This window comes from Helianthus annuus, chromosome 11 (genome assembly GCF_002127325.2).
Source record: "Helianthus annuus cultivar XRQ/B chromosome 11, HanXRQr2.0-SUNRISE, whole genome shotgun sequence".
Classification (NCBI taxonomy): Eukaryota; Viridiplantae; Streptophyta; class Magnoliopsida; order Asterales; family Asteraceae; genus Helianthus; species Helianthus annuus.
Genome location: NC_035443.2, coordinates 279,005 through 339,952, shown reverse-complemented (window position 1 = coordinate 339,952; position 60,948 = coordinate 279,005). Strand labels below are relative to the sequence as shown.

General features: G+C 40.3%; 5 protein-coding genes across 5 annotated transcripts; 3 read left to right on the top strand and 2 right to left on the bottom strand.

Moving 5' to 3' along the window:
• Positions 1-2,068: 2,068 nt before the first annotated feature.
• Positions 2,069-4,386, bottom strand: LOC110891542. The gene is made up of 3 exons (XM_022139249.2): positions 3,162-4,386; positions 2,675-3,088; positions 2,069-2,601 (listed from the first exon to the last, which is right to left on the bottom strand). Exons 1-3 carry the CDS (start codon positions 3,880-3,882, stop codon positions 2,069-2,071), a joined length of 1,668 nt encoding a protein of 555 aa, XP_021994941.2. The 5' UTR covers positions 3,883-4,386.
• Positions 4,387-24,241: 19,855 nt separating this feature from the next.
• LOC110889059 lies at positions 24,242-27,569 on the top strand. The gene is made up of 3 exons (XM_022136556.2): positions 24,242-24,650; positions 26,811-26,891; positions 27,019-27,569. The coding sequence occupies exons 1-3, from the start codon at positions 24,492-24,494 to the stop codon at positions 27,286-27,288; spliced, it is 510 nt and encodes a 169-aa protein (XP_021992248.1). The 5' UTR covers positions 24,242-24,491; the 3' UTR covers positions 27,289-27,569.
• A 1,653-nt stretch (positions 27,570-29,222) lies between these two features.
• On the top strand, positions 29,223-32,281 carry LOC110889060 (light-harvesting complex-like protein OHP2, chloroplastic). Its single transcript, XM_022136557.2, has 2 exons — positions 29,223-29,766; positions 32,030-32,281. Exons 1-2 carry the CDS (start codon positions 29,375-29,377, stop codon positions 32,142-32,144), a joined length of 507 nt encoding a protein of 168 aa, XP_021992249.1. The 5' UTR covers positions 29,223-29,374; the 3' UTR covers positions 32,145-32,281.
• Positions 32,282-32,575: 294 nt separating this feature from the next.
• LOC110889058 (amino acid permease 4) lies at positions 32,576-35,422 on the top strand. Its single transcript, XM_022136555.2, has 4 exons — positions 32,576-33,755; positions 33,835-33,928; positions 34,019-34,233; positions 34,534-35,422. Exons 1-4 carry the CDS (start codon positions 33,416-33,418, stop codon positions 35,325-35,327), a joined length of 1,443 nt encoding a protein of 480 aa, XP_021992247.1. The 5' UTR covers positions 32,576-33,415; the 3' UTR covers positions 35,328-35,422.
• A 3,713-nt stretch (positions 35,423-39,135) lies between these two features.
• On the bottom strand, positions 39,136-39,645 carry LOC110891581. The gene has a single exon (XM_022139280.2). It carries the CDS (start codon positions 39,590-39,592, stop codon positions 39,356-39,358), a length of 237 nt encoding a protein of 78 aa, XP_021994972.1. The 5' UTR covers positions 39,593-39,645; the 3' UTR covers positions 39,136-39,355.
• Between the last annotated feature and the right edge of the window lie 21,303 nt (positions 39,646-60,948).

The following is a 60,948-nucleotide window of genomic DNA, read 5'->3' as shown; positions in this document are numbered from 1 at the left end:
TACTCTTCGTTTATTTTTTAATGCAAGTTTAATAAAGATGCAAGTTCATCTATTACAAAAATTACCATCGCACAATGAATGCATTATCCGGTAGAAACAAAAACAACACCCTTAAACACGAAATATTTTTCATTATAAGTCATAGGGTAACTACAACAAGCGCTTACGGCGGGTATCTTGGTAATAGATACATAAACCGCCTCAAAAAGTAGATAGGCATCATTACATATACATAGCCTATCTCAAAAAATCAAAAACCAAGTACTTGTCCCTGTTTTTAATAAAAACCAAACATAAGGGAACCAAAATACAGAACATGTTCATAAAACACCTATTGATGAAAGATGGGTGCCGTCACCACTGCAGGGGTAGGCACCCCCACATCATCATCGTCTTCCACCACCACCACAGGGTTGACGGCCAAGGGAGCAGTTGAGCCACCAACCATTCGGAACATCAAGCCAGAGGCATCCGTCGGCTGCCCCTTCGTCCGACCACCGGACTGACGTTGGTAGGTCAGACGATATCGCCGTTCAGGGTCCACCTGGATCAAGTCAGTCAACACATCAGCCGATAGCTGCATTCTGGGATCCTCTGGTTGAGGGTCCGGGATAACAAGGCTTTGACATGCTCGGTTGGCACGAACCGGAGCAGCATTTGGGATTGGTCGTCTGCTCCTAAGCATTGATCTTGTTACCGGATGCTGTAACATCAAAAGGCCATCAGCAGCGTCAAGCACCCGAAAGATCTCGGAAAGCCTTTGCCGGTATCGTTTTCTTTCCATGGCACAAACATAAACAAGAATGGAAACGAAGGGTGAATTTATAGCAGTAGTTAACAAGTTTTGACAGTGATGACATCAGGTATATTAATTAAAAGTAATCATCACACATCACAGAGTCATATTTTCAACGACGGCGGTGTCAGAAATCATGACATTTGCATTAATTTGGCTGTCAAATCAAAACGGATAATGGGCACTAAACCCAATTTAAACAGTATCAGCAAGAGTACACAACGAGCAAAACAAATGAATAACGGAATGGTCAGTCTTCTTCGGACTCGTCCGCAGGGTCCAGCATCAGACGTAGCGAGTCTATTCCATCTTCATTAACTTTATCCATCAGATCGCCATAGCAAGGTAGAGGTTCGGTGTACGCAGCTTCAAGAGCCTTCGCCATATCAGCCTGTAACTTATGTTTGAGGGTTTGGAAGTCCGGCGGGACTCTTTCCGCTTGCTGGCAGTCCATGTAGCCCTTAAGTACACCATCATGATGACCAGCTTGGTAGGCAGCGGCGGAAAGACGGTCAATCAGGCTAGTAAAGTGGGACGACTCACGCAGAAATTCGAACGCCCCCACTAGCCCATTAGTTATCAACCAATTCCTGTCTCCCCGCATAGCCGCTAGCTGGTTGGTCAAATCATCGATCTCTGCATGGGATTGTGCCAGCGCGTCCTCCACCTCCCTTAACTTTGAAGACGACGATGCAGCAAGCTTATTGTTTTGGGTGACAAGGGAATCACAATGATCTTGCATCTCCTTGAATTTTGCCTCACGCTCCTCCAACTCTCCCTGCATCAGTCGGATCTTGGTATGACAGGTCTCTACTTCGGTTGTCAAATCCTGGTACCGCTCCTGAACCTGGGACACAAAATCAGTGTCAACACGAAATTTTTCCAATTGGGCCGATAACTCGTGTCTCACCTTCTGAGCCTCTGCCACAGCCTTGCGTTCCAACTCCTCTTGTACATTTTTCGCTTGAGCCAAAACCCTATCTTTTTCCGCCATATCGCGGGCCCATAAGATCCTTTCCTCAGCGAGATGTTCAGTTACCCTCCGCAAATCCTCCTCGGCCTTATTCTTCTCTGACAGAAATCGGGCCTCTTTCAACCCAGCGGTCTGCAGTTGACTTTCGAGGCGATGCTTGTCATCCCTCAGTTCTTGGATAATGACCCGGGCCTCATGAAGTTGGGTGTTATCACGCACCCACCGGCGCCGTATCTCTACCAACCGGCGAGGTAGGGTCACAGAATCTGATATAGACGAATTCATCAAATCCTCATTGTTTAACCCCTCAACATACGCCGCTTCAGCGGGGGGTACGCCCTCTCAACCCAATGTTGGACAACTGGAGGAAAGATAAGTCGGGAAGATTCAGCAATCTTCCATTGAGGCTGGTAACGTTTATCCTGGGCATGAGGATCCCAACAAACGGTAGGTATAAACAAATCATCAATCAAGCGGGCACCATCGTCAGCAATGCCGCTGCTCGACGCACGATTATCGCCTCCACCCACGCTAGTTACCTCATGCGCGGTCGACGCGGCAGCAGCATTGGTGTCAAAACCAGCAAACATGTCCTTGGGCGATTCAGGAAGGGTTGTGTCAAAACCACCTGATCGAAGCGAGGGCAGCGGCTCGGAAGTTACGGCTATGGATACCGTAGAACTAGGAATGGGCATGATGCAGCTCACAGCGGGAGCGAATGACGCTGAAACTTGTGGACTCGTAGGCATGCTGGTACTACCAGTACAAGACGCCGCCATAGTCGAAACAACAGTGGATGGCACACCCCCGGATGATATTCCCGCAAAGGTACCTGCACCACAAGACCAGACGGACGCTATCAGCAGGGACACTAGTATGCCATATGGTTATTTAAAATAAAATACCTGGTGAAATTGCACATGCGGCTTGCACCGCCTGAAACGCGCTCAGCGTAGGTGCCACAAAGATTTTCCTCTTTTTCGAAGCACGGCCAGGACTGGTCAGGTCGGAAGCTAAGGAAACTTCACGACTCGCGTTGGGCGTCTCTTCCATCACGGGCACGCTGACAGTGGTTGCTGCAGGTTTTCTCCCAGACAGCTTTAGCCGAATAGGTTTCTTCTCTGATGATGCTGAAGTAGCGGCCGCCATACCCGACAAGGGAGCGATATACTCCAAGGGATCCGTTGGCATCGCCGGTAGAAGAAATTGTTCCAGATGCACTTTCAACACATCTGGTTCCCCTTCATCAAGTCTCCGGTCGTTGGGTTTCAACGCCAGGTGACGTGGTGGATCAACAAAGTCAAACATCCCCCACTCCCCTGCGCAAAATACGTGATTTAATTAATACCGGATTTAAAAATATGTCAACCAGGTGTGGTAATGTAAACATACCTCCATCTTCCCGTTGGAATGAGGGATAACGCCTTATATCCGGCCATAACAGGCTCATACCGGCCATCACTAGCGCCCCTTCTGGAATAATAGTGCACTCAAAGGGGCGGCCACACAGTTTTACATACAGCGCATTTGACGCGTACGAATCTGCAGGGGGAGCATCATCCTTCACTTTATCCTTCGGTCCTTTATCTTGCCAATGCATTTCCCCGGGAATAGCACTGGCATCCAGGTAGAAGAATTTTTTCTTCCAATCCTTGTCTCTAGAACTTGTAGGGATCTCCCTCAGACATGATACTTCGGTATCCCGCCGATCAAAGGTAAAGAAAGGGGATTTCCACACAAGTACGAAGAAAGCCCTAAAGACGATCAGTTCTGGGATGTGACCAAGAGCTACGCAGGCATACTCAAATTGTCGAAGTTTCACAAGGCCAAGAGGATGTATTTGAGAAATGTGGATGCGGTAGAAATCAAGCACCAATTTCAAAAATTTGGTGATGGGTAACCGGAAGTTGCAAAACTTGAAAAAATCACTAAACAAAGTGATTTTACCTGCTTTCAGGGGAAAGGCGGTGTCGGTTTTTGACGGCAACACAGGATTCCATTCAGCCCTAATGCCATAATCATGGACCAAATTGTTGAAAGACATCACGCCCCATTTGCACAGTAGTACGTCCATGGAAGCGGCGGAAGAGGATTCGGTCGTTTTTGAAGCCATTGAATAGAGAAGATGGTGATAGAGTAATTTGGGGGTGATTTCTTGAACATCCGTTTAAGGCATCGTCTTTTATAAGATACGAAAACTTTTCAAATTCAAAAATGTGTACGAATCGACGCACGTGTCAATCACGGGAAAAGACAGCTGTCATTGACGAGATGACCCAACTGTCACATCCGCTATTTTCGCCGTCATTTCCAAAGGTCGTCACACAAATCATTACGAGTTTCCCCTTTTTTCTTTTTCTCTTAGTCCGACCTAATGGACTCCCTCCATGAGCTCGGACTGGGGGGACATGACGAGGTGTGACCCGCGTCGCTCACCCGACCCGGTTACAACCTTTTATATTTACATAAATACCCAGAATTATTCTAGAACCTTCCATATCTATAAGGAAGGTGCATAACTAAATCTCCCACTTTTCGGGAAGATCATGTAAATCTCCACCTTATCGGAGCACATCCTAAAATAAGGGAAACCCTAATTGAGAACCTATAAATAAAGACAAATGCGTAAGGTACGATCATCTAATTCCCATACACTTTTCCCTTCATATACTTCTCCAAAAGAACGAATACTTATTCTCACGCCGGAGGGTGGTTACAGGAATAACCCCATTCCTGTAACGAGTCCTAACGGTGTTTCTGTTTTGCAGCCACACGTTCGGGTCATTGATCGTTGAAGTTTCCAGAGTTGTTAAGGTCAGTGTTTCTTCAAAAACCTAGACAACTATATGTGAAATCATGCCCTAATTCAGGAAAATTCCATGAATCCATAGATGTTAAGTTATGGGTTTTGTATGTTGATGATGAATATTGGGATTTCGAGTGTAATCCTAGTATAAAGTCCATTATAAGAAGTAATTCCAGTGATATTGATGCTAAATGTATGCAAAAATTTCTATTATAGTGATATTTGATGGCAAATCATAAAGTCATGAACTTGTTTATGAAGGTGGGAAAATTCGACCCGCTAGGTGTTTGTAGAAATGCCTAAGTGGGAAATTAAATGTGAATTTTGAATAAAAACGCAGATTTGATAATGGTCCATGATTATGTGATTATGGTCATAAAAAAGAGTTCTAAACATGTTATGAAAACTGAATTTTCTAGGCAAGGAGTCCGGTTCATCTAGCGGACAAGCCGGAGGGAGTTCACGAGGAAAAGACGCGCTCTAAAAGGTATGAAATTTTATTGTTTCATCACATTATAATTATTATTAGCTTTATGCGTTGCTTGAAAGAAAGGAAAGCATGAGTACCAAGAATTTCCATTATATCATGAAATCAGCTATTGCCTTAAAACAAGTCATAAGCATGAAAATTGAGCATCCGTAAGGTGTCTAATTTCAGCACCTAAACGGGTCAAACAAGTTCTGGAAATAAACACGAAGCATGACTTAATGTATTGTGCGAATATCATTTGAAGCATAGGCCGTGTAGTGAATACCATAGATAAACTCTTAAACCTTGTTCTTATTATAGATGCTACGTTTTGGTTAGAATGCATGATTGTAGTATGAAAGATTAAATAGAAATCTTGCAATTTAGAGTGAATGTTAACTCCCGTTACATGCCCAATTAAGTTGTAATTGAGGAATGTGATGACCGAAATACAAACATGAAAAACTAGCCCAGCCGTCTATTGATTTATGTGAAACTATGCTGTCTTGTAACATAAAGAATCAGCAAGAATCCTGCATATTTAACAAGGGAGTTATGTGCAGAGTCTACCGTAAATTACGGTGGTACCGTAATTTACGGTGACCTGCAACTCTGTTACGGTGGATCTCTACTGTGTTACGGTAGACCCCCAAATGTTCAGGAGCCACCGTAATTTACGGTGACACCGTAAATTACGGTGAAGCCCTGTTTGATGAACTTTATTCCTCGTTTTGAATAAGTTTTCGAATCTAATCCAATGTCGTGACTTCCATGGTTAACACTACTAATGCTTGTTAAACATGATAGCTTTCAGGTACCAAGTGAAGGATGAAGATCAAGCTAGTTAACTCGAACCGAACACTCTAGCAAACGCTTCCGCACATAACCTTTTGTTTTAAAAACCATGTAAACAATTGTAGTTAATGTCTTGGTTATGATTTTGTAAAGATTGTACAAGTTTGTGGTGCTTAGATGGATTAAAATGATGAAAGTTTTTGTTAAGTCAATATTTTGACATCTAATGCAAGGTTTTTATGTATATAAATCTGGTTTTATAAGCTGGGTCTTACAAGTTGGTAATCAGAGCTTAAGGTTGCCAATAAGTGTTCGGTTCAAGCTTGATCAACATCCGGTAAGAGTTATTGCTTAAGTAAAATTTAGAAGTATAGAAATAATTCACAAAAGAATATACATGGAAAAGAGTGTATAAACACACTCAAACACAAGAAAAGCATGAAACAAGAATAATAGAATCAAGAGTGTGTAAGCACACTCAAACACGAGAAAAGCATGAGACAAGAATGATTAAGTCAAGTTGCGAACTTGATCAAATCAAAACAAGTAAAACATGTATTACAAATGAAATGTTTAACAATATATGTAAACATTTCAGTATCAAAGATGGCAAGCGGAGGTGACGGTGATGCGGTGCCAAGAGTCACCGAACAGATGAGAATAGTGATTGCCGAAGAAGTTGGAAAGGCGATCGAAAACAGCTTGTCGAACTTCATTGATAAAATCCAAAATACGGTTTTATCAGTGGTAGAAGAAAGAATCAAGAAGCTAGAAGATAATTCAAATCTAGCAAAGGAAAAATCCGGGGAACGAAAACCTTGTTCATACAAGGAATTCATAGCTTGTAAACCGCCTATCTATAATGGGGAAGTTGATCCAATCGTGTGTCAGCGATGGATAGGCGATATCGAGGGAGTGTTCGAGAGAACACATTGTGATGAAAATGACTACGTAGCTTATGGCACGGGTCAGTTAAGAGGTCAAGCGAAGGATTGGTGGGATAACAAAAAGAAGGAGATTGGAAACGAAGCGGCTAAGGCCATGACGTGGGAGGAGTTTAAGACGCCGTTTCTTAAACACTGATGTGTGTAAAATGCAACATATAAAACACATCATTTAAGGCATAAAACTAACCCTTTTTAAGTACTAATGTTGGAAAAAGAGTGTTTTTGTCTTCCTTTTGTATTTTCAGGATGAAATGAGCTCAAAATCACAAAAGAAGCAAAAAGACCACTAATTCTACCATAAATACAAGAAAAGGGACAAAAGTAAACTGCCCGGACCCTCAACGGCACCTCCCAAGACAAAGAGAAGAGAACAGAGCCTGAACACGCCCCGTGTCCAGTGAACACGGGGGCGTGCCCAGGAAGCAGCAGAAAAGACAAACCAGTAGAAGCTTCCATTGCTCACCACGGGGCCGTGCCCAGCGGACACGGGGGCGTGTTGAAAGTACAGCAGGCGCATTAATTGTAATTCGCAATTACAATTAATGAAGAGAGAGAATGTCAGATGGGCACGGGGCCGTGTCCAGCGGACACGGGGCCGTGTCCAGCGTTCTGTTCAGCCTATAAATAGAGGAGCTTGGCTTCATTCTCTCTCATCCCTTGGCACACCACCTCTCTCACACTTCATCCACCACCCACCACCACCATAACACCATCATCCACCACCATCATCCATTGTCCATCATAGAGTGTGTGAGTCGTCTCGGGATCCAAGATTGATCGTAAGAGTTCTTGACAATCAAGGCCATGTTTGCCTAAGTCTCTTACATCACTTGGTGAAGACAAGTGTTTAGTATAATACTTTTTATTTTTAATCTTTTGCACTTTTTATTTGGTTTTGTATTAATGACTTTAATAACTAGTTACTTATGTTGAAGGTGATCTTTCCTTATCGTTTGTCCGTGGTGTCTTGGCATTATTTTACTGTCTATATAAAATAAAAGATTTTCACCATTCATATCTCCACGGTCTATATGGAGGTATGTTGGCTACCTGGTCGGGGGTTAAGGGAACGGTTTGGTAAAGGTCTTGCCCTTGTTCAGCGTTTAGAGGTCCTGCTTGGGACCTGGGTCAAATTTAGTAGGATCTCCTTCAATGCCCATAGGTATTGGATGGCGGGGATCCAAACTCTTTGACCCCCTCATAAGCTAACTACTATTAATACTATAACCCGGCTATTTAGGACTGTATCCCTGCTGACTCAGACTACTTAGCCGAGGGTAACGTCACCGCCAAAAGCGGGGCCTACCATAATTTGCATTAATAACTTAATTCATTATCTTTCAATAATCCGACCCTTTAGGATTGTATCCTTGCTGACTCAAACTACTGGGTTGAGGGTAACGTCGCCTTCAAAAGAGGGGCCTACTACAATAACTAAGATAATCTCTTAAACAAGTGCAAAAGTGCGAAAATAATCAAAGGTTATACTAATACACGTGTCGGATCCAAGTGATTCATCTTGTCTATCTGTTTTTATTTTATTTTCTTTTTCAGCATTTAGTTAGTTTTTATTTTTCTTAGTTTAAAACATTTTTCTAACTTTTTGATTTGATTAGACGTTGAGGATAAACCGGTATTAAAAGCTCTTGTGTCCTTGGACGACCTCGGTATCTTACCAACACTATACTACGTCCACGATGGGTGCACTTGCCCATATGTGTGTTTAGTGTTAGTAAATATCGTGTTTTATAAATTTAAAACTTGGCTAAAAGTGTAAAAAGGGCTTAAATATATATCTAAAAAATATAACACACTTCACGCACATCAAGTTCTTGGCGCCGTTGCCGGGGACACAAGGATTTTAAGAAAGTTAGGAATCAACGGCCTAATCATCTTTTTATTTTTTTTAATTTTTTAGGATTTTTTTTAGATTTTTCAGCTTCTGCAGAGCTCAGCACGGGGCCGTGCCCGCTGAACACGCCCCCGTGCCCAATTATTGGAACTGGCAATCCTGTTTTATATCAGACAGTAGGCTGAACACGGGGCCGTGTCCACTCAACACGCCCCCGTGCCCAAGATTCAGTTGCTGAAAACAGAACCGTTTGATCCCGGCGGTTGGTAACTTCTGATACAAACATGAGTAATAGTGATTCTTTTTACTTTCGGCACTCTTATGGTTTGTGGTGTCAAATATGTGGAGGCGAACACGAGGAATTAAAATGTTTCTTCCTCACTTATAGGCCACACTATATAGACCCACCAATTCCTTGTAGCCTTAAGAGGGGCGAAAGTAAAAATAAACACTATTTCTCCCTCGAATGCGCCCAACCGGATATTCTAGGAGATATGCTCCTTGACGAGCTATTTCAACTAGAAGAACTACTTCTAAATTGGTCAAAAGAACTTAGGAAGGATTTCTTAGATCCATCCCAAGACGATGACCATGAGGAAATGTTGGAAACGCATTCTGACAACCTCGTTGCTCCCGAAAATACCTTTCTTCCTAGACAAGACGTGGACGATAGTCGTCCCTGTGCCGATTGTGCCGTGAAGGACTCCCCATCGACCTCGTTCGGTGCATACATAGACCTGAGCGATTCGGCATACACCTTCTTTAACGAGAGCCCGGGAAAGGATTGGACTTGTCCACCTAGAATGAAAATAGGAATTACCCTCACCGACAACCTCTTGCGTTCTCGCCTTAGTATAGGACAATTAAGGTATCTTAGGCACTATGGGGTTGTTCCAACAAGTCAGGAGCCACCCGATAAGAATTAGCTCCTTAATAAAGACAAAACTTCATAAATCAGCTTTCCGACACGGGGCCGTGCTCGGCCAACACGCCCCCGTGTCCATCAAAAGATTCCCTTCTGATCATGACGTCAGAATACGGACAAACTGTGTCAGAATTTTCTCTGCACACGGGGCCGTGTTCAGCGAACACGGGGCCGTGTCCAGCAGGCTGTCATTTTCTATAAATGCAGCCAAAAATCCTGCACATTTGGACCAACTTGGGGACAGAGATTTGAAGGAATCTTCTCTCAAACAATCCTAGGTAAGTCTGAAAGAAGTTTCCAACAACTCATCTTGTCCTTTCCTCTTCTAGACATTTCCTTCTTCTTCATCTTTCTTCAAAAGCCACCATGAAAAGTTTGAATTTTCAATCTTTATGGTAGGAAACAAGGAGTTTTGATCATGGAATCTTGGTAAAAACATGTTATGTAACATTGTTTAGAGTTATTTACTGTCAAAAAGCTTGCACAAACTCAGAAAATAACTCGAAAACCCAAGGTTCCTTGCTCCAAAATTCTGCAGAAAGATGAACACGGGGCCGTGCTCAGTGAGCACGGGGCCGTGTCCAGAAACTGTTTCGTCTTATAAACTATTTTTGGTTTATTTTTCATAGAATGGCGAGTGAAAACAGCGAAACATCATCCGTGCATTCCTCAAACAGCCGAAGGGGAAGGAGACCCTCCGTTGAAGCCACACTTGTGCACTACGTGATAGCACTAAGAGAGGCTCTCGACGAAATGACGTCCGTAGAGGAGGTCCTCATTGACCGTATCAACGATCTTACAATGGGATTGGAAAGCAGCTTCCAAGAGATTAACCTTTTGCACCAAAGGTTAAACATTTTGGTGGCACCTCCTATGGAACCAGTCCTTCCACAACAAGACTGGAACTTAGCACTCGGTATTAACAACCCTACCGGGTGGGGAGACATCCCCGCGGAACCTCCTATGGAAATCCCACAAGAAGTCCCGGCGGAAGTTGAAACTCCTCAAACAAATGCGAACGAGCCTTCCTTCCTCCTTCCAAGGGAGGTAGAGGAGTGGCTTGCCGACATATGAGGAGAAACGCATCCGAAAGTTGGAACTCTACAAAGCCTTGTCTAACCAGGATCAGTAGATTCTTGGAAATTTTGCTAAAATTAAAATAAAACATAGGGCTAGAACTCCATAAGCTTACTATCTATGTAACTTTTATCTTTATGTATTATCTCTCTATTAGCAATGTTATGATGGTTTTTATGATTTATGGACTCATGGTGGTAATGGATGAAAAAGGGAACGAGAAAAAATGGAACCATGCAGAAGAACAGAACAAACCGACAAAAATCTCCATAACAGAAGGCTCCACACGGGCCGTGCCCAACCAACACGGCCCCGTGCTGAGCCCCCTGCAGGAAATCACCCAGTTCAGGTAACTGGACACGGGCCGTGTTCAGCGAACACGCCCCCGTGTCCAGGCTTCTGTTTCAATTCTATAATTTTTGTTACTGGCACTTGACCACGGGGCCGTGCCCGGTCAACACGGGGCCGTGTCCAGAGTGCCAGTAACACAAATCTTTGTTTTTAAACACACTTTTACATATTCTAATCAACCAAAAACTCTATTTTTGGACACATTGAGGACAATGTGTAATTTAAGTGTGGGGGGGATGCTAAAACCTTGGAATTTTGCAAAATCCTAAAACAAGCCTTACACAAAACTCTATTGGAACCGCTAAACACCCCAAATTTTTCAAAAACTTTTTCAATTTTTATTTACTTGTCTTAGTTTAAGTTGGGAATAACAAGTTATAAAAGGGTTATATTTTTACAAACTTACAACCGATAGCGTCGTGATAAAAAGAACTAACATAAGAAAATTATGAAACGGTATAACAAGTCTAGCTAAAATTCGATTATATATGCTTGGTCACATTAAAAACCCATTCCCACAAAAAGTGAGTTTTGAGCCTTGATTGAGCATAAAAATACACATACTTAGATTAAATGCTCATTTTTCGTTTCTTGTGTGAATAGCCGCTCGGTCTTTACAAATCTAGAACTTGCCACGACGATACATTCCCGGTCCTTACCAACTTAAACCCAAGTAAGTAAATGATGGAGGCATTAGGACTAACTATTTTTCTTTCAAAACCATTATTTTTCAATTTTTTTTACCTACCCAAAATCCCCCTAGAAAACCCCTTTGAGCCTAAACCTTTCATTTCATTACCCCCAAAACAATTTTCTACCCACCAAAAACCTTTTTCATTTTTTCACCTTTATTTTAGTGACAAACTCGGTTTTTCATAAACATACCTTTACGTGATCAAAAAAAAAAAAAAAAAAAAATAATATATATATATGAAGTCAAAAACAAACATAAGCTACAAAAAGCTTGTTTGGAGAAATACTTCAAAAATAAATGTCACCAAAAATAAGGTATTTCACGAAATACCGACACTTGTTACAATTTTCGCCCTTTTTACTAACCACTAACCAACCACCCACCTTTAAACCCAAGCCTTCACCCCAAAAGACCTCTTGATATTTACAAAGGTAAAAAGTTAAAAAGGAGGAGGATTGATCGCTTGGCAAGCATATGGAAAATGTAAATCCGTGCCGCTCTCGAGCGATTCACTTAAATATACACCCTCGGCCGAGTGATTGAGTGATCTCCCGTGAGGTATGTGAACTTGTATATAAATGGAATTTTAATAAGGCATGCTATGCCAAATTAAGTAGTTTATCTTATGAAAAGTTCAAAATAAACCATGACGAATAAGATTGTAAATAAGGTAAAAATAGAACCTATACAAACCTTGGATTCCCGACACTCTAGGACAAGTTAAAAAACTTCTCTTCTACCTATTCCATTTGGGAGTGTAAGCCACATTAAAAGAGTTTTGCTTGAGGACAAGCAAAAGTTCAAGTGTGGGGGTATTTGATGTGTGTAAAATGCAACATATAAAACACATCATTTAAGGCATAAAACTAACCCTTTTTAAGTACTAATGTTGGAAAAAGAGTGTTTTTGTCTTCCTTTTGTATTTTCAGGATGAAATGAGCTCAAAATCACAAAAGAAGCAAAAAGACCACTAATTCTACCATAAATACAAGAAAAGGGACAAAAGTAAACTGCCCGGACCCTCAACGGCACCTCCCAAGACAAAGAGAAGAGAACAGAGCCTGAACACGCCCCGTGTCCAGTGAACACGGGGGCGTGCCCAGGAAGCAGCAGAAAAGACAAACCAGTAGAAGCTTCCATTGCTCACCACGGGGCCGTGCCCAGCGGACACGGGGGCGTGTTGAAAGTACAGCAGGCGCATTAATTGTAATTCGCAATTACAATTAATGAAGAGAGAGAATGTCAGACGGGCACGGGGCCGTGTCCAGCGGACACGGGGCCGTGTCCAGCGTTCTGTTCAGCCTATAAATAGAGGAGCTTGGCTTCATTCTCTCTCATCCCTTGGCACACCACCTCTCTCACACTTCATCCACCACCCACCACCACCATAACACCATCATCCACCACCATCATCCATTGTCCATCATAGAGTGTGTGAGTCGTCTCGGGATCCAAGATTGATCGTAAGAGTTCTTGACAATCAAGGCCATGTTTGCCTAAGTCTCTTACATCACTTGGTGAAGACAAGTGTTTAGTATAATACTTTTTATTTTTAATCTTTTGCACTTTTTATTTGGTTTTGTATTAATGACTTTAATAACTAGTTACTTATGTTGAAGGTGATCTTTCCTTATCGTTTGTCCGTGGTGTCTTGGCATTATTTTACTGTCTATATAAAATAAAAGATTTTCACCATTCATATCTCCACGGTCTATATGGAGGTATGTTGGCTACCTGGTCGGGGGTTAAGGGAACGGTTTGGTAAAGGTCTTGCCCTTGTTCAGCGTTTAGAGGTCCTGCTTGGGACCTGGGTCAAATTTAGTAGGATCTCCTTCAATGCCCATAGGTATTGGATGGCGGGGATCCAAACTCTTTGACCCCCTCATAAGCTAACTACTATTAATACTATAACCCGGCTATTTAGGACTGTATCCCTGCTGACTCAGACTACTTAGCCGAGGGTAACGTCACCGCCAAAAGCGGGGCCTACCATAATTTGCATTAATAACTTAATTCATTATCTTTCAATAATCCGACCCTTTAGGATTGTATCCTTGCTGACTCAAACTACTGGGTTGAGGGTAACGTCGCCTTCAAAAGAGGGGCCTACTACAATAACTAAGATAATCTCTTAAACAAGTGCAAAAGTGCGAAAATAATCAAAGGTTATACTAATACACGTGTCGGATCCAAGTGATTCATCTTGTCTATCTGTTTTTATTTTATTTTCTTTTTCAGCATTTAGTTAGTTTTTATTTTTCTTAGTTTAAAACATTTTTCTAACTTTTTGATTTGATTAGACGTTGAGGATAAACCGGTATTAAAAGCTCTTGTGTCCTTGGACGACCTCGGTATCTTACCAACACTATACTACGTCCACGATGGGTGCACTTGCCCATATGTGTGTTTAGTGTTAGTAAATATCGTGTTTTATAAATTTAAAACTTGGCTAAAAGTGTAAAAAGGGCTTAAATATATATCTAAAAATATAACACACTTCACGCACATCAACACCATAGCCCCAAAGCGGTTATAAACAAGATCAAAGAAGAGTTCATGCAACTCAGACATAAGGGTGAATCCATAGACAAGATCACGGGGGTGTTTATGGACAAAATGAAGTTCTGTGACGATCTGATCACGAACGAAGAACAAAAAGTCTATTACTACCATAATATGCTGAGCGCCGAATACAGGGAGTTCATAACCCCTTCAAAGTATGAGACCCTTACCGAGATTGTCAATGCTGCTCGGGAAAGGGAGATTGAGTTGAAGAAGAGTATAGAGCGGGGTGAACGAAGGGCACAGGATATAAATCCAAGCCCTACCAAGAAAGCAAGAACGAATAAAACGTCAAAGAAATCAGATGCAAAGGGCGGTACACCAAGTTGCAAAATCTGCGGCAAGAATCATAAGGGTGAATGTCGCTTCAAAGATAAGCCTTGTCCTATATGTCGAAAAACGGGACATATGGCTATATCATGCCCGGAAAAAGTGACCGTTTGTTACAACTGTTACCGAACGGGTCATAAAAGATCGGAGTGCCCAGAATTGGCGGGAAAGAAAGAAGGGCAAGACTCAAAAGGTGAAGCCGCAAAAGCCAAAGCAAGATCCTTTCAATTAACCGCTGCTGAAGCAAAGGTCGAACCTGACGTGGTCTCAGGTATATTCACTATAAATTCAATTCCCGCACGTGTGTTATTTGATACCGGTGCGAATAAATCCTTTGTTTCATATGGATTTATTCGACACCCCTCCTTTGTTCTAACAAAATTACCTATGCCTTTAGAGGTAGAGATAGGTAATAATAAAAGCTTTATTGTTTGTGATGTATGTCAAAACTGCACGATGAATATTGATGACGAGGAATATGCAATAGACTTGATCCCGATGTCGATGGGAGAATTCCAAGTGGTAGTGGGAATGGATTGGCTATCCCGTTACCACGCAAAAGTGGTTTGTTTCCGAAAGGAAATAAAACTAACTTCCCCTAGCGGAAAGCAAGTTACAATATATGGAGAAAAGGGAGGTAACCCGGTGATATGCTCAATGCTAGAAGCTCGCAAACTCATGAAACATGGATGCAAGGCCTTTATGGTATATGCGAGCGAAACGGAAAAGGAACTCCTCAAAATTGGGGATGTACCAGTCGTGCGAGATTATGAAGACGTGTTTCCGGAAGAACTACCGGGGATACCGCCAGAACGGGAGGTAGAGTTCGGAATCGAGTTGATTCCGGGCGCGAAACCCGTGGCCAAGGCGCCATACCGACTTGCACCGTCGGAGTTACAAGAATTGATGTCTCAAATCCAGGAATTTCTTGACAAGGGATTTATCCGACCGAGTGTGTCACCGTGGGGCGCACCAGTCTTATTCGTGAAAAAGAAAGATGGCAGTATGCGCATGTGTATCGATTACCGGGAGTTAAACAAACTCACGGTGAAGAATCGATACCCACTTCCAAGAATTGACGATTTATTCGACCAACTGCAAGGAGCAAGTTGGTTTTCCAAAATTGATCTCCGATCCGGTTATCACCAATTGAAAGTCAAGGAGGAGGACGTACCCAAAACGGCTTTCCGTACGAGGTACGGGCATTATGAATTCCTTGTAATGCCTTTCGGATTGACCAATGCGTCCGCGGCTTTCATGGACCTCATGAACCGGGTTTGCAAACCCATGCTAGATAAGTCGGTAATTGTATTTATCGACGACATTCTGGTATATTCAAAGAGTGAAGCCGAGCACGTGTGTCATTTGCGGGAAATATTAGACACACTTAGACGAGAGAAGCTGTATGCAAAATTCGCGAAGTGTGCTTTCTGGTTACGAGAAGTACAGTTTCTTGGGCATCTTATTAGTGCTGATGGAGTACTAGTAGATCCGTCAAAGATAGAAGCTGTGACGAAATGGAACCCTCCAAGAAATCCCTCGGAAATCCGAAGCTTTCTAGGGCTTGCGGGATATTATCGGAGATTCATACAGGATTTCTCCATAATCGCCTTACCCTTGACCAAACTAACTCGTAAGGAGGAAAAGTTTGTGTGGGGCATTAAACAATAGGAAGCTTTCCAAACACTCAAGGAAAAGTTGACCCACGCTCCGGTACTGACCTTACCGGAAGGGACTGAAGACATGGTGGTTTACTCGGACGCTTCTCAATTGGGGCTCGAATGTGTGTTAATGCAACGAGGTAAGGTTATCGCCTACGCCTCGAGGCAATTGAAGATTCATGAAAATAAATATCCGGTTCACGACTTAGAATTGGCGGCGGTGGTGTTTGCCTTAAAGATATGGAGACATTACTTGTACGGAGTAAAGTTTACAATCTTTACCGACCATAAAAGCTTGAAATATTTCTTCGATCAGAAGGAATTAAACATGCGGCAAAGGCGGTGGTTAGAAACCGTCAAGGACTATGACTGCGAAATACATTACCACCCCGGTAAGGCCAATGTAGTTGCCGATGCGCTGAGTCGCAAAACAGATTATGCCCCGATACGGGTACGATCAATGCAACTAGTTGTGACTTCAAGTTTACTAGAACGAATTCGAGAAGCACAAGATGAAGCTGTAAAGACGGAAAACTGGAAAAAGGAAAGAATAATTGGTCAAGTTAAAGATCTTGAAGTAGGCAGTCACGGCCTAAGAACTCGTTTTAATAGAATCTGGGTTCCTAACACATGTGGTGTTAAGAAGCTTCTGCTAGATGAAGCTCATAAATCCCGTTATTCCATTCACCCGGGGGCGACCAAAATGTATCATGACTTGAAGCAAAACTATTGGTGGCCCGGAATGAAGCGAGACACTGTGAAATATGTGGAAAAATGCTTGACATGCCTGCAAGTCAAGGCGGAACACCAAAAGCCGTATGGTAAACTCCAACCGTTAGAAATTCCGGTTTGGAAATGGGAGCAAATCACGATGGACCTATTGACTAAACTACCTAAAACAAGTCGTGGTTTTGATGCTATTTGGGTGATCGTGGATAGGTTAACTAAAAGCGCCCACTTTATTCCGATTCGTGAAACTTATACATCTGAGAAAATGTCGGAGGTATACACCAATGAAATCATAGCAAGGCATGGGGTACCGATATCCATTGTATCAGACAGAGATACTCGGTTCACCTCGAAATTCTGGCGTGAATTCCAAGAACAGATGGGAACTAAATTGTTCCTTAGCACTGCTTATCATCCACAAACGGATGGGCAGAGCGAAAGAACAATACAAACATTGGGGGATATGCTACGGGCTTGCATTATCGACTTTGGGGGTAGCTGGGATGTCCATTTACCCTTGGTCGAATTCGCATATAATAATAGCTATCACGCGAGCATTAAAATGGCCCCGTATGAGCTATTATATGGCAGAAAGTGTCGGACTCCGGTATGTTGGGGAGAGGTGGGCCCGCGAGGGCTAGCACCAACTGATGTAATCCGAGCTACAAATGCGAAAATTGATATAGTTCGGACACATTTGAAAGCGGCTCAAGACCGACAAAAAGCATACGCAGACAAAAGAAATAGGCCAATCGAGTTTCAGGTTGGCGATATGGTCATGCTAAAGGTTTCCCCATGGAAGGGTATTATTAGATTCCGAAAAAGGGGAAAATTAAGCCCGAGATTCATTGGGCCATTTAGGATCATTGAACGGGTTGGTAAGGTAGCTTATCGACTTGAATTACCCGAAGAGTTGAGTGGAATTCATAGCACTTTCCACGTATCACATCTTCGAAAATGTTTGGCCGACGAAACTGCTCATATCCACTACGACGATATCGAAGTGGATAACAGCCTCAACTATGCAGTAAAACCAATTGCGATTTTAGATCGTAAGGAGAAAAGTTTGAGGAACAAAGTGATAACCCAAGTCAAGGTCAAGTGGGAGCACAGAAAAGGGTCAGACACTACATGGGAATCCGAAGAGGAAATGCGACGTCTACACCCGACATTATTTGGTACATAATTCGGTTTCGGGGACGAAACCCTTTTTAAGGGGGGTGGACTTGTAACACCCCGAAAATATAAATCTTTATATAAGAATATAAGGATTTCATAAACAAGAAATAAACATGTAGAAACTTTAACCTAGTTAAAGTTTACAAGTCTTGAAAATAACTTACACTTAGTTAAAACTCTTGTATTTAAAAAGAAATGGCAATTAAGGGACTAATCTTGCCAAGAATCAAAAGTTAAATTGTTAATTGTAACAAAATTAAACCAAACACACCAAATTAGTGTGTCTGGTCGACAGAAGCAAGGCAAGGGGCGACCCCCATTGTTCCAAAACCCTAACATCACCATTTCTTGCAAATTGAAGGCTCAAATCCTAACCAAAACAAAATCCGAGCTTAGAATCGTGTTCCTCATCGCGAGAGGGTTAAGAGGTATGTAAAATTTTGTGAGAATTCACTACTTGAAATTCTCATGAATCTAGCAAATCTGAAATTTTGTTGATGCATGATAGTAATTAGTTAGATTAAAGATGATATAGTGTCTAGGATTAAAACCTAGACAACTATATGTGAAATCATGCCCTAATTCAGGAAAATTCCATGAATCCATAGATGTTAAGTTATGGGTTTTGTATGTTGATGATGAATATTGGGATTTCGAGTGTAATCCTAGTATAAAGTCCATTATAAGAAGTAATTCCAGTGATATTGATGCTAAATGTATGCAAAAATTTCTATTATAGTGATATTTGATGGCAAATCATAAAGTCATGAACTTGTTTATGAAGGTGGGAAAATTCGACCCGCTAGGTGTTTGTAGAAATGCCTAAGTGGGAAATTAAATGTGAATTTTGAATAAAAACGCAGATTTGATAATGGTCCATGATTATGTGATTATGGTCATAAAAAGGAGTTCTAAACATGTTATGAAAACTGAATTTTCTAGGCAAGGAGTCCGGTTCATCTAGCGGACAAGCCGGAGGGAGTTCACGAGGAAAAGACGCGCTCTAAAAGGTATGAAATTTTATTGTTTCATCACATTATAATTATTATTAGCTTTATGCGTTGCTTGAAAGAAAGGAAAGCATGAGTACCAAGAATTTCCATTATATCATGAAATCGGCTATTGCCTTAAAACAAGTCATAAGCATGAAAATTGAGCATCCGTAAGGTGTCTAATTTCAGCACCTAAACGGGTCAAACAAGTTCTGGAAATAAACACGAAGCATGACTTAATGTATTGTGCGAATATCATTTGAAGCATAGGCCGTGTAGTGAATACCATAGATAAACTCTTAAACCTTGTTCTTATTATAGATGCTACGTTTTGGTTAGAATGCATGATTGTAGTATGAAAGATTAAATAGAAATCTTGCAATTTAGAGTGAATGTTAACTCCCGTTACATGCCCAATTAAGTTGTAATTGAGGAATGTGATGACCGAAATACAAACATGAAAAACTAGCCCAGCCGTCTATTGATTTATGTGAAACTATGCTGTCTTGTAACATAAAGAATCAGCAAGAATCCTGCATATTTAACAAGGGAGTTATGTGCAGAGTCTACCGTAAATTACGGTGGTACCGTAATTTACGGTGACCTGCAACTCTGTTACGGTGGATCTCTACTGTGTTACGGTAGACCCCCAAATGTTCAGGAGCCACCGTAATTTACGGTGACACCGTAAATTACGGTGAAGCCCTGTTTGATGAACTTTATTCCTCGTTTTGAATAAGTTTTCGAATCTAATCCAATGTCGTGACTTCCATGGTTAACACTACTAATGCTTGTTAAACATGATAGCTTTCAGGTACCAAGTGAAGGATGAAGATCAAGCTAGTTAACTCGAACCGAACACTCTAGCAAACGCTTCCGCACATAACCTTTTGTTTTAAAAACCATGTAAACAATTGTAGTTAATGTCTTGGTTATGATTTTGTAAAGATTGTACAAGTTTGTGGTGCTTAGATGGATTAAAATGATGAAAGTTTTTGTTAAGTCAATATTTTGACATCTAATGCAAGGTTTTTATGTATATAAATCTGGTTTTATAAGCTGGGTCTTACATTTTGGCCCAAATAAACACCCCAACTAAATTCTGAAAAAAATTATTTCATGATCATACTTCCCTCAAAACCCTAGGCTACCCTCATCTGCCTCAATGTAAGGAACTGCAAAAAAGGAGTGGAATTATAGGACACAATACATACCTTTCTTCAAAGCATACAACCTTTGAGTGGTGGAGAAGATGTTGGAGGAGGTGTCAGCTGGAGTGGAGGGGCGGCGGAGGTGGGTGTCGGCTAGAGTGGAGGGGCAACATAGGTGGGTGTCGGCTGGAGAAGGAGGGCGACAGAGGTGGGTGTCGGCTAGAGAAGGAGGGCGACGAAGGTGGAGGGGGTGGCGGAGGTGGAAGGGGTGGCGGAGGAGGTGAGGTGCGCTGGAGGAGGAGATGGGTGCTAGGGTTCAGTGTTTTGAAAGAGGAATGATTGGAGAAGAGGAATGAAGATGTTGGGCCTTGCCTGCACGAGGAAGTGGTGGGGAAGAGGTTTTTTAATGAAACCTCTTCCAAAAAACAAACAAGCTGCAGACCTCTACGTCTGCGCGTGGTCTGTGTGGAGAAGACAAAAGAGGTTGTGAAGTACTTTTTCTAAAAAACAAACACCACCTAAATTTTTGTTATATGTTTTGATGAAATATGTTCTAAGCAAGCATGTAACCCTATCACTCTCATTAGATTACTTTCGTTGTATATTATATATTTTTGTCCTTATTTCTTGAATTATACTTTTTTTCTATAATTTAATGAAAACCCAAAACGTATAACTAATTTAATCTATTTACACCCGAAATTAGTTTCTTTCTATACTAATAAATAAAAATATTTTTTTTGACACGTGTCAATGTGTCAATCTCTGGTGCGTTCTTATCTTATTTTTCAATTTATTTTTTCTAAACAATAAACTGAACTAAATAAATAAACATAACTAAATATAATTTAGATGAGGATAATAATTATTTTTTATCAATTAAACTTAACTAAATATAATTTAGATAAGGATAATAACTATTTTTTTAATCAAATTTTGAATTAATAATCTCCTTATCTTATTTAAAAAAAAATCTTATTAAACAATAGTTTAACTAAATATAAGTTAGATAATAATAATAACTTTTTTTTTTATCAAACTTTGAATGTAACCTTGGAAAATGTGTTGGTTTCTATTACATAAACGAAGAACAAAGTACAATTTCATATTTTAATTAAATTTCTTATATGGTTCCAAGAATAATTGAATAACCGAATAAGTTTTCTTTTTTTTTTCTTTGTAGAACTAGGCAAATATATAAACTTTTATTTGCATTTAAATTAGATTTAGTTAAGTTATTTTTAAATACGATTATTATTATTATTTAATATTAAACAGGATACATAAATAAGAAAATTATATTAATTCACAAACTTCATGGATCTCTCTTATTTATTTATTTATTTATTATATCTTTTCCGCTTACTAATAACTATCTAATATTTCATTGGTTCTACCACGTGTAATACACATACATCTAACCTAATAATAAATAGGAAAATTGGTATTTAATAAACCAACCTTTAACCAGTTGGTAAATAATAATCCAACCTACAGAATTGGTATATAATAATCCTACCTATCAACATGTTGGTACTCAATGAACTTCTGTTAATTTTTTTTAACTGAAGTTAGTTTTTAAGTTTTATTTATTACACAAACAGTCCCTGTAGTTATAAGTTACTAGTTTTAAGTTTTATTTATTACACAAACAGTCCCTGTAGTTGTAAAAAAATCATAAAAATCCTAAAAAATCAAAAAAATTCTAAAAAATCATAAAAATTTTAAAAATATCAAAAAAAAAATCTTAAAAAATAAAAAAAAAATTATAAAAAATCAAAAAAAAAAATCATAAAAACCATAAAAAATAAAAAAAAATCTAAAAAATCATAAAAATTCTAAAAAATTCTAAAAAATCATAAAACTCTAAAAAATCAAAAAAAATCTAAAAAACATAAAAATTCTAAAAAATAAAAAAACGGGCAGAGTTTCCTCTGTTTTTGGACGACCCCGACAACACAAGTTGTCGATATAATATTCAAAACGCAACAATCAATCAAGCAAAATATCTATACGATTTATATACGATTTATACAAAACTAAAATGAAACTTAAACAAACAAACCCAAACCAGATTCAGATTTTTGAAATAAACTGAAGTTTTAAACGAATAATGTTCCAACTGACCCGGAACCGATACGACTACGTGACCAAACTGACCCGACTAGGACCTGGATTCGAACCAAGCCTGACTAGACCCGAAACCAAGTAAACCCAAATCAAATTTGCAACAAACCGGACCTGAATCGTAGCTAACCAGAACCGCACCATTATCACCGCCGACGAGTTGTGGAGGAGCGGAGGAGATGATGGCGTCTGTGGAGGAGAAATATGGTGTCTCTGTGCTGGTTCGGCTGAGGAGGAGAAGAGGAGGGCGGTGGCGATCTGGAGTTTCGATTGTGGAGGCGGGCGGCGGCGATGTGGTGGTTCAGATGTGGAGGAGGGTGGCGGGGCTATGGTGGTTCGGATGTGGAGGAGGGCGGCGTGTGGAGGAGAGGGGAGGAGCAGAGAGGAGAAGAAGATGGGGCTGTGGTAGAAGAAGATGAAGCTGTGTTGTTTAGGGGATTAGGGTTCACAAGTCTTTTAGAATTTTTATGATTTTTTTTATTTTTTAGAATTTTTATGTTTTTTAGATTTTTTAGAGTGTTATGATTTTTTAGAATTTTTTAGAATTTGTATGATTTTTTAGATTTTTTTTGATTTTTTATAATTTTTTTTATATTTTTAAGATTTTTTTGATTTTTTTAGAATTTTTATGATTTTTTAGAATTTTTTTGATTTTTTAGGATTTTTATGATTTTTTTATAACTACAGGGACTGTTTGTGTAATAAATAAAACTTAAAACTAGTAACTTATAACTACAGGGACTGTTTGTGTAATAAATAAAACTTAAAAACTAACTTCAGTTAAAAAAATTAACAGAAGTTCATTGAGTACCAACATGTTGATAGGTAGGATTATTATATACCAATTCTGTAGGTTGAATTATTATTTATCAACTGGTTAAAGGTTGGTTTATTAAATGCCAATTTTCCTAATAAATAAAAAAACAAATTAAAATTTTAATAAGTAAATAGTACATCGAATTTATCATTTAAATACATATCTTGACGACCGTATGTGTTAATCAATTACATTATAATTTTTTAAGTTGTGCAATATACGATGTAGTTTAAAGATATAACTGTATTGCTTAATATATAAAATTAAATTTATGTAAACACGGGGTCTAAACTAGTTCTTAAACAGGCGAAGACGTATGACCCATTCTGATTAAATTTTGAGTGAAATCAAGGGTTATATTCGAGTTAGTTATTCGAATTTGAACAATTTTCATAATACAAAATTAGCAAAATGTAATTGATTAATAATAGTTATCCAATAGAAATACACTAAAGGGCAGGCTTATGAAAACTTTTTCTTTGAACTGCAAATTTGGATTACTGAAGTATTATTGTGCAATCAGTAGAACCACTTGATTATATCGATCTCCACTACACTAGCCATAATGCATATACACCAATTTAGGAGGAAACCCAATAAGTATAGGGAAACTCCTTTGTGAGAATCAAACTCAGTACTTATTGGTACCAAAGTCTAATGCCACCCCAAGATCCCAAAACCTTTTATAAGTCCACCTGTAGTGGAGCGCTACATAGCGTTATCTCTCAATATAAAGCTCCATGGCGCCCTTGAACATCATTACGAGAGGCGCCATGTGCTGAAAATTCCTCCACCCCGCGACCATTTTCATGGCGTTGTCATTCTTCCCCACTCACACACATATATGTACATACATATATATAAAGCCCCACACATATATATCCCAATTACACACTCAAGTTATATATAAAACAAATCTCTTACGCGTTTCGTTACTTGTCGCATACTTCAACCTAATTGAGACTAGGGAAAGCCGTCTCATTACGTATTATCAAGTTATCCCCTGCCTTTTGTTTGATTGATGTTTAAAAATATTGGGCCTTTCTTCTTCTTCTTCACGAAGAAGAACGCGTGGAACACACAAAGAGGATACGTATAGATAGATAGATAGGTTTTGTCATCTATCTTTCATCGCCGATTCGTATAACTTATTCATAAGTTACATGAAATCCATACGAAACCTCCGATTCATTGAAGACATAAATTATTAGGGTTTTTACAATTATTTTAGGTCTTGAACAACAGTTATAATATTATTATGGCGAAGAAGAGGAAATCATTGGCTACAAGCCTAGACGAAGTGGATCGGACGATGCACTCCACCTTTTGCAGCGCCGCTAACTCTCTCTCTCAACTCTATTCTCAGGCCATGAGCCACCAGAAGCTTTCTTTTCTCTCCGGTGAACGCCATGGTTTGGTAGTCATCTCCTATTATTATTATTATTAAACCCTAACCCTAACCCTAGCTTTTTTATTTCTCTCATGAATTTTGCTTTTAACCTGTTGAAATTTATCTATTAATTATTGTTACTTGTTTTCATGTTTACTGTGGTCGTCTTACTTAGAATTGTTTAAACATTGGTAATGGTAATGTTGTTGTTAAGTGACCTTCCTTGATGTGTTGTGTATGTAGTAGTAATGTTGATAATAAATTATTTAGATGGTCTCCATGTAACAATGAATTGAGTTAAGGTTTAATATATATTTAAAAAGCCATTCTTTGGATAATGTTGACTAAATGTAGGAAGGTGACAAAGTCATCAGGATGGTTCTTAGTTTTGTCACTCTTTGTGAGCGAGGATTGATTAATAATGAACACTTTTTTTGATAGAAGACTCATAACTATGTAGGCCAAGTAGAATAAACGAACAAACATGCCTGGTTCGTAGCAAAAACTACTCGTTACGAGGACAAAGCTTTCCTCTATCCCTATTTTCAGAAATCCGTCCCATTTTCTCCCTCTCATGTACCTTAGGCTTCAGATATCTCACCGGCGGTGCAACCAATTGTTGATCAACTGTTCAGGTTGGCCTTTGTCGGACTTTGCGTCGCTGATGGATCCTGCTTCTGTTGCTCTTTCTTATAGTCCGCTTTAGTGTTTGATCGCCCTTAACCTTGCCTTTCCTTTTCTCCGTTCTACTGACAGACTGAACAATGTTGTAGGAATTGGTGGCTTAGCTTTCGGTTGTTGAACCAAGTGGCTTCAATTTTTTGATAGTTATGCAATATTGAGCGCAATATGTTGAATTCGAATATGTTCAATTATCTGTGCGAAAGATTTCGTTGAAATTTTGGCTGAATGATATATTTCATTTTTTATTATTCTTATTTACTCTAATTTACTTTGCTGTTTGGCTGTGGCTTGAAAGTCGAGTGACAAATGATGAGATTTATGCTCATTTACAGCTGTGAGTTGCAGACTTACAACTCAGTCACAGTCTCACAGATGGATTTACTTTGCTATATGGTTTATGTTAAATACATTTGCTTATTTTCACTGATTTGATCTATATTCCTTTATGTATTTATAAAGATTTTAGTATATGTTTATTAAGCTGTAACTTGTAAAGTTATCACTGCTTAGTTTAGCAATTCCTTTGTGCCAAAATGTGTTCCTTATTTTATTTGTTCTATTAAAATCCATTTTTTTTTTAATTTTTTTGTTAATTCATCAATTCAAACATACCTATGTGTGTATCCACTATCGTGTTTTTAAAAAGCGAGCATGAGGTGACCTCAGACGCAGGCTCTCTCGCTTCTGACTACGTAAGGCGCAGGCTGTACAAAAAGTGCACCTGAGGCAGAGAAAGCGCATGGAAAAGCGGCATGAGGCACGTTTTTCGTACGGGGAAGATTTTGTGCATCAGGATGCTGTACATATAGTTTCTAGGCTGTGCAATATGCTACTTAATATTTATTTATTAAATTATATACAAAGGTTATTTATAGCTAAATTTTGGGTAGGTGATCGTAATAACCTATGAGACGCAGTGGCGGAACTAGCCCAAAAAGTTAGGGGTATCCTAATTTTTTTAAGGATAGGGGTATCCTTTATATAATGGAAACGGAGTTGAGGAGTATTTTTACACTACGGAAATGGAGTTAAGGGGTATTTTTACACTACGGAGACGAGGTTGAGGGGTAGCCCGTGCTATCCCTAATAATACTATAAGTCCGCCTCTGATGAGACGTATAGAAATATATATATAAAGATGTGCGTTGCCTCAGCTTGGGATTTTGGGGCGCCTCGCGTTTTTTAAAACCAAGTCAACAATCATTACAGAATACTTGTGACATTTATTTGGTTCACAAGTTTTCTTAGCTGTCTTATTAAAGGAGGTTATTTTGGAATTTGGATATCTAACTGCTTGAAAGTCTCGTACGAAATTATATACCAAGTCAGTCTAAGCAATTTATCTTTTGGGTTGAAGATAATATTGATGTTTAGTAAAATCTGTTTTGATCTTTTTGATTTGTAACTTAACTATAATTATTGACTTAGTAATTTTGAAATTTCTACCATTTTCAATAATTGTATAATTATATATCATTTAAGTTAGACTAATGTCTTGTGCAGGAAAAGCTCTACCAATGGATTTCCAAACAACAAGGGGAAGGAATGAGAGTGACCTCTGATGACATACTTGCATATATCCAGGTTCGCATTTGAATGCTTTTTCTACTAGTTATTAGCTGTACTTGTTCATATATATCGTGCTTGATGACATTGATCAACTAGCTTTTCTGGCTAAGCAGAATCAGTTATCATGTACATTTGTTTGCAGGCCGAGTTGGAATCTTATGTGGAAGAGCCATCAATGACTCCAAGAAATTTTCACCAGCAGCATAATCAAGCCACAAGCGCAAACCCGTTTACAAATTCTGGCCCGTCTAGTGTTCCTATCGCTGATCAACAACCAAGGAACTACATTTTCTCAAATGCTTTATCAAGCCCAGTTCGTCGAAGCCTTCAAAACTATCATATATCTCATCAGAATCGAGATTCCATTGACTCTTCAATGGACATGCATGCAGATAATGAATCTACTCATTGAAAATTTGTCAATATTCATTCAGCTGTCAAGACTATCTATCTAGAATGTTGCGATCGCATTGGTGGTGGTGATATGGGAAACCGGAAAAGTTGGAAGGGTTGGCTGAAGAAATTGGACCGTGGATGAAGGTAAGGTTGGGTTGGATGAAAGAAGTAGACGTAGTGGTTTTTTCTTTTCTTTTTCTTATGGTATGCTATTCTCATAGACTTGTGTGGATCGCTTATGTTTATGTTACATGTAAACTGATTTTACCTACGTTATGATATGTTTTATTTCAATCATTACAAAAGTTGCACAATCCTGTGCGCGCATGCATGCACAGACACATGTATATCTCTCCCACTACCTTAGTTATCTGCAATGCAAGTGATACAAATCCAGGCCCAGTTCCACTTCAGATTAGGAACCCATTATTTGACCCAAGCCCAGTTAGCTATAATATTGTGGGCCACAAAGTCAGGGGTAGTGGCCATAACTAGTGGTGCACAAATCGGGTTTTTTTAAAAACCGCGTTTCGGGTAGGATCGGGTTCGGGTAGGATCGGGTTTTACAAAATCGGGTTTTTTTAAAAACCGGGTCGGGTCCGGGTCCGGGTTCTCTACCAAAAATGTATACCCTATATACCCGGGTTCGGGTAGGGTTCGGGTCGGGTTTTATAAAACCCGGGTATTATAATACCCTATTTCCGGGTTCGGGTCCGGTTCGGGTATTCATCGGGTAGGGTTCGGGTATGCATCGGGTTGGGAAAAAACCCGCACCGGGTATTAAAAAAACCCGACCGGAACTATGCTTATAAAATGTATCAAACATAACTCTCACACATAGACATCAAATCTATTGATAAACAGAGGCACAATTTATAAACAGAGGCACAATTTATAGTTCTTCATGTGGTTATTCTTGAACTTTATAAACAGAGGCACAATTTATTAAATACAAAAACTAATAATGATATTAAACAAACAAAGAAAATAGAAGGGCCAACATATATTGGCATATTTGTTTTCACTTGTAATGAAATATACTAAATAATTAAGTAGCGGTGGCAAATATCATTAGAAACCTAATAATTAAACAAGATTACATCAAAGTGCATACATAATTTTGTTAAATTATAAGAACTAGAAGTCTTAATGCATACATAATTAAACAAGATTACATCAAAATCGGGTTTTTTTAAAAACCGGTTCTGGGTATTTATAAAACCGGGTTTCGGGTATAAACCGGGTATAAAAAAACCCGGTTCCGGGTTCGGGTTTTAGATCAAATATGCATACCCGGTCCCTACCTTACGGGTAGGGTCGGGTTCGGGTATAAAAAATCCGGGTTTTATAATACCCGGTTCCGGGTTTTTTTTTCGGGTCCGGGTCCGGGTTCGGGTTTTTTGTGCACCACTAGCCATAACTGCTCCCTTATTTTCTTAGTTAAGTAGGATGTTTTAGGTTAATTTCCATTGTCGATGTTTATGTTATAAAAATTAGGGTTCTAAACATTGTAATCGGAGATCAAGCCTATCTCGAATTTGGCTACTTATGTAATCGTTTCTTCCAGTAATCGAAGTTGAATTTCTAGTTCTTATGAGCACACACCGAAAATGAGTAAAAACACAAACCAAACTTCATTCCGATTACGGAGGTACAACATCGATGCTGAGAATGAGTAAAAGCATAAACTGACCGATGTACAATATCAGTTTGGTACCGGTAGTGCAAAAACACGAAATAGGAAAAAGCGACGAAATCGATAAAAATAAATAATGTGATATTTGATGTAGCCAATGCTAAAAAATGCTTTATTTTGAACATAATTCTGTTTGCAACGAAAGTGTTTGAAAAGAATAAAATAAAACGTAACTGCGTATGTAATTTTTTTTTTCAAATTTGAAGAACGAGAGGAAAATCAATCATAAATTAATTAAAAAACATCGAATTGTTGGGATAAAAGGAATATTATTGACTTTTTTTTGGATAAGAGTTTTATCAAGAGAGACTTGTCAATTTTAGAACCGCAAACGCCCGCCTGTGATCCAACTACATACACCTTCCTTCTTCCCATTTCACGACTACCATAAAATTATCTTGCAAAAATGTCACTGGCTTCAATCCAGTACATCCCAATCCCCACCCCATCATCATCAGCATCATCAACCGTTCGATTCTCTGCAACCAAGCCTACCATACTTACCATACGCAGCGCCGCTCAAGCTGATGGACCCTTACGAAGACCTTCCATTGCCACTCCACCTGTAAGGCCTTCCTCCGTTCCACCGTCCCCCTCCCCGTCTCCGTCACCAACTCCACCACCACCACCACCACCTCCGCCGGCGGCGAAGGCAGCGACGGAAAGTACCGTGACGATGGAGTATCAGAGGCAGAGGGCGAAAGAGCTTCAGGAGTATTTCAAGCAGAAGAAGCTGGAAGAGGCTAATCAAGGCCCTTTCTTTGGCTTTATTGCCAAAAATGAAATTTCTAATGGCAGGTAATTTGTTTTCTTTTTCTCCTCCCTCCTTTTTATTATCTGAATTTTACTTACATGTATGCTTTTATTTAATTTTTTTAGTTTGCTCTAGATTAGAAGAAGAGTAACAAATTAATAAATACTTAAGTTCACACCTAAAAGTAACATATCAATACTACTGACTACATTCAATTTGTTTGATTGAATGGGCTGGCATAAACGAATTGGCCAGTTACATACAGATTCCTAAATGTGGTTTATATCCGAATAATAAATCAACAGCTAGCTGGTTGCTGTTCTCATAGCTTACACTAACAGTGGGGTTGTTCATATTCTTTTGGTCGTTTTACAAAGCAAGGTGTTTGTTTAGCTCACAAAAGTGGAGGAGCCGCTACCCCAAACCTTCATGTTTATTATAGAAATATGCTAACATGTAATTTTTTTAAACACTAAAATATAAGATTAAAAAAAAAAAACTCACTAAAGAATTAAACTTCTATGTACGCCAAAACAAGTCCAACTCTAGATACTACCGAGATACGTCATACGTGAAGTGATATAATATTCACTAATCGACAAGATAAACCTAAGATAGTTGACATTAAGAAGAAGATGGGAAATATAGAGAAAACGAGATGGGAAACCAGAACAAATCATTCATAATCCTATTCTCTCCTATCCTATCCTATCCTTGTGTTTATAACCCGTGTCTGAACATTCCAATCATTTACTTGTTGGGCTTTGACTAATGGGCTACTTGATGGGGTCAATGTGGTGTTATAAATGATAGTTGGGCTTCTCAATCATTTACAATAACACAAGAATAATAAGAGCTCATATGTCACAATTTAATGAACACTCAACTTCTTGAGTGTCGAATACTTTGACATACAATGAAGTTAAACAAACCATAGTCCCATGAGGAATAATTTAGCCAAACTATGAAAACCATAGAATTGAACATTTTCCATTCCTTAATCTCCATTTTGATATCTCAAACATCTGAATGACAAAAGAATTTGAATTTCTTGAATCATTTTTTTCTTGTTGTGCCTTCACTCTGCAGCCAACAACACTCTTTTCCATCTCCTTTTCGCCTTAAATAGTGCTTCCCAAAACCCCTGATGCAAAGCTGCCGAACCCAGCCTTTATTCAGTTCTTACCCAACATACGACTTTGGTTGTGCTTGCGGTAGTCGAGCCCAGTTAAGCTTGATTACCACCTCTTTCTTCTATGTTTTTGGTTGCTATTGGAGTTCAGCAACCAGATCCATGTCTTTGATATTAGTTAGTATCTCCTAACTCTCGGAGTAGAGACCAACTGCATTGTTTTGCAAGAAGTGCACGTGGCGAGATTCATGCCAAGGGAAATGGCATAACCACCTGTAGACTAGTGGAATGTTGCCCACTTCGAACGAGAACACACATACGAAAGCATCAATGGATACGATATATACCTGTCAGATGAAAAGGTCATGTGATGATATGTTTCTGTCTTTCTGAGATCGAAGAAAGCATTCTGCTAACCCAAGCACTCGTCACAACTCACAAGGCTGATGCGTGAATCAGAGACCTTGTTTACTGCAAACGTAAGGTCCAAATGAGTGATAGTTAGATTCAGAAGAGTACCATTGCACCGACACTTTGTTGAATAAGAGAATAGAGTGTCAAATTGAGCGAGACTAGCAGACATATAGTTCGAAGATGAGGGTTGCTTGGCATCTGAGAGGTTGGCGACTTGGCGCAACACATATCAAGAATATAATTGACATTGTTGAGACATTGCAATATTGGATGGATGAGGCTCGATGCCCAAAACGAAGTAGAGCGGATGAAGATCTTTTTGGGCAAATTCCACCCTAGAGAATGAAGCGCCTCATCTATGTGAGGTTCAGAACGATATCATCCACATAAACAAACATATACATTTAGTTACTATAATGAATATTAAATTAACTGATGCCCTATGTTAACTTATACATCAAACCATTTGTTTTAACTTTTAAGCTATAAATTATAATATGATTTTGTATTAAATATATGTACTACATCAGCCTCTGCAGTGGTTTCTTATACAAAGAAACTTCAAGTAATTATTCTTGTATAGCATGAACACGCCATGATATGATACTTTTTTTTGTTATGTTCTTTCTGGGACAAGTAACATACATAGAGTTGTCTCCTTAATCCTCTCACTGCTGCCTTTACATGCCTCTGTTGTTGACTTTAATGAATGCAATAATGATAATAATATTGATGATTATGTGATTTGTTGGATGGAGTAGATGGGCAATGTTCGGGTTTGCTGTGGGAATGTTAACAGAGTATGCAACAGGATCAGACTTTGTGGATCAAGTCAAGATTCTACTATCCAATTTCGGTATTCTAGATTTGGAATGATCAGTCACTCATGTTTATATTAATTAATTAATTAATTTCCTCTTGTAAAATTCAAACACATATGTATGTATGTATTCAAACTTTCATTTTTTTCATTTCACACTTGATAAGGAATATATACGTGTTATTCATACAAATTTGCCTTGGAATTATTTATTTATTTATAGAGTTAATTGCCCGGATGGTCCCTGTGGTTTCGCGTTTTTTTCACGTTTAGTCCTCACCTTTCGAAAATAGCAGGTATGCTCCCTATGGTTTGTCATTTTGTTACTCAGATAGTCCCCTGACATTTACTCAGGGGACTATCCGAGTAACAAAATGACAAACCATAGGGAGCATACCTGTTATTTCCAAACTAACTGACATCTACTCGGGGGACTATCCGGGTAACAAAATAACAAACCATAGGGAGCATACCTGCTATTTTCAAAAGGTGAGGACTAAACGTGAAAAAACGTGAAACCACAGGGACCATCCGGGCAATTAACTCTTATTTATATTTATGTCTGAGCAAATAAATGAAGTTGTTGGGCGTTTGTCATTTGACTGACTTGCCAATGAGATTCCTCTTCCCTCATATTCCAACTTTTAACATGTATTCATCAATACCTTTTCTTTATTCACATAACTATTTGAATTTTATAGTCTTATGGTAAGTAATAAAATGATTCTTTTTTTTTTATTTAAATAGAAAAATCTATGAGGTGAAAATGAAATAAGAGAATAAGATGATGACTTATGGAGTATGTGTATGTATGTATATATAAAATAAAGTAAAAGATAAAATATTTAACTTGGGTTTAATTAAATAGTTATTAGTTAAAGAAACAAAGGATAAGTTAAGATTTTTTAACGACAAATGTTAATTCTTTACGCCAATAACTTTAAACTGCTCATTTGTTCGGATTTAAACTTGGACGATTTTCTCTATATGGCATATGCTACTAACAAGTAATGTGTATGTATTAGAGAAACTAATTAGTAACTTAATTCAAAATAATAATAAAATAATCACAAAAACAAAATAAAAATAAAAATAATCATATGTTTTTTACTATATGAAACTAAAACTTGTGAAATACCGTAAATAAAAACTTATCACTAAATTTCAAAATCTAGTATTTTGGCAAATTTATTATGCTCCATTTTGCATGTATCTTATCTTGGTCTTTCACGCCTACCTCACCATATGTATATATATATATTCCTTCACTGCCATTTCACTAAACAGATTGAACTCAAACACATTCATCAATCAAATTTAATCCGTTATGAAAATGGATGAAGATAATGCACCAAACTACCAACAAGGCTTTGAAATTTCCGGGGACTTGTCTTCTCAGTCCAAGTTCTTCGACGACGATGGCCGTCTAAAAAGAACAGGGACTCTTTGGACTGCTAGCGCGCATATTATCACCGCGGTCATAGGCTCTGGCGTCCTGGCATTGGCATGGGCCACGGCTCAGCTGGGTTGGATCGCCGGACCCACTGTTCTTTTTCTTTTTTCCTTTGTAACTTACTACTGTTCTTGCCTGCTCGCCTCATGTTATCGTGACCCTGTGACTGGTAAACGAAACTATACCTACACGGAAGCCGTCAAATCCAATCTTGGTATGCTACATAATTAAACAATTGGTACATACATCCAATCTTGGTATGCTATTTCGAAGTTTTAATCTTAATTTTTCAGGTGGGTTTAAATTTAAGATTTGTGGGTTCATTCAGTATTTTAATCTTGCTGGAACTACAATTGGGTACACCATTGCTGCCTCCATTAGCATGATGTGAGTAGCTAGCTAGCTATATATATAAAATAACCGTTGATATGTTGTTAATATAAATTAAGAAAGTTTATACTGTAAAATGAATTGAAGGGCTATAAAAAGATCAAGTTGTTTTCATGAGAAAGGACATGATAGTCGCTGTGGAGTATCGGGGACTCCATTTATGGTACTGTTTGGGGCTGTGCAGATCTTCCTCTCTCAAATCCCGGATTTCCACGAGATTTCATGGCTGTCGATAGTGGCCGCCGTCATGTCCTTCACTTACTCCGCCATTGGTCTTGGTCTCGGGATCGCTAAATTTGCGGGTATTTTTCTTCCAACGCAAGTAATTTAGTTACGTACCAATGAGTATCACTGACGGACGGGTCTGTTGGTGAAGTGGATAAAACTGTAGGCATTGAGTTCCTACTGAAACCAACAGAACCCGGACTTTGGCAAATCTTTTATAAAAAAAATATATATAACTGACTCGAGTTTCAGGAGTAGGTATATGTCCATCGGTGATACTCATTTTCGATGATTCAATCTATTTATGTAACAAAAATATATAAGAACACTTTAGTTAGAGTTACAAAACTGTGAAACACAATATTTATGTTGAACAGAAAATGGTAAAATCAAGGGGAGCTTAACTGGTATAAGTGTTGGAGAAGTGACTCAAACACAAAAAATATGGAGGAGTTTCCAAGCATTTGGGGCCATTGCATTTGCCTACGCTTACTCTAATGTCCTCATTGAAATCGAAGACACGATCAAAGCCCCGCCGCCACCGGAGACGGAGCAGGGAACGATGAAGAAGGCGACTTTGATAAGCGTGATAACGACGTCTGTTTTCTATATGCTTTGTGGCTGTTTCGGTTATGCTGCTTTCGGAGACCATGCTCCAGGAAACCTTCTAACCGGGTTTGGGTTCTACGACCCCTTTTGGCTGGTTGACATAGCAAATGTTGCCATCATAGTCCACCTTGTTGGTGCATACCAAGTGTTTGCACAGCCCATATTCGCATTTGTTGAGGGTACCGCTTCAGAGTATTTCCCGGAAAGCAAATTCATCACAGAGGAACTACATGTTCCGGTTGTGGGTTACAAAGTGAATATGTTTAGATTGGTATGGAGAAGCATGTTCGTGTGTATGACCACCCTGGTTGCTATGCTGATGCCGTTCTTTGAAGATGTGGTTGGGATCCTTGGAGCGATCGGGTTCTGGCCGCTAACTGTTTATTTCCCGATAGAAATGTATATTGCTCAAAAGAAGGTACCCAAGTGGAGTAGGAAATGGATTTGTCTAGAAACGTTGAGTGTAGCGTGCCTTGTAATTTCGGTTTGTGCGGCTGCGGGATCAGTGGCTGGAGTGATTAAAGATCTCCAAGTCTATAAACCCTTCAAGACAATGCACTGAACTGACTGTTGGTTAATTTAAGTCATCATGTATGCATTCCTATTTACAGTAATTTTGTTCATTCTAAGGGTTAAATTTGTTGTCATTTTACTTAATTTCTAGGTACTTTGTATTCATGAATTGGAAGTAAATAAACTTGGTGTAATGGTGGCTTCATTGATTTATAAAATAAATATAATTGAATTAATTTGCAATGTAATTAAACTAATTATTCATTTATTTTCCTAGACTAGAGATACCTCCACAAAACTATAATGGTATATATTAGGGGAGGGGGTGGTTCACTAGTGATAGAATTCTATCACGCACCGCCCCGGCAACCCTTACCTATGGGATAGAGGAAGAGGAAAAAGAACAAATATTCACATACTACTTCTAAGGGATCAATCCTACGCAACTCACTCATGGAATAAAATAAAAAAGGGAGGAAGACATATTCATATATTATTACTTATAAAGAAAGGTGAATAAAGTAAATTGACATTTGTTGATATATGTATACAGATGCAACCAACCAACCATGGGTTTGCAGGATTTGCTGATCTTGATCAGAAAGTTGGCCACATAGTTGTTACCTTCTATACAACTTTCAGTCTGAATCTTCACTTTTTTTTTTTTTTTTTTTTTTTTTTTTTTTTTTTTTTTTTTTTTTTTTCTAACTCATTCAAATTTGATTACTTTACATCAATAGCGCAGGTAAGCGAGCAACAAGCTGCGCCGCTATCCCTTTCTGAATAGCAAACCCTAGCCTATTAAAGACAAACCCCTGCCCCCCTGTTGATGAGCAACTGTTATGGACAACCTTGTGGACCCTAGTCAACAAACGGATAGCTTCTGGAGCTAGGGAGCCAAAGGTGTCGAAGGCGAAGGGGACAAATACATGTTGGTTATCAGCACATGCTTTAGCGTGTTTATCCACCTTTTTTGATTCTGCTTTCCTTATAGCTTGTCCTGCTACAAACCCGCTTTCCCTTAAACCAGCTAAGGGGGAGACTCCTGTGAGATCCACACAAGCATGTTTCCCTCCTGCCCAGCCAAAGACGAGCAGATCCGCTGGTCTCAGTGTAGATCTCCCTTCCATGGGGTCTGTAAGGAAATTCACAGGGGCCTCCTTCTTCGCAGAAATCCCCGCCCTCCTCAAGATGTCCCCCAAAACATCTCTCACCCAGTCATGCCGATATTTGAAACCAGGGAGCTCCTTACAATGAACAGCATGCTCCCCGTATTTATCCATACAGGCTTTACGGCAGATTGGGCATGTTTCATCTTCTGGATACATAGGGATCATCAGCCGGTATTTGAGGATAGCCCTATACTCAACAGCCGACATGCATTGCCCTAGCCCCTCGATCGGGATAACAGTTAAAAAGTCTTGCGCATGGGGGCCTTTCAAGCACTCAATCACCGCCTTCTGGCGTTGAGACAGATCAAATGTTTCTCCTAGACTCTGAGCGATTTTGTCAAATAGAGCATTCGCCAAAGTTTTTTGTGGCTTTGGGGGGGGGGGGGGGCGGTGTCCATATTAGAGAAACTGCCAATATCAAAGTCTGGAAGAGAGACACTTAAGTACTCAAGGGCCTGTTGGTAGTCTACATCAAGCTTAACAACTCCACTGTTCCGAAGGATATGGTCTTGCAATACATACGACTGAGCTCTAGACGCCACAAAAGCATAAACTCCAACCTCCCGAGCTGAGAGGAGGCCCAAACCACCCAAACGCATCGGCAAAGATGCCAAACGCCACTGAAGGTCACCAAAGTAGGACCCCCCCGCAAACAACAATTTCTTATTTGTTGAACTAAGAAATGAGAGCAAAACATTATGATCATATAATTATCTTTGGATGAAAAAATATGACTGACTGGTCTTTCTAGTCTAGGCAGCCAGCAGTGGCGGACAAAGGTTAACAACGGTATGGTGGGCCTGTGCCAACCATACAAGGTTTAATTATAGTTTTTATTTGTATTTTAGCCCAATTAGGTCACCAGTTAATGTGGCCCAACCTTATTTTAACATAGGATCCGTAATGAAAAATGTTGAAGACCTCATCCACCCTGTACATTATTTGAATTAGTTGATTTTGCTCAAATTTTGCCTAAATTGTTTAACTGAATTATTATGTAATTGGTGATATCTTGTGTACATAGAGTTAGTTGATTTTGTCCAAATTTTTGCCATCTGGATAATCGTCGTTAGGATCCTGTTGATAATTTTTAATATTCAATGAACCATGTTATTTTATTATCATTTTTTGTCTGACATATTTTAAGTTGATCCGTATAGCCCCCCTTCAAAAAGGTTATGTATTCGCCACCGCCTAAGGCCATGTGTAGTCATAAAGCCCCTTGTGGGGCGTTATGCGACACGTGTCGTGCTACGTCATACGGGGGCTTTATGAGGCGTTATATCATTAGAGCCCGTAGTCATAAAGCCCCTACCCATCATTACCTATTTAATAATTTTCAATTTTATTAATTAATTATAAAAAACCCTGCTTAAATTTGATTGGTCCAAATTTTCAAAACTTCCCCCATACCAGCGCTATATAGATCGCGCTCCCCCACTTTTTTTGCCTCATAACGCCGCCCGTAATGGTGTGCCAGGCGTTATGAGGGCGTTATAAGAGAAAAGGGCGCCATATAAAGCCCCACTACGCATTACCTAAGGGCGGTTCAATGTGGAGGTAAATAAAAAAAAAAGAAGTCAAATGATTGGGCTTATCAAGTATGATTGTATGGTTCCTAGTTCCAGAACATTGGTGAACAAAGGTCATAATCATCTTTGAGTTCAACTTCATGATATTTGAGTAGATGTTAAGGAAGAAGATGAAGTGTGTGTGGGTAGGTAGGGAGAGTGTGACCAAGGGTTTTATGCTGTTTTTTTTAGTATAAAAACCAAGGGTAAAATAGTTATTTCATCACAAAATTAACGGTAATTTAGATGTGATTTGTGGAAAGGATGAATTAACACAAAAACATATTCGTGCACATGATGTCAAAGACAAAATACATAATTTGTTAAATATGCATGAGATGAAGAGTGTATTTTCTTTCAACAAAAACAAAAATATGTACATGTACCTTTAGCAACACCAAATACTAAAAATAAAATAATTTATAATTATATTAAACAAAGCTGTGTCATATGGTAAAAGAAAGAAAAAGGCAGCATGAAAAAGATAATTAAAGAGATTTTCTTTTTTTTTTTTAAGGAAAACTTTATTAAACCGGCCGGCCTGACAAAAAAACGTAGGACCGCACTCACACAGCTACAACATATACAAAGGAAACTTACACCATTTTCTCCAAACTAAGCTGTTTTTAAACCAAAAAAAACTAAGAGATTTTACCTCTCCGACGATATCTACCCCATCCCCTCTCCCATTAGAAAAAATCTTCTCATTCATACACTTCCAAATACACCAACAACAGGTAACCCCAACAATCCCCCGAACAATCTCCTTAGCTACCGAATTGCCATCAACACCCTTGTGAACACCCAACACGTCACTAAAGGAGAAAGCAAAAATGGTACAAACCTTTTTTTGATGTTTATGTAGGTGTTTGATGTTTATGAAAAATTGAACGGAAATTAATTGGTCGACGGATAAAAGGAACGATATGATCGATGATGTCTCTTTTTTTTGGGTGGCAGATAATATTATTTTCAATTTCCTTGAATAAAATAACAGATGAACAAGGCTTTCTTTCGAGTTATAAATCCTTTTTAATTAATAACCATTTAATTAATTTTACAGTAGTGGTTTTCATATAAACTAATAACAGATATCCAATTATAAATGATAAGATTACCGACCAAACATCTAATATATATAACAAGTTTTTCTTTTCTAGAAGAAATATAGATAGTTGGATTTCATATACATAATCACAGCTGCAGGTATATATATATGGGTTAAATAAGATATGATCGATGATCTACCAAACCAAACCAAACCAAACGAAACGACACAGTTTGATGGATACATGATGAAGCTAGCTGCGAAAACAATTAAGTGAAAAAACTATTCAAATACCATAACGAGGAGGAGGAGCATCTGTAAACTTGTTCTTGATCCACTTGAAGCTCTCTCTGACAGTGGATTTGATCTTAGTGCCGGTGGTGAACATGTTATACTCGGCAATCCTCTTCTTCCTCTTCATCTCTCTTTCGCTCTCAGTTGGACCGTTGAATGCGTATGATCTTGTTGATCCACACCCCAAACCATTTGTATAAGTAGATGGAAATGACCTGCTCTTTTCCATGCTCTCTCTCTCTCTCTCTCTCTCTCTCTCTCTCTCTCTCTCTCACTTATTTTTGTACCTACTAGTAATTAGCTTATATATGCATATGTATAATGAATATACATATATCTCTCTTTTCTTTTCTTTTGTTTTAGAGTTAACTGCCATTTTCGTCCCTGTGGTTTGGTCACTTTGGTCATTTCAGTCCATTTTTCAAAAATGCGCCATTTTCGTCCCCCACGTTCTGGAAAGATGCCATTTCAGTCCAAAAATCATAACCCAGTTAAGTCAGTTAGTAAATAAGGACTGATTGTGTAAATTTGTAACATAAAGGACTGATTGTGTAAATTGGTAACACCACCACCACTAGCCCTGCCACCACCACCATTCCATACATAACCCGACCTGCTACCATGACTGAAAGAATTGAAATGGTGAAGATGGAGGTTTCAAAACGGAAGATGGAGGTGAACGGAGATGATGGTAAGATGACGGAGAAGTGAAGTTGCAAGTTTCGATGACGGATACATGAAGTTGCAGGTTCCGGAAACAATTCAGATTCATAACGGCTACCACTCCGCTGCCACCACCACCACTGCCATCACCACCACCACACACTCTCTGTTTCTGTCGATCTGGGTCGAATTGAACGGACATCTGAAGTTCCTTAGATCCCCACAAACATTTTACACCCCTCACAATGCTCAAACACATCGATTTTAGCCGGAACCGAACCTGCAACTTCGCCGGAATCTTCACAGTGGCCGGAATCAGTCAACACGTCGTTCCAGCCGTTAACGGTTCGTTTTTCTTGTTCCGGTTCATTCGTTTATACTTGTACAATGTTTGCACCAGGTTAATTGGAATATAACCTGATTTTGGTCTTTAATTTGAGCCATTGACTTTCCTGTTTGACCTTCTGTTGACCGATTTGGGGGAGATGACACTGTTGACATCTGTGAGAGTGGTGGTGGCAGCGGAGTGGTGGTGGTGACAGCGGAGTGGTGGTGGTGGCAGGGCTGTGGTGGCGGTGGTGGCAGGGCTGTGGTGGCAGGGCTGTGGTGGTGGTGGCAGAGTTGTGGTGGCGGTGGTGGCAGCGGAGTGGTGGTGGTGGCAGGGCTGTGGTGGTGGTGGCGGCGGTGGTGGTGGCGGTGGTGGTGGTGGCAGCGGAGTGGTAGTGGTGGCAGGGCTAGTGGTGGTGGTGTTTAATATTTACTTAAATGGTCCTTTATGTTACAAATTTACACAATCAGTCCTTATTTACTAACTGACTTAACTGGGTTATGATTTTTGGACTGAAATAGCACCTTTTCAGAACGTGGAGGACGAAAATGGCGCATTTTTGAAAAATGGACTGAAATGGCCAAAGTTACCAAACCACAGGGACGAAAATGGCAGTTAACTCTTTGTTTTAATATATATGCATAAACTCAATGTAGAAGCTGGTTGCATAAAAGGAATGGACGGTGTAGGGGCATGTGTCATGTTTGCACAAAACAAATTTTAGAAATAATGAAAAGAAAACGAAAAAGAAGAACACTTGTTCACGCCGGTCATCATAAGGTTTTGGGACCCACATGTTCGATATTCCTTGATTGTTCTTCACATGCTCCTGCATGGCCCCACACCTAAGCCTAATTCTTACTTCTACATGCTGTTTAAGGTCTGCTGTTAACTATGTTTGAGTGAAATCGCGAACCAAACTGTTACTAAGGGTTTTCTATCATCAAAAACCAAAACCGAACTATTAAACATTAAAGGCAAACCAGACCATCCGGTGTGGTTTCATGATTTAGGCTTATTGGTCACTTAGGGAGGCCTACCCTAGAACCCACTAATCCTTGTAAGACCATAACATGTTTTAACCAAAAATACACAACGGAAATGCGAACCCAAAAATTTCTTTCCTTATTGACTTTCTAACATGCTTGAAAACCGCTTAAAACAACTCTTTATAACAGTTACATCTTTCCTTTCTTAATTTGGAGTTCTAATACAACACACATTTACAAATCTACAAGACCTCACTCCCGTACAACCCATGCTCTGACTCGATCTTCACCATTTTGCATTCCATAAGGATGATCTGTGATCCATGTAACCTTCAGTCACCTTATACATCCATATCATTAGTAATCAACGACGTCATACATAATTTAAAGAATATATATATAAATTTAAGCGACGTATCACATTCTTCTAATGTGTGTTAATTCATTCGTTTATACTTATAAATTCAAGGCATCTGATGAAACAATGGTTAACCGGACGGGGTTAACACACTGGTCTCGTCAAGAAGGGTTAATCCCTTCCTCTCGAGGATCGCTGGCTGGGTCGCCTGCCGGTTGATCTCCTGCACAAGGAAACAAACCGTGACTCGTAACAAGGAGGATGGGGTGGGGGGGTGCTCCTTGTTACCACTCTCCGGCGTGAGAATCAGTAGTCTGCTTGGGAAGCAAAGTATGATAGTAGTAGTAGTGAGAGAGTTGTGAAGAGATACCTCAAACCTGGTTTGGGGTTGGTATATATAGCCGAGGAGTGAAGGAGGAGGTAGATGGATAGACTGACGGCATGCTGCACCTTTGCAGGTGTGTCAAGCCTGTCGGCTGTGGAGGTGATGCCACGTCAGTCTGTCGCTTACGTAGACCTGACAGGCGGCTGCCATTGGTGCTACTTGCTCTGTGGGTATGGTCCCAGATCTCGCGTCAGCACGACCGCGAGTGACCATTACCCTTATCAAAACCCCCACTAGCTAACAACCTACCTGTGTCCATGCGGGAACACGCAGACACGGTGGTTGAATCCAATCTGCCCAAGGATGGAGGAGGACTTACCTGGAAAAGGAGAACGGTATAGTGATGCAACACGGTACCGCATCTGGTGTATGAAAACGGAAGTGTTTACAGCGATGCGGCCTAGCACCGCATCCAGTGAACACTTCTATCAATACAAGGGAGCTGGATAACAGCAACAGTCACCACAGGTGACGATGCGGCTTGGCACCGCATCTCGCGTATTTCTTGATCAAAGAGTGAGACGCGGGAACATCTACAGTTACCGCAAACAGCAATGCGGCCCGCACCGCATCCTATGCACTCAGCAAGTGGGACTGACACCACAGAGCAAGTAGCACCAATGGCAGCCGCCTGTCAGGTCTACGTAAGCGACAGACTGACGTGGTGTCACCTCCACAGCCGACAGGCCTGACACACCTGCAAAGGTGCAGCATGCCGTCAGTCTATCCATCCACCTCCTCCTTCACTCCTCGGCTATATATACCAACCCCAAACCAGGTTTGAGGTATCTCTTCACAACTCTCTCGCTACTACTACTATCATGCTTTGCTTCCCAAGCAGACTACTGATTCTCACGCTGGAGAGTGGTAACAAGGAGCACCCCCCACCTCATCCTCCTTGTTACGAGTCACGGTTTGTTTCCTTGTGCAGGAGATCAACCGGCAGGCGACCCAGCCAGCGATCCTCGAGAGGAAGGGATTAACCCTTCTTGACGAGACCAGTGTGTTAACCCCGTCCGGTTAACCATTGTTTCATCAGCATCGAACCTTCGAAGAGCCAACAATATCTTACCTACACTTTCATTTCATTCTCAAAGCAACCCGGTTAACATCGTTAATACACGTATGTATTAAAATCATGTATACATGCATAAGTCCCATTCATTTGTATATATATAGTTTCAATACGTGCATACATATCTTTCTATCCTAACTCTTACATACATCTTCATGCTGATGTATTCATAGATAAAAATCCTAGCCACCAACATTCATACACACAAAATCTGTACATACAACCCTACTTACGAGCTTGTTCCTATTTATGCTTACATATGGGTTCCATCTACTAACATACAACTAAATTCATACATACATGCTTACATGCTTATTTCGTTCCCTCACTTACTTGCATACGCGCTCCATTCTTATCCGTACCTCATAAACACTCTTTGGTAAGTTTGGGGTACGTTTCGGGAGCTTAAATATGAGTCACATACTCACTCGTACCTTACACGACTATCTTTTAAGGTTAAGGTGCATATCGGGGGTCTAACGGGGCTCAGGATTGGGTTTACGTGGCCCGGGATCGAAGAAAACGCAAAAACAGGCTTACTGGCATCGGCGACTCCACTTCAGGGTGTCGACGACTTCGCTTTCAGCACCGGCACCCGATTTTTCATTCTTTTACGCGTATTGACCCCTGTCCGCGGGTCTCGGAAGTCCCAAATCGTAAAATAAAATTTCCCAAGCCCGAAATCATTCTAAAACTTAACCCCATGTCCCCGTAACCAAAACTTATACTTTTATCTTACTTTCTAGATTTTGACCCGTTTGATTCTACCATGAACTTTCCGACATAGCTAACTACATTTGAGCCGCTATGACAATTCTTTCCTTATTACTACCTGTAACACCCCGTGTTTTCGAATGTCAAAGTCAAAGTCCAAGTCAACTTTGACTTCTTTGACTGTAATTAGTCGATTTTGTGCTTTATTTGTATTATGTGGAGTAAGTGTTGTCTAAATGAAATGATCGAATGCTTAATCAATGCGACCGATTTACGACTGTGAATAATAGGAAGTAACAATGCGATAAAGTTAATCAATCAATAATCAAGTTAATCGAATCAATCAATCGAACTCGAGGCTCGAACTATGCGAAACTGGTGTCGTAATACTTACATGTGTGTGTGCCTTATGTGTTACTTGTGCATGTTTACTTTATGTTTGTGTGGTATTCAATCGAATCAATCGAAACTCTAAAAGCAATCAAACACAATCGAAATCGACATCGAAACGTGACTTATAGATGATTGTATGTTAGATATAGTAGTTGGGACTGAAAGTAATTTGACTAGGAACTCTATCGTATTCGTATCCTCGTCTACCGAAATCGAAATATCGAAAACCGTCGCGAAACACTCGAAAAGGGTTGCTGATTGAACAGGAAGCATCCTGATCGAACAGGCCAGCCGATCGGCTAGCACTTTCCTGGCCGATCGAGCAGGCCATTCGATCGGAGATCCTGGCCGATCGGTTGACACTTTCCTCTTTGGGAGGCCTATAAATAGCCCTGTCATTGTCACTCTTTCTACTTTTGGAAAGCTCTGACCGAACCAGCCTTGTTCTTCACCTTTTCTCAGATTTCTCTCAACTCCGGTAAGTTTTCACTCTAATTCTTGTACGTTTTTTTATCATCACATGATTCTATACCTTTCTATCTTTCAAAACTTGATTTCTAACCGTGAAATCACCAAGATCTAAGTGTTCTTGGGTGATGTCATGATGGTGTTCTTGAAGAAGATCATGTTTTGGCCTCACTCAACCATGAATAGCTTAGATCTGACCGATCTCCACATAAACAGACTAGGATTCGCAAGAATCTTAACAATTTCATGGAAGGATTTCCAACTTTTCTTCAACATTTTACACTCAAAACCTTAAAACCGATAGGAACGGAGCTCGAACCAACTAACTAATCATCCTAACGGTTAAAAGGTTCAAGATTCGGATACTATCTACAAGGTTCACCGATTTCGGGTTAAACATCAAACTACCGTTTCGAACAGTTCACCGGCCGGACTTGGGTGATTCCTGTCCGAACCAGTGAGGCAAGTAAGGACCCACGTTCTACGGTTTGACTCGATGTCAGAATACCTTAAAAGTCATGACAAATAATTAAATAGCCAAGTGTTAGACGAAAGGCCGACCAGGTCAGAATTGCTGGCCGAACGGCTAGGCTGTTCGAATGAACAGCCCAGCCGATCGAATATACCAGCCGATCGCCCGGGCCAGCCGATCGGCTAGCACATGGTTCCACACTTTTCAAATTTCATGAAGTATGCTATTGACAAAGTGATGTTCGATCGAATACGCCACTCGATTGGTAAACATTACTCTTCGGATCATGAGATACTATGCTTCAACACTTAATCGATTTTGCAACTCGTTCGTAGTATGGAATGCCAGCCGATCGAACAGGCTGTTCGATCGAGTGACATCCAGCTGAGAACTACTTCTGAAGTTCCTAACCGATCGGTTAAGCCGGCCGATCGAACGTGTAGCCGATCGAACAACACGTTCGATCGATCGACCTGAAAGGTAAGAACACTTCAGTGTTCTCAAATACTACAACGAAAACTTCAAAAGTTCAAACCATCATACACAAACACATCAGAGGAAGAAACAATCCACTCGAATGGACCAGCCGATCGAGCCTACCGGCCGATCGAACAGGACTGTTCAAACGGACTTTCAAGCCGGTCGAACAGCCCATTCGATTGAACCTGCTGTTCGATCGACCAGGCTATTCGATCCATGTACACTTGTTGCCTTTCCGCGTTACTCATCGTTATGCTATCGAACTATTTAGGCTAACCCTACTCCCAGCGCTCCCTTCAATCCATAATCAATCACTGTGAGTATACTCGAACCCTTTTTACTTTAGCACTTTTGGGTGTTACATACGTTACTTATCAAAATCACAAATGAACACACTATTCAAACTATTTGAACGCTAACCGATTGCATGTATTATGTGACTCAATGTATGCTTGTTGTTATGTTTACACGTGGAATGCTGTCTACCTGCCTTAGCAACGTAGTACTATAGTTTGGACTCAGCACCCGTTCACACGGGGGTTGTTAAGGACAATTACTTGCATGGATTATGGTGGTAATCATGTATTGCGAACTGTCTCGGACAGTCAACCCGCAGTCGTTGGTATCGATAGGTCCATGTCGATAATTAACATGCATCATTTCCCTTTGTGTACGTGCTGGTTATGCGTAAACTATTCGAACTCTATATGCTATTATCAAACTTGTATGCTCACCTTTACATTATATGTATTGACTTTATTTTAACGTATGTGACAGGTGTTTAGGATGCTTACTTGCTCTATCTGCTGTGAAATCGAGGCTAGGAAAGAGTCTAGAAACCAAGACAATTTATATTTATGTACTTAAATCTGAGTTGTCGGAACATGCTTTGTTTGAAGAATATCTATGTCTGTAATAGCTAAATTTATCTTATGGGTCACGGTATGGGACGTGATATTTAAACTATTCGGTAATAATAGTTGTTATGGAATTTCTTTGAACAATCTGTTTCGCACAGTGCCATGCCCCGATGATTCCGCCATCGGTTGGGGTGTGACAGATTGGTATCAGAGCCATAACTATAGGGAATTAGGAAAGACACGACCTAGTCCGGGTCGCTGTCGTAGAGACCTAGACTATAGTTAGGAACCATCAGACCAAGTTATGTGCTTTATTCTGCAATTCTTCGCTATCACTGCACTCGAATTTTCGATAAAAGTTAAGCAATTTGGTCAGGAATAGGTGTGAAAACCGCAAACTCCCGACTAAATTGCCTGACTTATGATGATTTTTATCCATTTACTCATGCTCGTCCCGATATTTTCAATAACATACGAGGAGAATTATACCAAATCAGGAGTGAAATCCCCATTTTGATGAAAATTCTCCTTAGATTTTCTAAAAAAAAACAAGGAAGAAATTGCTAAGCTAGGGGTGAAACCCTAACCTCGGCGATTTATTCCGGACATGCTCCCTCCCACCAAAGCTTTGACGGACTCCAATGACCTGAACTCACCAGTATGACCTAGAGGACGCGTGTGGAATGCCCGAGAATTGAGGCAGAAACACGACCCTTAAAGTCGAAAGTGACGACAAGTCTAATGTGAATAGTCGAATCGCTTTGGGTAGTCGATGTCTAGTAGCCGCAGACGATCCAATTTCCGATTTTTGGTGTTTTGACTCGTTGATTTATGTGTTTATATGTGCTTTGTCTGTCTATGTGTTTATACCTTGGATATCATTCGATTGTGCTGTCATTTCGAACAACACACATTGCCACTTTGTCTCAATTCAATCTCCAGTTGTCGTAATTCTAGATGATACTATGCTATGATAGACGCCACACTGTACTCGATAAGCTATACGATTATGAGATTCTATTCAATATACTATACGCGATCACTACATCCGAACGACACGCGAGCTTTGAGTAATAGGTTTCTGTATTCTGACTGCATCTGTGAATAAATACCTAGGTGCTTATGTGGTTCTGTGTTTATGTGACTCTGTGCTTTACGTGCCTACGTTCTTATGTGCTTCTGTGCTTATATGCATCTGTGGTTAGGTGCCTATGTGTTTATGTGATACGTGTTTCGACATGTTCCTGAGCTTTAGTAAGTAGTAGACGTGTGAGGTGAGATTCGATTTTGATGTGTCTGAGCCCTACGACGATGTCTGTTGCAGACCATGTCGTCATCCGGACACCGAACCCCACTTACCCGCCAAGAAAAGAGAGACCGACGTCTTGCTGCTATCATCGCCAAACAAGTAGCAAAAGTTGTGAGCGATGTTTACGAAAACGTCAGCAAATCATCTGAGGAGTCGAGAACTGAAGCTCCCAAGGATGCTGCCAAGACTGTTTTCAGCTTCAAACAGTTCAAGGCATGCGGACCAAAGTAATTTACCGGAGAAGATGGCCCCACCGCTATGTTTCAATGGTTTGATTCCATCGAAGTCACCCTGCGCCAAAGCGGCTGTCCTGAGAATCTCCGCACACTCAATGCTACTGGCGTCTTCCAGTCCCGTGCTCTAGACTGGTGGACGGCTGAACGAAACAAGCGCGGAAATGATGCAGCTTACGAGCTGACATGGAAAGAGCTGAAAGCCATTATGATGGACGAATTCTGCCCTCCCCATGAACGCCAAAAGCTGGAGGACGAGTTTTGGAACATTAAGCAGAAGGATGGAGACAACGCTGCCCTGACTGCTCGCTTTAAACAGCTTAGCATCATCTGTCCCGATCAGGTCAAGACCCCAGATCAAACCATCAAGAAGTACATTCGAGCCCTACCCGACTGTGTAGCCGACTTTGTTCACGCCTCCAAGCCAGCAACGATTGAAGAGACTTACCTACTCGCCGCTGAGATCAATGACAAGCGAGTGAAGTCTGGGTTTTGGGATAAGCAAACCAAGTCTCTGCACCAAGCCACCGCAGCACCCACCGACTCATCTGCTCAATCCTCCAAGTCATCAAGAAGAAAGATTAAGCACAACAACAACAGCTCCAGCAACAAGAGCTGTGCTGCCGCAACAACTGCTACTCCTCTACAAGCTGTACCAGCTCAGCAGCAACAGCACCACCGCTCAGCGCCAATGATCAATGCATCGCCAGCGAAGCACGCATACACAGGCCCTCACACGCTCTGCCCGACATGCTCGTATCATCATCCAGTGGGTCTAGCCTGTCGTTCTTGCGCTCACTGCAACCTTTACGGTCATTTCACTACGAACTGTCGAATTGGTCCCCGTCAAGCCCCAGTTCAAGCTACTGTCAATCAAGCTCTACTCCCCGCCCCTCAAGGCCAACAAGCAGCTCAAGCACCTGCAGTCAATGCTCGAGTCTGCTTTGCATGTGGTGACCCTAACCACTTTGCAAACAGATGCCCGAACAGGGTGGTTAAGAAAGAACCCCAGCAGCCCCAGCAGCAACAACAGCAGCCTCAGCAACAGCAGCAAGCAACCCATGCCCGAACCTTCAACATCAATGCCCGTCAGGCTCAGGCAGATAACAACGTGGTTAATGGTACGTTCCTTGTGAATGGTATTTATGCATCATGTTTGTTTGATACTTGAGCCGATAACTGCTTTGTGTCGTTTGAATTCGAGAAGCTCCTTAGTCGTAAGCGCTCTTATCTATCCTCGTCTTTCGAAGTCGAAGTCACTATAGGAAGAACTGTCGCAGTTAACTCTGTTCTTCGTGATTGTACCCTAGAGCTCAACAATCACATCTTTCCAATCGACCTTATTCCGATGCAACTCGGAAGTTTCGACATCATAGTAGGCATGGACTTTCTTCGCTAAAACCATGCTGAAGTTGTGTGCTTCGAAAAGATGATTCGATTCTCGCTCGCAAATGGTGATCTTCTATGTGTATACGGTGAAACAGCGTCGAAAGGTCTCAAGCTTATGTCGTGTATTCAAGCCAGCAAGTATCTCCGCAAGGAATACCGAGCCTTCTTGGCCAACATTGTAGTAGCGGAGAAGGGAAAGAAAAAGAAAGTTGAAGTCAAAGATGTTCCAGTGGTCCGTGAGTTTCCTCAGGTGTTCCCTGACGATCTCCCCGGACTACCGCCAAGTCATGATATCAAATTTCGTATTGACCTCATTCCTGGAGCTAACCCCGTTGCTAAAGCTCCTTATCGACTCGCTCCATCCGAAATGCGGGAACTCTCGAACCAACTCCAGGAATTGCTCGAAAAAGGCTTTATTCGCCCAAGCACCTCTCCTTGGGGCGCGCCAGTCCTTTTCGTCAAAAAGAAGGATGGGTCGTTCCGGATGTGCATCGATTATAGGGAATTGAATAAGCTAACCATTAAGAATCGATACCCTTTGCCTCGAATCGATGACTTATTTGATCAGCTGCAAGGTGCCAAGTGTTTCTCGAAGATCGATCTACGTTCAGGCTATCATCAGTTGCGGATTCAAGAGGAAGACATCCCCAAAACCGCTTTTCGAACCCGATATGGCCACTACGAATTCGTTGTTATGCCTTTTGGTTTAACTAACGCACCAGCGGTCTTTATGGATCTAATAAATCGCGTGTCTAAGCCTTTCCTAGACCGTTTCGTCATCGTGTTCATTGACGATGTCTTGATCTATTCCAAATCGAAAGCCGAACACGTGCAACATCTACGCTTGGTTCTCGAGTTACTTCAGGGGAACCAACTCTACGCCAAGTTCTCCAAGTGTGAATTCTGGTTAGAGGAGGTTCAGTTTCTGGGTCACATCGTGAATAGTCAGGGAATACACGTCGATCCCGCGAAGATTGAAGCCGTCAAAAGTTGGATTACGCCTAAGAACCCGTCTGAAGTTCGTTCTTTTCTCGGACTAGCGGGCTATTATCGACGATTTATTGAAGGATTCTCCAAAATCGCTGTGCCGCTTACCGATCTTACTCATAAGGACAAGCCTTTTGTGTGGGGAACTGCACAAGAGTCTGCCTTTCAAACCCTCAAGCACATGCTGTGCAACGCTCCGATTCTTACGCTGCCCGACGGAAGCAACGACTTCATTGTCTACTGTGATGCTTCCAACCTTAGTCTTCGTTGTGTCCTCATGCAGCGAGACAAGGTTATAGCTTACGCATCTCGACAGCTCAAGATCCACGAGAAGAACTATATAACCCATGACCTCGAGCTAGGCGCGGTTGTCTTTGCATTAAAGATTTGGCGACACTACCTGTATGGCACTAAGTGTACAATCTACACTGATCACAGGAGTTTACAACATATCTTCAATCAAAGGGAACTTAATATGCGTCAATGCCGATGGGTAGAACTCCTCAACGATTACGACTGTGAGATTCGTTATCACCCAGGTAAGGCAAATGTTGTTGCCGACGCGCTCAGCAGAAAGAGTTACGTGCTCAGTATCCGAAACGTTCAAGCCCAGCATAACCTCGAAGCCCTTATTCGCGAAGCTCAACATGCTTGCTTTAATGAGCGTACGTTGAAGAGAGAGAGAGAGGATCTATCACGATGGAGCTCAGTTAGTAAGCAAAGCTGATGGGATATTCTGCTATCTGGACCGAATTTGGATCCCTAAACGGACCGATTTGCGAAAGATTATCATGAATGAAGCCCACAAATCTTGATACTCCATTCATCCCGGTGCTGACAAGATGTACCAGGATCTTCGTTATAAGTACTGGTGGCCGGGTATGAAACGTGATATCGCTCTTTACGTTGGAAGTTGCTTAACTTGCGCAAGAGTCAAGGCTGAACATCAAAGACCTTCTGGCTTGCTCGAACACCCGCTGATACCTATATGGAAGTGGGAGAGTATAGCTATGGATTTCATAACGAAACTCCCGCCCACGCCATCAGGTCACGACAGTATTTGGGTTATAGTTGATCGTCTAACCAAATCAGCCCACTTTTTGCCGATACGAGAAGACTACAAGGTGGAACGACTAGCCCAAATCTACACCGACGAGATTATTTGTAATCATGGTACGCCTCGCGATATCATCTCTGACCGTGATGCTCGGTTTACTTCTCGGTTGTGGGATACGTTTCAGGTGGCTCTTGGCACGTCGCTTAATCTGAGTACTGCTTTCCATCCACAAACCAACGGACATACTGAAAGAACGATCCGTACTCTTGAAGACATGCTCCGAGCGTGTGTCATAGATTTTGGTGGTAGTTGGAACAAACACCTGCCACTAGTCGAATTCTCGTATAATAACAGCTATCATGCCATCATTCAAATGGCACCATTCGAGGCTTTGTATGGAAGGAGATGTCGATCGCCTATTGTGTGGCACGAGATCGGTCATTCGCAACTAACCGGTCCCGAGATTCTACAAGAAACGACTGACAAAATCCACCAGATTCGAGACAACTTGGTAAAAGCTCGAAGTAGACAGAAAAGTTATGCCGATAGAAGACGCAAGCCCCTTGAATTTGACGTTGGCGACTACGTACTTCTAAAGGTATCCCCTTGGAAGGGTGTAGTCAGATTCGGCAAGAACGGGAAACTAGCGCCTCGATATGTTGGACCTTTTAAGATTCTGGAAAGGATCGGAAAAGTCCCCTACAGACTCGAACTACCGGAGGAACTCAGTAACGTCCACCCGACTTTCCACGTGTCTAACCTCCGAAAATGCCTTGCTGATCATGATCTAATCGTACCGCTCGACGATCTTCAGATCAACGAAACCTTACACTTCGTGGAAAAGCCTGTCGAAATCATGGATCGCTAAACCATGCAACTCAGGCGCTCACGCATCCCTATCGTGAAAGTCCGATGGGAAGGTAAACGAGGCGCGGAGTTCACTTGGGAACTCGAAAGCGACATGAAGGCCAAGTACCCGCAGTTGTTTAGATAGATCTGAAGCATCAAATTGGTAAAATGACTCACGGTGATGTGCAGCTTCGAGCCTAATTTCGGGACGAAATTCCCTAAACAAGGGGAGGCTGTAACACCCCATGTTTTTGAATGTCAAAGTCAAAGTCAAAGTCAACTTTGACTTCTTTGACTGTAATTAGTCGATTTTGTGCTTTATTTGTATTATGTGGAGTAAGTGTTGTCTAAATGAAATGATCGAATGCTTAATCAATGCGACCGATTTACGACTGTGAATATTAGGAAGTAACAATGCGATAAAGTTAATCAATCAATAATCAAGTTAATCGAATCAATCAATCGAACTCGAGGCTCGAACTATGCGAAACTGGTGTGGTAATACTTACATGTGTGTGTGCCTTATGTGTTACTTGTGCATGTTTACTTTATGTTTGTGTGGTATTAAATCGAATCAATCGAAATTCGAATCGAAACTCGAAAAGCAATCAAACACAATCGAAACCGACATCGAAACGTGACTTATAGATGATTGTATGTTAGATATAGTAGTTGGGACTGAAAGTAATTTGACTAGGAACTCTATCGTATTCGTATCCTCGTCTACCGAAATCGAAATATCAAAAACCGTCGCGAAACACTCGAAAAGGGTTGCTGATCGAATAGGAAGCATCCTGATCGAACAGGCCAGCCGATCGGCTGTCACTTTCCTGGCCGATCGAGCAGGCCATTCGATCGGAGATCCTGGCCGATCAGTTGACACTTTCCTCTTTGGGAGGCCTATAAATAGCCCTGTCATTGTCACTCTTTCTACTTTTGGAAAGCCCTGACCGAACCAGCCTTGTTCTTCACCTTTTCTCAGATTTCTCTCAACTCCGGTAAGTTTTCACTCTAATTCTTGTACGTTTTTTATCATCACATGATTCTACACCTTTCTATCTTTCAAAACTGGATTTCTAACCGTGAAATCACCAAGATCTAAGTGTTCTTGGGTGATGTCATCATGGTGTTCTTGAAGAACATCATGCTTTGGCCTCACTCAACCATGAATAGCTTAGATCTGACCAGGTCAGAATTGCTGGCCGACCAGGTCAGAATTGCTGGCCGAACGGCTAGGCTGTTCAAACGAACAGCCCAGCCGATCGAACATACCAGCCGATCGGCCGGGCCAGCCGATCGGCTAGCACATGGTTCCACACTTTTCAAATTTCATGAAGTATGCTATTGACAAAGTGATGTTCGATCGAATACGCCACTCGATTGGTAAACATTACTCTTTAGATCATGAGATACTATGCTTCAACACTTAATCGATTTTGCAACTCGTTCGTAGTATGGAATGCCAGCCGATCGAACAGGCTGTTCGATCGAGTGACATCCAGCTGAGAACTACTTCTGAAGTTCCTAACCGATCGGTTAAGCCGGCCGATCGAACAGCACGTTCGATCGATCGACCTGAAAGGTAAGAACACTTCAATGTTCTCAAATACTACAACGAAAACTTCAAAAGTTCAAACCATCATACACAAACACATCAGAGGAAGAAACAATCCACTCGAATGGACCAGCCGATCGAGCCTACCGGCCGATCGAACAGGACTGTTCAAACGGACTTTCAAGCCGGCCGAACAGCCCGTTCGATCGAACCTGCTGTTCGATCGACCAGGCTATTCGATCCATGTACACTTGTTTCCTTTCCGCGTTATTCATCGTTATGCTATCGAACTATTCAGGCTAACCCTACTCCCAGCGCTCCCTTCAATCCATAATCAATCACTGTGAGTATACTCGAAACCTTTTACTTTAGCACTTTTGGGTGTTACATACGTTACTTATCAAAATCACAAACGAACACACTATTCAAACTATTTGAACGCTAACCGATTGCATGTATTATGTGACTCAATGTATGCTTGTTGTTATGTTTACACGTGGAATGCTGTCTACCTGCCTTAGCAACGTAGTACTATAGTTTGGACTCAGCGCCCGTTCACACGGGGGTTGTTAAGGACAATTACTTGCATGGATTATGGTGGTAATCATGTATTACGAACTGTCTCGGACAGTCAACCCGCAGTCGTTGGTATCGATAGGTCCATGTCGATAATTAACATGCATCATTTCCCTTTGTGTACGTGCTGGTTATGCGTAAACTATTCGAACTCTATATGCTATTATCAAACTTGTATGCTCACCTTTACATTATATGTATTGACTTTATTTTAACGTATGTGACAGGTGTTTAGGATGCTTACTTGCTCTATCTGCTGTGAAATCGAGGCTAGGAAAGAGTCTAGAAACCAAGACAATTTATATTTATGTACTTAAATCTGAGTTGTCGGAACATGCTTTGTTTGAAGAATATCTATGTCTGTAATAGCTAAATTTATCTTATGGGTCACGGTATGGGACGTGATATTTAAACTATTCGGTAATAACAGTTGTTATGGAATTTCTTTGAACAATCTGTTTCGCTCAGTGCCATGCCCCGATGATTCCGCCATCGGTTGGGGTGTGACACTACCATCATTTACACATTTTACATGGTTCCCTATCTTCATACATACAAAACTCTCTTTCGAAATACTAAGAAGTGAGTCGGAATCAGTTACATTTAGCGCCCGTATTTGTGCTTGCTTCCTTGCCTCCTCTTGACCCATTAGTCTTACATGCTTTAGTCCATCTTGACACGATTCCTATTTTTTCAAGTCATCATAATTACCACATTATTTGCATTCAAGCAGATTTATAATAACATTCATTTTCAACTCATACCTTACATTGACTTTCATTAGTTGAATTGTAACAATCACGAAGCATGAATTTCGTAATCACATCATTGCAAACCAACACAATTCAACACATCATCATGTACAACTCATAATGATCTAACGCGAGCTACTTGATCTTTCAAATCTCACAATCATGTTAGAAACTCTAACCATGCTATTCGTACTTTGCTCACTTTCAGAAAGTCAACTGTCTAATCATAAAAACTTCCAACTTATACTCATACATTCATATTGATATGGTAGACCATAGTTATGACACCACATACATTTCATACTCATGTTGTAACACACATATAACCACATGATCACCTAGTTACAAAAATATACATATACATATACATATACAATCAACTCCACACATACTAGTACATGATTCTATGATTGGAGACACCATTGAAGATTAGCTAATTTAACATGATTCCAACAATCCTTACTAGTAAATCCATAAGCTATACAATAACACCAATTTCACTTCTTGATCCCAACTAAACACATAGTGTGCATCATACCAATCAAACATAGAGTACAACCTTCTAATGCATACCTCTTTACCAAATCATACAATCAACCAAAGATCCTATATGTATTCCATCTAAAATAGATTTCTCATGTTCAATTACCACCAAATACATCACATCGACATTTTATATGTTTTCATCCATTGCTTGCATACTATTTCCTCTATCAATCTCACCTAGACATTTCATCAAACACTTGGTGTGCATACCATTTTCTAAGCATAATGTACAAGAATTTCATGCTTTACTTTCTACTTCATACTTTCATTCATCAACACAACAAACACATCAATCAATTCCATAGCATAATCAATTTATCTAACAAGAATTCGTCACATACAACATCATACATCAAAATTGCATAAGAATTGGGCATGGGTAATTCACCCATTACATCAAAACTACTATTACTACTACTGTTGCTACTAAGTACTAACCAACTTACTATTACTAACTACTACTATCACTGCCATTACCACCACAACCACCACCACCACTACCACTACTACTACTACAAGTGGGTTTCACTCCAAAACATCAAATTACATCCACATCTTGCATAATTTATGTTCCGTATGGTAATACTCACACATATACGTGCTTGATTCATAATAATTCGTGGATTGATCATAAACCCACTTCATATAAAATCACCAAATTATTTTCTACAACTTACCAAGTGATTGTTGGGGTAGATGATTCTAATTCTTCATTCATACAAGAGGTTTGGTTCCAATTTCATCATCAGTTCCTTAGATTTAAGGTTGTTTATGTCACACCCCAACCGATGGCGGAAACATCGGGGTGCGAGCTCTAAGCGTTCAGATTGCTCATGAGAATTCCCATAACACTATTGTTTCAATAGAGATTAATTGATTTCATGCAATTGTCTAACCATGTCATCACAAGTATCACGTTACAACCAAATCATAAATTGTTCAAAAGACTAAATTAACTAGGCGACGTTTCTAAGCATCTCCTAGCTTGATTCCATGCATTCCAAAGCACCCTATCAGCCTGCAACATGTATTAAAATATCAATACAAAAGTATTGGCAAGTATACAAGTTTGATAATAGAATACTATATTAAAACAACTCATATCCAAGTGTAAATGTAACAAAATAGTTTCAGACGTGCTAGTGTTGTAGTCCAAACAGTGATAGCCCAAGTATCCCGATGCTTTAGTGTTTACCCAAGTCTCAAGGCAAACTAGAATCCTCCTAACAATACGCCCCGAGAATAATGGGAGAGGTGCATCTCCTATAGCGCTACTATTGTTAAGGCGGAACTACACACTCTGGATTAAACGTCACATAGCACAAAGAATCAAGAATCAAGAATCACAAGTTTCACATAGGATAGAGTATAAGTTTCAAAAATTTTAAGTTTCATAGAATACATGTTACACCCCAAAAGTTTAAAGTAAAAGGGGATCGAGTATACTCACATTGATTGCTTAACAGTCGCAACTGTTATTGGATCAAAGGGAGCTCTTTTTAGACTTAGCCTGATTAGATTACAATAGGATAGAGTCGAGCAGAGTAACGAGATTGAATAAAGTGTCAACCCATGTCACTGGATCAGATAGCTGCCCGATTGGATGGCCATCCGATCGGGTTGCCACTTGAGTGGAAAGCATAAGTGAGAGGGAGGTAGCTGTCCGATCGGATGGTAATCCGATCGGATAGCAGTTCGATCTGAGTGTAGGTATCCTGATCATCCAATCGGATGGCTGCTCGATCGGACGGCTGTCCGATCGGGTTGCCAAGTTTTGTTTGTTTACAAAGTGTTGAAAGTTTCAAGACAGAAGGCAAGTGTCACCTGAGAGGGTGGTTGTCCGATCGGATTACTGTCCGATCGGGTTGCCGTTCGATCAGGCGACCCTTGTTCTTGTTATCATTTTGTAAAATCCCTAAGTTTCTAGCTTATGGTGACGGCACAACACGTACTTTGACAAAAGTAACCTCGTTAGCACAAGGCCGTCCTGATCGGGTGGGAATCACCCCTGTCCAATCAGTCACATGTCCTTAACGAAATTATGTCGGAATCCGTCTCATGCTCGTCTTTTTCGGTATGACTCAGGTCCAAGCCGACTTTAGACTACGCATCAAGTCCACAGCCTGTTTAGATCCAGTTTCTACCAAAATAAGGCAAAAGTTGATGAAAAGATGCAAAATAACCCAAGTTTTATATGAATCATCTTAGATCTGAGCTAGATCTTGCTTAGAATGACGTCACATGTCAGTTTGTACAAACCTACATGTTGACATCACCCTCAAGAAATTAGATCCGAGAGATTTCATGGTGAGAAGTGTGATTTCAAGTGAGAATCACGTAGAGAATGATGTGTAGAGCAAGAAAGTACAAGAATCTAGTCTAAAACGTACCGAAATCAGCAAGAATAGGAAGAAAATGAAGTGTGCGCGTGTCTGGTCGAACAGAGCTGTCACATCACTCAAAATGGTGATGTGATAGGCCTATTTATAGTGAGGAAGGGAGTTAAGGCGGTGCAAGATGGATAGGGTGGTCACTCGTTCGGGTGGTCATCCGATCGGGTGGTCATCCGATCGGACGGTCATCCGATCGGACGGCCACTCTGGCCAATCCATCTTTTCCGCGTTCCCGATTTTGATTCGCTTTATGCGTTAGGTTAGGCATTGCGTTGCATATAGTTTATGTAAAGTATCTAAATTACATTACAACCCAAAAAGTTTCCAAGTTTCATAGATTCCGTCAGTGACAAGGCTCCAGTCTCTCGTTCAACTAAGAATCAAGTTTCACGAGTCTAAGGGGTCAAGCACCCATTTAAGTCTCAAGGGTCAAGAATCATTGTTTCTCAAGCATCAAGAATCAAATATCTAGATTTAGTATCAAGTCTCATAGTTCAAGTGTCAAGAATCAAGCATTTAGAATAAAGAGTCAAGTATCATAGTGTCAAGCATCAAGTATCAACAAGATTCAAACTTAGCTGTGTCAAACATCAACCCCATAAAACTACAGGGGCCAAAATTTACAACTAATTAGAAGTTCAGGGACGGTTCTTGCCAAGTGTCTAAAGTTTAGGGACGCTGGGCGTTACAGTTTAGGAGTTCTATCTCTCCCCTTCATGTATGTCGACACACACACTTATCTCCAGAACTTTCTATTTAGTAAAAACTCAACCCAATTCTGGACCTTTAGTCCCTCTTATTTGCTACTTGGTCACAACTGTCACATCTTTCATTCCTTACTTGTTTGACCATGTGTTTAACTAGGTTAGTTAGCCTAGTTATTTTATCTCATACTATAACATATGGAAACATACTAGCGAATTTAAAATTCAAGTTTTAGGAGTGCAACCTCATTTATACAATAAACTACCCTAATACCACAAAATCAATGGCAACACTCCTTTAAATTACTCACTTTATTTGGTTGAGATTTAAAGAAAAAATCCTACTCACCACACATTACCTTCCTACCAGATGCGGTGAAGGTTACCTATGATCACAAGCTGGACACCCTACTCAAATGGGTGGCGGCCATTTACTCTCCTCGGTTAAGTACCTGAAAAGAGGTACCCGAATGGTGCCCCCTCCATCCTAGAAATTACGTAAAACCACTTATTAATATATCAAAATCACTTGTTATACCATCATATTGGTTGTTCATGATTATATATACTTATTTGAATCCATAAAAATAAGGATGAAACAATAGTAGTCTCCTGATATTTACAAACTATACATTTTAATAGATGTCTACACTTCTAATTTGTTGTCGAAGGATCAGCTTGGAGGCGGTGCCACATGGCATGTGGTGATTGGTCAGTTTGGTTTTTATTTTCTTTTCTTCCCGTTTTGCGTCCTCTTGATCTTCGTCGTCTTCGATCCTTGAATCCTCATTCCATTTTTTTACATAAGTGTAAAAAACACTCCTGAAACTTTTTTCCTTGATTTTTTTTATATCCACAAACGATGTTCTGTAAAAATAACAAACAAACCTTTCAGTACATTGACGTAATTTATTTTTACATCAAATTTTCCCCTAAGAACCTATCTTGTACATAGGTGTAAATATGAAATTCAACCCCCAACGCTAAAAGAAACCATAAAAAACCCAAAAATTTCAACTTAAAATCTATTGAAAATTATAAAAAAAAAATGACACACACCAGTGTAATGTTTTTTACATCCAAAATTTTGTCATCGTTTTTTACATACGAGCAACAATAAACTATAAAACCTTAAAATCATTTTTAAACCGAATTAGTGAATACCCGAAAAACCCAAACCCGACCAACCCGAACTTTAGATTTGATGATATTTTTAAAGTGTCAATAAGAATTTTGATAATATTTTTAAACCAACCCAACCCGATCATCTTCTCCCCCCCCCCCCCCAACAAAAACAAGTGTTGACCAAACCTGGAACTGATTCCAAACCTGGATTGGTTTGGGAAAAAATCCGGTTTGTGTACCTATGTTTTTCATTCCTCTTCACGCAGTCTCTCTCTCCATCGTGCACTATACTTATCGGTCATACATCCTACATGGCTACACTTAATACATACATACACACAAGCTCATATATCAGACCTACGGTTGATGTTGGCAGGGTGGTACCCGATGCTACGACCTCGAAGCCTCTTCTAACATTGTTTTTATGGTGTTTACGGTTCTACTCTTACTCGAGAGTTGAGACAAGAAACGACTAAAACATAACCTCAATGACTAAGATATTACAGTTTTTACCAATTCACCAACCAACTAAAATAATCCATGCATCTTTTCTCAGGGCCTTGTTGTTGCTCCCCTTTTGGATGAAGGAAACCAATGTTAACTACATCATAATTCATTTTTATTTTGATGGTGGTACGACTCGTGCTCTTATTTGGTATGGTATTTTATCTTTTTTTCCATTTTTGGAACTGAAGAAGCATGGACCTGAGCGGGTCGGAACTTCTACGGTGATGAATACGAATATGACCACACCTTGTCTTCTTCGCCCGAATCCTAGACCTGCAAATAAGAAGAGAGAAACGTGGACAATGTAGAGACGACCGGTAGAGGAAGAATCCCTTATGTCCAGCTACAAAAGTGTGTTGCCCTATATCTCATGCCCTAATAAGGAGGTGGAGACCTCCTTATATAGGAGATATGGAAA

Excerpts from the sequence above, each read along its gene's own strand:
- LOC110891542 (XM_022139249.2), bottom strand. The coding sequence starts at position 3,882 with ATGGCTTCAAAAACGACCGAATCCTCTTCCGCCGCTTCCATGGACGTA. Across the intron at positions 3,089-3,161 it reads ATTCCAACGGGAAGATGGAG|GGGAGTGGGGGATGTTTGAC; the intron begins GTATGTTTACAT and ends TATTTTGCGCAG. Across the intron at positions 2,602-2,674 it reads CGCATGTGCAATTTCACCAG|GTACCTTTGCGGGAATATCA; the intron begins GTATTTTATTTT and ends CTTGTGGTGCAG.
- LOC110889060 (XM_022136557.2), top strand. The coding sequence starts at position 29,375 with ATGTCACTGGCTTCAATCCAGTACATCCCAATCCCCACCCCATCATCA. Across the intron at positions 29,767-32,029 it reads AATGAAATTTCTAATGGCAG|ATGGGCAATGTTCGGGTTTG; the intron begins GTAATTTGTTTT and ends TGGATGGAGTAG.
- LOC110889058 (XM_022136555.2), top strand. The coding sequence starts at position 33,416 with ATGAAAATGGATGAAGATAATGCACCAAACTACCAACAAGGCTTTGAA. Across the intron at positions 33,756-33,834 it reads AGCCGTCAAATCCAATCTTG|GTGGGTTTAAATTTAAGATT; the intron begins GTATGCTACATA and ends TTAATTTTTCAG. Across the intron at positions 33,929-34,018 it reads GCTGCCTCCATTAGCATGAT|GGCTATAAAAAGATCAAGTT; the intron begins GTGAGTAGCTAG and ends AATGAATTGAAG.
- LOC110891581 (XM_022139280.2), bottom strand. The coding sequence starts at position 39,592 with ATGGAAAAGAGCAGGTCATTTCCATCTACTTATACAAATGGTTTGGGG.
- LOC110889059 (XM_022136556.2), top strand. The coding sequence starts at position 24,492 with ATGGCGAAGAAGAGGAAATCATTGGCTACAAGCCTAGACGAAGTGGAT. Across the intron at positions 24,651-26,810 it reads CCGGTGAACGCCATGGTTTG|GAAAAGCTCTACCAATGGAT; the intron begins GTAGTCATCTCC and ends TGTCTTGTGCAG. Across the intron at positions 26,892-27,018 it reads ACATACTTGCATATATCCAG|GCCGAGTTGGAATCTTATGT; the intron begins GTTCGCATTTGA and ends ATTTGTTTGCAG.